The 72,089-nt window shown below is 40.2% G+C and overlaps 1 protein-coding gene across 1 annotated transcript; it reads left to right on the top strand.

The window, feature by feature from the left end:
* The first annotated feature begins 14,290 nt into the window (after nucleotides 1-14,290).
* Capza2 (capping actin protein of muscle Z-line subunit alpha 2) lies at nucleotides 14,291-48,304 on the top strand. Its single transcript, XM_027389944.2, has 10 exons — nucleotides 14,291-14,450; nucleotides 29,087-29,150; nucleotides 30,151-30,202; nucleotides 34,336-34,399; nucleotides 37,475-37,681; nucleotides 38,864-38,943; nucleotides 41,775-41,853; nucleotides 42,849-42,920; nucleotides 46,537-46,599; nucleotides 46,814-48,304. Exons 1-10 carry the CDS (start codon nucleotides 14,412-14,414, stop codon nucleotides 46,952-46,954), a joined length of 861 nt encoding a protein of 286 aa, XP_027245745.1. The 5' UTR covers nucleotides 14,291-14,411; the 3' UTR covers nucleotides 46,955-48,304.
* Nucleotides 48,305-72,089: the final 23,785 nt, after the last annotated feature.

Here is a 72,089-nt window from a genome sequence, read left to right as displayed (position 1 = left end):
AGATGAACAGCTCAGTTCGGGAGGTTGCTCAGGACCAGCTATGGGGCTGATCCAGCTTTACCTGCAAGTAAGACTAGAGGCCTTGTCTAGGACTGTTTTGCTGTGGAATAATCTTTTTGTTCACTGAGAAGATATGTTGCTCTCATTGTTAATAAAGAGAGGACTGACCCATAGCTTGCAGGAAGAGATTGGACAAAGGAGCTGGACTAGGAGAAACCTGGGAAGAGAAAGGGCAGAGTTAGGAAAGTCACAAGGAGGGAGTCTTAAGGAAATGTAGAGGAAACAGGAGAGAACATGCTGTACTGAAATAAAGTACCAAACCACAAGGTAGGAAATAGATAAAACACATGGGTTAATTTAAGATGTAAGAGCTAGTTAGTAACAAGCCTAAGTTATTGGCTAATCATTTATAATTAATATTAAGTTTCTCTGTGTGGTTATTTGGGAGCAGCTAGTGGGACAGAGCTGACTGGCAGTCCCGATGAAAAAACTCTACCTACACCCTTTCAGTGAAGATGCATTTTGCCTAACTATTACGTTTAGTAGAATCTATATAAAGCTACGTAAAAGCACATTTTAATAGTACATATATGTGTATATCTATTTTTCTAGACGCTTCCCATGCTACCATGTATGGAAATTAATCCTTTTAGGGGAAATTTAGAAAAGCATTTTCCTATCACAAATGATTCTACTAAATACTTGGTGAACAAAAAAAAAAACTTGCTGTGATGGAGGAAGTCCTTCTGTGTATATGTTTGTCTTATTGGTTGATAAATAAGGCACTGGTGGTCAATAGGGAAGCAAGATAGGTGGAGCTAGGAGTCGAGGAGGATTCTGGGAAATGTAGTAAAAGGGAGTCGCCATGTGCTCCCAGGAAGATAGGACGGCTAAGGCAAGCATCCTCGGTAAGGTAAGTCCTTATAAAAATATATAGACTAGTAGTTATGGTTGATAATTAAGACTGAGCTAGTGGGCTGGAGAGATGGCTCAGAGGTTAAGAGCACTGACTGCTCTTCCAGAGGTCCTGAGTTCAATTCCCAGCAACCACATGGTGGCTCACAACCATCTGTAATGAGATCTGGTGCCCTCTTCTGGCCTGGAGGCATACATGTAGACAAAATACTGTACACATAAATAAAAAAAATCTTTAAAAAAAAAAAAAGGACTGAGCTAGCAAGTAAGAAATCCTAGTCATTGGCCAGCAGCATTGCAACTAATATAAGACTCTGTGTGTTATTTGGGGGCCCTAATGCGGAGGCGGAACTTAGGCGGCTGGCAAAAAGAGTTACCGTTACATTGCTGTAAGACAAACTGTGTTCACTTTAGTGCATGTCAGTGTCTTTCATGTCCCAGAATGACTGGTGAACTGCCAAGAGGAGACTCTGAGATCATGTCTGTCTTATTTGGTCAGTGAATCCTTTACTCCTAGAGTATTGACAGTATCTCTTGAAGATAACGATTTGCTCAATAATTTGAAGACCACTGATGACAATTAAGATGCTAAGGTCACTGCACTGGGATCATATGGAGAGCCTCAGACTGCAGGTGCTTGAATCCCATCAGCACCAAATGATCTTGTTTGGAGCAAGGCCCAGTGGTGGTTTGAATAGGAATTGTTCCTGTAGACTCCTGTGTTTGAATACTTGGTCCATAGGGAGTGGCACTATTAGGAGGTGAGGCCTTGTAGGAGGTACGGCTTTGTTGGGGGAAGTGCATCTCTAGTGGGTGGGCTTTGAGGTCTCAGAGCTCAAACCAGTTTACTCCCTGCCGTCTGCAGATCAAGATGTAGAACTCTCAGCTTCTTCTCCAGCACCGTGTCTGCCTGCATGTCACCATGATGGTAATGGACTGAGCCTCTAAACTGCGAGGCAGCCCCAATTAATTGTTTTCCTTTATAAGGGTTGCCATGGTCGTGGTGTCTCTTCACAGCAATCAAAACCCAAACTTTAACTGCCCACACATGTAGTTCTGAGTTGTGTCAGATCAAGAAACAAAAAACAACTGGCCTCTTTTTTTGTTTGTTTGTTTGTTTTGTTTTGTTTTACAAGACAAGGTTTCTCAGTGTAGCTTTGAAGGCTGTCCTAGCACTTGCTCTGTAGACCAGGCTGGCCTCGAACTCATATAGATCCTCCTGCCTCTGCCTCCCAAGGGCTGGGATTAAAGTCGTGCACCACCAATGCCCAGCAAAACAGCTGGTCTTCACCAGCAACCATTCCTTATCAGAGAAAATGAAGTAGGAAAAATAGTATTCAGGAGCCACATAGTAGTGCCTGGAAATAGACTCAGCAGGTCTGAAATATATGCTCCAATATGGGAACAGGCCCGACAAGTTTTACAGGAATAAAAGCAAGAAAATCACAAATCAAGGCACTTTTCAAATGCATTGGCAGAAACACTAGGTGAGCAGGCTCCAGAAATTGGGGAAATCTCTGCTATAGGCCTCTGATTCTGTTTAACTGCATTCTTAGCTCTTTGGTTGGTGGAAGCTAATGCTCCATTTGTATATTTTGAAGGACATATCTAATGGTCACAAAGATGAGTCAGACACAGAGATGGACAAGGAATGGCTATTATAGGGACTACTGATAGCCGGAGATAAATTACATTTAGATTCTGGATTTGTAACATTCCAACTTCCCTACAATCTTGGAAATTCTGTCAGTTAAAGAGAAGGTTCAGTATAAGATGGGTTTTTTCCTAGTAACTTCCATTCACAGAGTTAAACCAAATGAAATGTAAGAAAAGAGCATTGAATATTAGTGAAGACAGTCACATATGACCTTGTCGTATGCTTTGGTATGTAAACTGAACATACTTATTTCTCCCACATGTAACAGTCATTGTTTTGAGAGAGACTCACTAGGACGCCATACTTCACCTGCTGCTTCCTACATCTTTCAGGCTAGCCTCAAACTCAATGCAACCCTTTGGTCTCAGTTTCCTAAGTGCTGAGATTCCAAGCTTGAACTCCTGTGCCCTGTAGTACCACTGTTCTACAGCTGTTCACCCTTCCACTTACACAGGAAGCTCTGAGCAAAGAATGATACAGTAAATTTAATATTTTTTGGATATAAGTCAAAACCTGACCTATTTCTTTCCTTTACATTTCGTTACATCTCCATGCTCTCGGGCCCATCAGTTGGCCAGTGAAATCATTTATCAGGCCTCAACTCAAAATACTCAACTGGTCATACTAGGCCCCAGAAAGGCTTTGTTTCCCTGGACTCCCAAAGTCATGTCCTCTAGCTGCCAGCTCATTTTCCTGTTTACTTCTCCTGTGGCATCTTCAGAGCTAGAGAAAGAACGCACGACCTCATGCCCACCAAGCACCGTCTCTACCACTGAGCTACATCCATCTCCAAAGAAAACTCTTTCAAAAACTAAAATGTGACCAAGGATGTGGTAATACGTTGTGCTCTATCTAACAAATAAAGCTTGTCTGAAGATCAGAGGGTGGAGTTAGCCACTAATTAACCATAGAGGTCCAGAAGTCTGTACAGACAGACAGGAAGTGATATGGCTGGACCCAGAGAGGAATATAAGGTGGAAGGAGACAGGAGCTAGCTCTCTTTTTGGCTGAGAAGTCCGTGCGGTAAGGTGTGGCTGTGGCTTGCTCCTTTGTCTCCATTGGTAAGATCAATTAGAACACGTGCTACATGAGGGCTTCTCTCTCAGATGCTCAAGCAAACTCTCAATTCAGTCATTGTGCTTCCAATCTTCATTCCACAACATGGACATGGGTCTACCCTAGGCACCTCTCTTCCCATTTGGGCATGGATTTCCAGGTTCCTAGGATTTGCACGAACTAGAGTTAAAGATTTCTGTATGCTCAAATTCTGTCCACATTGGTGAAAGACCTTGTTATAACCCTAAGACTTGCCTGTAGTTTCACTTGCTCAGCCTGGGAACCCCAGTTTCCCCTTTATATGAGCTACAGAACAGGAAGGGAAACAAGACACATCCCTCTTTCAGCCTACTCTCCACCCCCTCTACTATCCACATATTCCCAGCCCTCTCCAACTCAGCCAGAGAAAGCCTGGAGAAGACCTTCACATCTCTCTGCAAGTTTCTGATACCAATGAAAACAATGCTGAATTTGAAAAACAAAAACAAAAAAAGGCATGTAGTTTCTAAAGGCATAGAATCCCCATTTCCCCAATACTCCCTGTTTAGCTAGGACTTTACTACACGTGAAAATCAGCACAAGCAAATGAGGGATCATTTTATGAAATGTAGCCTCCTCTAAGACTTAACAGCAGTCTTTTGTTCACATCTCAGATCTGCCACAGCTTCCTGCTAACTTAGCATACAAATCTGAACTACAATGAATTCTCCTGAGCTGTTCTAGGTTAGCCACTGTTTTGCTTTCCAAAACAGCTCCCATTATGCACACAACTGCAAGATAATCCAATTCTTCGAAGCTCTTGTCTTGCTTTAAGGTGTTTAATGAGGCAACAGCATGATTTTCATAACTTTTGGATGTTTTATTTCTTTTTTTCACTACAATTAGCACAAATCCATTTAGCATTTTGTCTCCATAGAAGATTGAAATGTCTTAAGTGAAATGCATCTTAATTTATGTAAGTATGCAAGTTTTTTTCTCCTTTCTTTCACCCTCATCACATCTACAAGAGAAGTGAAAGCAAAACCCAACAATTCTCTGCAGCACTGAGGAATGGCCAGAGGCAGGAGAAACTTGCCTAGTGCCTACCCTGCAATGAAGGGTTAAGCTGATGATGAGAGGATCGCCATCTATGAACTACATTTGCAGAATTTTATTAGGAAACAAGAGTTGCTGGAACTACAGTTTGAAAACTAGGCTTCAAACTCAACCAGAAAGAATGCAACCCAGATGAAAAAGAAATGGATCAAAAAGGTATTGAAAGGCATATTCTTGAAGAAAATACAGAAGTGATGAGCGTATGAAAACTGGGGCTGTTGCTATGGGCACAAAGCATTTGACATCAACATGTTATCATGGAGCAGGGAGAGGCCCAAAAGGCTCCACCCTTCCTACTGAGCTATTGCCAATTAATGGTTGCTGGAGCAATTGGAGTCGTCCCCACCTCCCACCCCGAATGACAGAACAATTGTTAGTTCTTCGTGCTCTGGGTATGGGCTAGAGAGATGGCTCAGCCTTTAAAGGCTAAGGCTCACAACCAAAAAGACAAGTTGACAGTGCTCCAGTGAACAACCCCTCCCTGGTGATTATGTACACAACCCTTGTTAGATTCAATGCATGACAAACAACAACAGGTGTGGAAATATGAGTAGACTTGTTGGGAAGCAGGGGATGAGAAGGTACAATGGCAGAGGGGATATCTGAAGTATATACACATACGAACTTGTCAAATAATAATACTTTTGTTGTTGTTGTTGTTGTTGTTGGGTTTTTTTTGTTTCTTGTTTTTCAAGACAAGGTTTCTCTGTAGCTTTGGAGGCTGTCCCGGAACTAGCTCTTGTAGACCAGGCTGGTCTCGAACTCACAGAGATCCGCCTGCCTCTGCCTCCCAAGTACTGGGATTAAAGGCATGCGCCACTATACCCGGCTATCAATAAAATTTGAAAAGGTAGAAATTGGATGGATGTGATAAGACAATGGGAGAGAGATAATAAGAACCAAGTGACATATGTATGAAAATGCCAAAATGGAACCCATTATTTCACTATGTGAAAAACCCATGGTGAAATTACTTTGCATGCTGACTTAATAAATAAACAATTTCCTAAAATAAGTCAGTTTACCTAAAAAGTGGTTGGAACAAAAGCTCAAGGAAAACATCACATGAACACTGATCTTTTGTCTGTCTTGGATCTCATGAACACTTACATTTTGTTTCTCTGTGTTATGCATTGAAAGACCCCTGAGCGGGAAGATCCTCACTCAAGTCTCGGGATGACACGACCCCCCCCCCAAGAATTCACGAGAGACCATCCTTGCTGCAGTCACATAAGGTTTATTGACAGAAACCAGCGTGCTGGGGCCTAGACTCATATCCTACGCAGGGGTAGAGGAGTTTCGACCCCGAATGGCTGGGAATAGGGGTTTTTAAAGGAAGAATCCACAACCCAAAATACCAAAAATTCCAGTGGAAGGTCCTGAGGGAAGAAACCACAACCCAAAATACCAAGAATACCAGTGAAAGGTCCTGAGGGAAAACACAAGGGGAAACTCCCTATTCCTTAAGATCGTTTGTGAGATTCTAATCTAACTTTTTATGGCTAGGCTTTTCCTGGAACAGAGTTGCTGAACCGGCTAGCCACCCTATATCCTAGGCCTTATTTTGTCTGCTGAGGGGATATTCTTTATCCTGGCCTTTCATCTCCCCACTCCTTCTAGTACCTAGTTCTAATCATAGAACTAGATATCAATGTCTTTATGATATTGATTCTCTTGACCTTGTAAAGAGCTATATTGCTGGCACAACATCAAAATCTGAACAGCACTTATTCTTTCTCTAATGAAGGTAACTAACCTATTTAACACACATGGACCTAAAATCAGAAGCAGAAGCAAAATCAAGAAAGGTCCCATAAGGGAAGATATCAGAGTAGTCATCCAAGGGATCTACTAAACCAGCTTTCAAACCATCTTTGATGTGTTTCTCTGTCTCTGTCTTTTGTCTAACCTCTCTCTATTTTTGCTCATGGAGTCTTTAATTACTCCTGAATGGTCTACATAAAAGCAACATTCTTCTCTGAGAGCAGCACATAATCCTCCATCTTTTAAAAATAACAAATCTAATCCCCTTCTATTCTGCAAAACTACTTCTGAGAGGGATGTCAATGATTCTTCCAGCTGGGAAATAGATTGTTCTAGTGCCCTTAAGTCTTCATCCATGGCTACTCTTAATTCACTAAAGTAGTGAGGAGCCTGTATTAGAGTAGCGGTACCTGTTCCAACGCCGGCAGCTACCCCGAGGCCCAAGATTACTGCTAACATCAAAGAGATGGGTTCTCTCTGAAAGCAGGTTGGGTGCTTGTCAAATTCATTCTCAAGTGTGTTGGCTGGATGATAAAAGACTCTAGGCATTAATTGCACAAGCACACAGTAATCTTTGGTGTCATTGAAGACCGTTGTCGACACACAAGGTGTTAGGCCTATACTACAAGCCCACCATTTATCTATGCCAGAAACCAAGTACTGGGTGTCAGGAGTTTTAGGGCTCTTATGAGTCTTATTACATAAACGTTAGTAAGCAGCTGGTGGGTTTCCCAGGCAGGTCCCTATGCCTGTAACCTCAGTAAGTGTTAACCTATGACTAGTCCCCCATACACAAGCATCTGGACTAGTGGTGTTGTTGAAAGTCCCAGACACTGCAATTCCTTCATAATAAGGAGGTCCTGAAGCAAGGCAGAGCCAACAAAACTCTGTCATGTTAGTGTTAGAGCTGTTTAGCACAGAGAAAGCCCCCTGTATCAAATTTAACAATCTCTGTCCAGTGGAAGGCATCGCCAGAAAGGAGTTACCTAAGATAGACATAGGTGCAGGGCTACAGGTTAGATCCCCAGGAGGAACACGAGTTCCTTTGGGGAGTACCGGGGCCGGAGGGCCTTGATCAGGCAAAACTTTGTTAGGACCAACTGGTAGGGGAGAGGGGCTCTCTATCTTAAGTCTCAGTGTCGTAACCAATCCCGGATCTTCTCCTGACACATAGAATCTTAATCCCCAGCTCATGCCCGTAACCCATTCCTTCGATCTCTTTCCAGAGTCTGTAAAGGTTACATTTAGGGGATTACAGTAAGGGGTTCTGCTGCAGGCTCCATTTGTTATCTGTTTGACCCTAGAGCTTATGGAAGAACAGGTAGGCCTATCCGTATGGTTTTTCTTAACCGTAATTAAGTCCCAAGATGAAGAAGGTTTCTACCAGGCATCACCAGTAGTCCCACAGAATTAGATTTCAAAGGGGGTGAGAATCAACTAAAACTAAGTATTATGAAAATAGCATAAAGAAACCTATAACTTTGTAAACTCAAATGAAAAAGAATTGTATAATTAAAACTGATAAACATGAATACTAAATATTTTCCTTGTGATTTGTCCTTAATTTCATATTTCAGTCATGAGGTGTGCAATGTATCAGATTAAGAAATACATGTTGGGGCTGGAGAGATGGCTCAGAGGTTAAGAGCACTGACTGTTCTTCCAGAGGTCCTGAGTTCAATTCCCAGCAACCACATGGTGGCTCACAACCATCCGTTATGAGATCTGGTGCCCTCTTCTGGTGTGCAGATATACATGGAAGCAGAATGTTGTGTACATAATAAATAAATAAATAAATAAATAAATAAATCTTAAAAAAAAGAATAGTCTTCACATAGCTGCTGTTTATTATAAAAAAAAAAACAAGAAATACATGTTGGCAGTAGAATTTGTGAGTTCATGTCTTCTTTTGCCTAGTGTTACAATAGTGTAAACTATACCTCTGAGTTGTCCTGTTATGAAGCCAGGCAGATGGCATTGGTTTGATTTTGATGTGTGTGTGTGTGTGTGTGTGTGTGTGTGTGTGTGTGTGTGTGTGTTCCTTTTCTGACAGTTTTGGTTAAGATCTAACCCAGAGTATTCATGGAGGCAAACTTCCAGTTCTGTGCTTCGAAGCCGCTAGCACAAGTGTAGTCTTTCCAAAAATTCCAGACACTATGAGGTAAAGAAAGCACTGAAGTGTGGAAATCATAAAAAAGTTCTCTGAGGTTATCTGGTGAGGGTATTTGTAGTGACTACCATAACTGTTATCATCAAAAGCAATTCACAGAAGAAAACTGTATGAGACTGGATACCCTACCACACAGCCCTGAAAAGCGTTTGTGTTACAAGCAGACTATGAAGTGACTTGAGCACACAGCCCTACTTTTCAGGAAAAGTATCAGAGCTACCGTGTGAGACATTCCTCTAGAGAGCAGCTGCAGTGGGGATTTGGGTTGATAGTAAAGAGAATGCCAGATATGGAAACACTCTGAGTTTACTGGAGTCACTGTGGAACTCCCGAAGAATCAAGAGGAAGGAATTTTGGCAGACACTAATGCAATTCCTTGGACTGGTCCTCTTGGAGACAGGTATGGCTTTGTGGAAAGACAAAGAGCAACCTTGTTTTCTGCTATGTTGCTACCAGTGAGTCCAAATAAAAATTTTTAAAGTTATTGATCTCAGGCTGGGGAGATGGCTCAAGCAGTTGGACCTGAGTTTGGAGTCCCAAAACCATGTTAAAAAGAAAAGCAAAACAAAATCCAGGTATGGCAACATATCTGTGATCCTGGTGCTAGAGAGTGGAGACAGAGCTTCTTGTTAAGCCAGTTTGGCTGAAAAGATGAGCTCCAGGTTCAATGAGAGTTCCTGACTCAACTAAGGCAGAGAAGCAATTGAAGACAGCCTGTCATCCTCTGGCTTCTACCTGCAGCTGCCCAGCTGAGCACACAGACACATACTCGCCTTCTCTCCCTGCCCTCCACACAGACACCCAAGGAAAAAAAATTAAGTTATTAATGAGACATTATAAATACAAAATTAAAGATGTTGGACCTATCTTTTCATTTGGTATTAGCATTCATACATACTATGTTGCTTCATCCTTCCAGGGAAAAAAATCTAATATGATTTCATTCGTGCCCCCAAATTTACAATGCTATGAAGGTAAGGTGGCAGTTTTAATGTTGGTTTTGTTTATATTGTTGTTTTATGTTTTGTCAGTAATTTGTCTAGTGTTCTCTACCAATGGTATTTATAAAAGTCTATCAAAAGTGATCTATAAATATGTTTTAAAGGACTATATTACATGAACATCTGAGAGAAAATAGGATGAAAAAGAATGAAAATGCATATGAATGATTAGCATGAGATTCAGATTAATGGTTTGTCTTAGTTAGGGTTTGTATTGCTGTGATGAGACATCATGACCACAGCAACTCTTATAAAAAACATTTAATTGTGGTGGTTCACTTACAGTTCAGAGTCCACTATCATCATTGCAGGACAGGGCAGCATGCAAGTAGAAAAGATGCTGGAAAGGTAACTGCTACATACTGATATACAGCAACAGGAAGTAGACTGTATTACTGGGTGTGGCTTGAGCGCATACGAAACCTCAAAGCCCTCCTCCACAGTGACACACTTCCTGCAACAAGACCACACCTACCCCAACAGGGCCACACCTCCTAACAGTTCTACTCCCTTTGGGGCCTATTTTCTTTTAAACTGCCACACGGCTATTTGTGGGAAGAGGAGTGGGAATGTGGTCTGGAAGGAGTAAACTATGGGTTTTTTTGTATGCCTGACATGTTGTATATTAATAATCCAAATAATAAGTGATAAGTAGATGTTTTAATACTTCCTTGATTTGCCCTAAAGTAACCACATTAGGGATTATCCATTCTCTGTGCTCCGTTTGGAACATGTGACAACATTGAAGACTTAAATTTACAGTGGCAGGGGAATTAATGAGTAAAAAAATCAATTATTGAGTTATTGATATGGTAGCTGGATATGTGCTATTATTTGTAAAATCTGGGATTCTCTAGGAAAATTGTTTGCTGATTCTGGAATTCCCAAGCTACATTTTTGGGCACTCTAAGCCACCATTTGATTTTGAGTACAATACTTATATTCTCAGTCAAGTGTGTGAAGTGAATGACTTGATAAGCATTCCAAAAAAACTTCTCTTCAAGCTTTTATGTGCCAGACACTAGATATGCCAGAAGCTAATTAAGACATAGGCCATGGCCTTTGAAAAGCAGAATGGTATTATGATAATAATAGCTAACATCATTAAGACCTTTATTAATGACTGTCCTGGATGCTAAGCACACAGCCTGTGATCTCATTAGTCCACACAACAGCCCTATGAGGGAGGGACCATTAATATCCCAATCACAAACGAAAAAAAATGGAGGTTTTCAGAGTTTCCCAAGAAGCTGGACAGAGATAATAACCTAGAAGTTAATGATTATAAAATCCGAATGTCTCTGCACTGGGTGTATGACAAAAAAATCAACAGAAATGTATACACAGGAATCTACAAGAAAAAATATTTCTCTAACTACAAGATTCAATGAGGGTTTCTGCTGTGTAGCTACAGTCTCATAATCAAAACATTCTCTCCCAAGAGAAGTCATATTAAGACTCAGGAAGTATTGAAATTTACAAGGTTTAAGAAGTAAACAAAACTCACAAGTCTTGCTCTTGGAACTTCAACGTTATATAAGCAATTACATACAAGTGGAAAAAGGAAACTCTTAAGGTGTCAGCTGTCTACAAATCAAATGGAAAGCTCTTAGAGAACTACTTTTGTGAGCCATTATCCATGGCTGTTGTGTTGTTTTTTTTTTCCCCTAAAGCAGTTGCCATACTCCTATGGGTGCCTCTTCAACCATACCCCTGTAAACAACCCCAGTCAACCCATTGGCTCACTAACATAGACTTGGACACAGGACTTTAACCTCAGCAGAAACTGCTACACAACAATGGATCCCAAGATTAGGATCCTATGAAATTAAGTAACCTCTGTTCACAGTCAGTTTAACATTTGTTTTGTTTTTTTTTTTTTTATTAGGCAGTGCATGCCATAGCATGTGTGTGGAGTGGAGGACAACATGGAGAAATTGGTTCGCTCATTTACTATGTGAACCAATTTCTGGTGATCAAAGTCAGGTCATCAGGCTTGTTGGCAAACACCTTTACCTACTGAACCATCTCGTCAACCTTCATGATAAACTTAAAATGTAGCTACAGACTTTGAGCATATCTACAGGAAATTAGATTAAAAAGCATTTAAGTCACTTTTTAAAAAACAAACAAACAAACATGGGGCTGGAGAGACGGATCAGCAGTAAAGAGCACTGGCTGCTCTTTCAGCGGACAGACATTCAATTCCCAGCACCAATGACCACTCACAACAGTCTGTAACCCCAGTTCCAGGGGAAACTGACATCCTCACTCAGACATACCTGCAGGCAAAACACCAATGCACATAAAAAAAAAAAATTAAAGGCAACTGTAAAATGTCAGATCTAGGGAAGTTTTGAAAAGCCATGATTAAACCAGCAACAAGTAAAAGAGAGATGAGTTTGGAAACTAGATAGGGAACTCCTGGGGAAGATCTGGGAGGAGGAGTTCGGGGAAGACAATGAATGAGATCAAAATATATTGCCTAAAACTCTTAAAGAATAAATAAAAATTATTTTAAAAGGAAAGGGAGTAGAAATACTTATGTGGGTAGAACTGTATAAGGAATGTTTGCTTCTTTCTTCATTATGGAGCAGTAGAGGCAAGGATATTAGCACATTTATCCTTGCAGTCATATAATAACCAGTTTCTATTTATACCTACTGAGATATTCCCAAATATACGGTTACTTGAATTCTGTAGTTTACCTGTATCAAGAGGTAGTTCTAGGAGATTGCTATAGGGACTGTCTGGCATTTTAGGTAGTTGCTCTTTGAATTACAGTGTGAACCATATGCAAAATATTACCAAAGCCACAGCTAGAAACATACTTTGACTCAAATTATTGCAAAATGTTACAAGAATTGGGTGAGGCGTATAATGAGGAGGGCTGCTAGGAAGTTAACTAGGCAGAATTTACTGCGTGTCCGCTGTGTGAGACCTGACATGCTCAGTAAACAAGAACAACATTGGAGGGAAAACCCTGGAACCCTAATATTGTTGATGTGAACTGGATTTCTGGCGTGCCAGAGAAAACACCTCCATTAAATTTTATTCTGTGGGAAGTGTCAAGACATTAGGGAGGAAGATCTTACAGTGGAAATAATATGAGATACTGAATAAAATGTCTAGGTTTCAGCCATGAATGAGCTATGCAGCATTGAATAAATTATTGAACCTTGGTTTGGAGGTACAGTAATACTTAAGTGCATACAACTGCAGGGAGTGATAAGTGAAACCAGGACTTTGAAACCCTAAAAGAGGAAATTGATATTGATTTGTAGCTCCTGAGGTCGTTGGCCAGACAGACACTGTACTTCACTTTCATCTTGTCTCCACAGGTTTATCTTCAACAGGACACTTGCTGTTTCCCTGAACACGTCAGCTTACTTCCTCTTCCTGTTCTCTGTGAATGAACACTTTAGCAAGCCACTTAATGATAGTGTTCTTGGACGCAAAGATGGATTTGAACTCCTTAGGGTTACCTGGCATTTACACACAGCTGTCAGATTGATGCTGCTGAATACATTTCTGTTCATGGCTTGACACCGTTTGGATGCTTTCAATGGCTTCTCACTTTCTAATTATAAAATCTTAATTCCCAGCTGAACTCCAAGTACTTGCTGTACAAAGTGTAGTTGTCAGACAAGTAGCAGTCCTCTCACTTGGGAGCATGTAAGAAACAGATTCTCTGGTCCCACTCAGGCCTACTGAACTAGCAACTCAATTTTAGCAAGATTGTCATCTTCTTTCTGTTCCAGCTTTGACTACAGCTTTACTTTTCTGTAAACTTGAAGGTTTAGTAGTGGAGTTGCCAGATTTGGCAAATAAAAATAAGAGACTTCCAATAAAAGTTGAAAAGAATGAATAATGTTTTTGATAAGTCTCAAATCCTTCATGGGATATTTACCTTAAAAATTGGTTGTATGCAATTGAAAATTTTGCTGGGTGGCCTGTATGCATTCTGGCCAGCCAGTTCATGAGGACAGAGATCCAAAATAACAACATTTTATTTCCTTCCAAGAGCGCAATGCCTTCCCCTAACTCAATGTTTAATTAATAGAGGTGAGCTTAAGAGCAGCATCTCTGGGTTTTTTGTTTGTTGTTTTTTCTGCATTGTTTATTCCTAAGAATTACCACAGAAGTCTTCCTATCATAAAAGACCAATAAATATTTGTTGAACGAATCAATGAGAACATTAAGAGCAATCTCCCCAATTATGGACTGGATTGTGTATTTCTATTTTAGTGAACAGGGTTTTTTTTTTTTCCTCCCCCCCCCCCCACGCCTAACATTTAAAAATGGTTCATCCATCGGTACAGCTTTTCACAATTTCGCTGGCAGCGTTCAGGATTTGGTGGGAACAAAGTCACGGGCTCAGCATGTACTCGTCGCCAACGGGGTCCATATGGTCACCACTGGGTAGAGAGAGGCACCCAGAGCGGAGCAGGATAGGAGGCTCCATAGCAATCCGGCTTCTGCAGGCGCCGCGCACGCGCACAGCCCGGCTCCGGCCCCGGCCCCCGCCCGCCCGCAGGAGAGGGAGGCGGAGCCCGGGGCGCGTGCGCGGCGGCCGAGGCCCGGGGAGGAGGAGGCGGGGGAGGGGGCGGAGCTTCGCGGCGCGTGCGCGGCGGCCTGGGCGGCGGGCCCCTCCCTTGGCGGGGGCGCGCGGCGCTGAAGACCGCACGGAAAGGGGGAAGTCAGGTGGCCGCCGCCGCCGCCACCAGCGCCACAGTTTGTCGCCAGAAGGAAGATGGCGGATCTGGAGGAGCAGCTGTCGGATGAGGAGAAGGTAGGCGCCGCGGCGGCGGCGGCGAGGGGCAGGGCGGCCGGAAGCGGGAGCCGCGGCGCGAGGGCCGGAGCGTGTCCCCGGGCGGGCTCCGGCTCCGGGGGGTGGGCCGCACGCCTCCGCTGCCCGCCGAGCCCGCTGCCGCGCCGGGGGAGCCAGGCCCGGCCGCCCGCTCCGCTCCTTGTAGGGTGTGTGCTCCGAAAATAGGAAGCCGAGCGGGCGGGCGGGGCGGGGCGGCGGGACCCGGGCCTGGGGGTCCCGGCTCCGGGGACGGTGGAGGGTCGTGCGGCGCCGCCGGGCCTGGGACTGTCACGGCGAGGCCGGCGGGCGAGCGGGCGGGCGGGCGGGGGAAACGGCTTAGCCGACCCTCACTTTCCCCTGCAGTTTCTCCTCCCCGCCGCCAAGTGCTTCCTGGTTCTTCAGGGTGTTTCCTTCCTTCCTTCGGGAGGTCGCAGTCTGCACACCCCGCCCCTTTGCCCTCCCTTCCTCACCTCCCCCCCTTGCGGTCTTTTTCTTTATTATTAATTTTCTCATCGTTACCTTTTTTCTTTTCTTTTCAATTGCTGCTCCCATGTTCCCCCCGGAAGGTAGTATTGTTCACAAAGACACCTCTCTGCCCCCCAGCCCCCATAGTTGTTCTCTGCTCAAGTTAGCTGCCGCTCCCCCTGGGGCAGATTTGGTGACATCCTGTCTTCCTGATAGGACCAGCTCTGTGTGGAGGGAGAGCGGGTGCGACTCCTTTTACTGTGTGTTAAATGCGGTGGCAGCAGTGGGACCAGATGCAGGACTCAAGTTCTCACGTTAGTGATAGGAAATCTGATCATTGTACTAAGACTTTTTTTTTTTTCTTTTGCCCGTTTTCTTTGGCGACTGTGGAGACTTCATACCTAGGGGCGAGGAGGGAGAGAACTCTTGCTAAATAAATTTGAGCGTTTCCTGGAAAAGACCATGACGTTTTTCAAACTCGACGGACATATGTGTGTGGTGCACTTTGGAAATGTCCTCTGTTAAGTGTCTGGTTTTTAAAGTTCCAGACCAGCACACCCATGTGGGAAACATACTCAGTTCTTAAGAATGTTTTTAAACAGTGTCCTTGCACCAAAATTAGGGTTCCGTTTCCTTCCATCTATGATCATTCAGAAGTCAGCCTCATCTTTGTCTTTGGAAATGTTTTGTCTTCTGTGCATTCTGGTGGAAGTGATGATAAATTAACAGTATTGGACCTGCAGCATCCTTTGCCTTAATCCACAGAACTAGACCTTAAGTCCCTAAAAGTTGCTGTGCAGTATTTACATATGTAACATTGAGTAGTTTTAAGTAGGTGATTGAAAATATAACAGTGCACTGCATGCAAAATTAAATGTTACATCTTTTAAAAGGGATTTTTTCCCTGTCGTTTACTTTTGTATGGTTATTAGTAGCTCAGTTGGCTAGAAAGATAGTCAAAGACAGACTAGTTAGTGTGGGAGTTAATGTAGACCTGCCATGTTGTTGGAGAGGCCTGAAATATTCAAAATGAAATGATAAGATTTCCTTATTCTTGACACTTAGAGCACTACTTCCCAGAATATTGTGTAGGATCATCTACTGGTGTCATGTTGGGAACAAATTAATTCTAATTTTAAATTCAGCATTTTTGTGACTTGGGTAAAAGTATTCTGTAGTAGTTTTACATACATATTTTATAACAGTATTTTCTAATTTAGGAAAAGAATGGCCAGAATTTTAGGTTAAATTTAAATAACCAGTAATTTGAAAATTTAACATTCTTGTTATTTTAATTACCCAGTAGACTTTTACTATTTTAGGAGGAGGAGGTTTCATGTGGGATCAGAAATAGAAGATTTAAAAATGATATTTTAAGACCAATACTTAAATCATGCTTCTTTGTTGTTGTTTCCTGGCTTGTGATTTTCAGGAATAAGTTTTCAATATTTTTTACACTTTAGGAGTTTGTGTTCTAAGTTGCAGGTTCTAAAAAAGGGGAGGCACTATGAGATATATATATATATATATATATATATATATATATATATAATATTGTACTTGACAAATTCATTGTGCTTTCTTTTTTTAAGTTTGACGTAGGTAGTTTCATTATTACCATTTACCTGTAAGTAGAATGAAATTTTAAAAGCCTTCTGTAGCTTATGTAGGAGGGAAGTGGCAGAGGTGAAATTTAAACCTAAGTTTGTCTGAATCTGAGGTTTACTTGCATTTTTAATGGTATATGGACCCTTGAAGTTGGTTGTAGGACTGACTATCCTGGGTTTATATCTTGGTTTTGAATTTGTTGACACTTTTTTTTAAAGGTAGTGTCAGGTTCTAAATTTGTGTTTATACTTAGTGGAGAGGCTAACTGGTAAACTTGGATTTTCATCATTTTTAATTGAAGTTTATTTTTATTTAACATGTGAGCATTTTATGCTACTGCTGTGTAGTTTCTTACTGGCCCCATGAAAGGAGGCATTTTCAAAATTAATCAAAGCTGGGTGTGGTAGAGCAGATTTGTAATCTAAACACAGAGGAGGCTCAGACTGGAGGATCTGTAGTTCTGAGACCAGCCTACAAAGAGATTAGCTGTGGTGCATACCTGTAATTCCAGTGTCACCTAGTCTTCTGAGTTCCAGGGCAGTCAAGGCTACACAGTGAGACCCTGTCTCAACAAAACAAAGGATAAAAATACCTAGGACACTAGGTTTACTTTTAAAATCATGTACAGTTGCCTTTTGGATATACTGTGATTTTAATGACCTTATTTCTTTTGGCCACAGTATTAATAGGAAGTAAATTTAGCTGAAGAAACAGTGAAGTCCCTTAAAGCCATTAGTTTAGTGGTGTGCAACCCTGTATATTTTGCATAGTTACAAACCTCCAAGCCAAAACAAGTTTCTTTCTTGGGTCATTTGTGGTTGTATGTAAAGCACTTTTGTGAATTTGAAATTGTGGTATAGAGCTCAAATAAAGAGAACCATCTCCAAACTCTCCTAAAGAAACAAGTCATTGTTGAATGTTTTCTTCCTGGACCTCCATCTTCCTAGTGATTACAGTTGTCAACTTCTGTGGCCTGAGCTTTGGGTAGCCTGGAACTGTGCATGAGAATGAGGATGGCCTTGAACCTATGCATCTACCATGCTGGGATTAATGCTGGGGATGAAGGCAGGACTTTGTGTGTCCTGTCAGGCAGTCTACCATCTAAGATACATCTCTCCAGCTCTCTCCATTTCTTTACTTCTCTTTTCCTACTGTTACAATCACTTAAATCCTGTATTTCAGGGGTTTGTTTTGCTATTTTTTTTCTGCTTGCCCTGTACCTTAGATCAAAATTTTGTCACCTCTTTGATCATAATCAAAAATGCCTAACACAATAATTTATTTCTTGTTTGTAAAAGTATTTTTTAAGTATTTAGTTTATAATGTCTGAATTGACAAGATTTATTAGCTTGTAACAAAATTTCATTCCTCAAACAGAATAGTTAAGTCAGTAACTACAGTTAAGAAAGAAATAAAGTTAAAAGAGAGCTAGAAATTGTGCCTTAGCTGCTCTTTCCTTTCTGCTGTATTTGCTGTGGGCAAGCTTTTCTTGTTGTTTCTAGATTAATTTCCTCTCGATGCTTGTGGATAAACTACACTTTTCTGTATTCTCTGAAAATACCAGTGCCTAATGTTTGATGTGGTGATAACATTGGCACTAGGAGTTTGAAGCCATCCTCGACTACTTTGAGGTCTTGTATTTCTCTCACCTGAGTAATGTACTGTTTAATTGTTCTACTGTCCTTTTCTAACGTCTCAATCCAGTAAATTATCTCTTGGCCTTAGTTTCCTGTGAACTTTGAGGACAAAGTTGTAACTATAAATAACAGTACATGGCATATGGTTAAAGCATATAATATGCTTGTGACTTTTTAATTCTCTGATGATTGGTGCTGCTCCCCAACCTTTACCATGTTTTGAAAGATAAGAATTGTATAGAGGGCTGGAGAAATGGCTCAGAGTTAAGAGCACTGACTGCTGTTCCCGTGTTCAAGTCCCAGCACCTACATGGCAGCTCATAACTGTCTGTAACTCTAGTTCCTGGGGACCCAACAGACACCTTCACACAGACACACATGCAGGCAAAACACCAATGAACATAAAATAAAAATGAATCATTAAAAAAACAAAATTTTACTCTTGAGGTTTAGGTCAGATCTGGCTCATTGAATCTTCCTTGAACTCAGTAACACATCAGTGGTGTTAAGTACAATTTTGTTCTTCTGTTTTCTATTGGAATCCCTAAGTACAGAAATAATGTTATCTCTAGCATCTATCAGTACACTGCATGTGATTAATAAAATGGTTCAGTGAATGAATGAATGAAAAATGAATGAATAATCCACATATTCACAGAATTGAGAGAAAACTGTATCATGAAGAGGAAAAGCATATAATGCCAGATTTTTCTGTGGAAATCTAGCTGTCTAAATTTTCATTCCTAAATTTTGTCATTGGTTTTTAAAGACTTAAGTCTAGTGAAATTCCTGGTGTTTCTGAAGGTACAGGTGTCTGAGGTTCAAATGCTAAATATAATTTATATTTAAGCAACTAAAATATTTAAGCTGTCTTTATAAATCTTGTGTTTATACAAATAACATGAGCTGCTATATCTTACCATAATGTAAAATTACATTTCATTTTCTTGAATTTTGGAATATTTGTACATAATGAGATATCCTCATTTGTGGATCAAGTTCTAATTATGAAATGCATTTGTTTTGTTACGCCTTGTCTACATAGCTTGAAGGTAATTTTATACATATGTGTCTACTCATGTATACCAAAAATAAATCTTGGGTGTCATTCATTCCTTGGGAGCCATGAACCTTTTTTTTTTAGACAGGGTTTCTCACTGAGACCTGAGCTGTGCTTGCCGTGCAGGGATTCCCAGAGCCTTATGTCTCCCCCTTCCTAGTGCTGCATTGACTGATATGCATCCTAAAGTCTGGCTTTTTATATGGGGCCTGGAGATGAAACCCATGTCCTTATGCTTCTGCAGCAGTCATTTTCAGACTACTATCTCTCCAGCCTCTTACACAGTACATAATAATAAAAAAAAATTTACCTATTTATTGATCGTGCATGCAAGTGCCCATGGAGGTCAGAGGGTGTCAGAGCCCCTGGAACTGGACTTACAGGCAGTAAGCCACCTGATGTGGGTGCTAGAAACTGAACCCCATGTCTGCTGCAAGAGTGGTAACACACTCATAACTGCTCAGGCATCTCTCCAGCTCTGTGATACAATATTTTCAACAAGTTTGTACATAAAAAAAATTTTTTTTGAGGCAGGATTCCTCTGTGTGGGTTTGGAGCCTGTCCTGGAACTAGCTCTTGTAGACCAGGCTGGTCTTGAACTCACAGAGATCCGTTTGCTTCTGCCTCTGCCTCCTGAGTGCTGGCATGAAAGGCCACCACCCGGCCCATGAAATAAAATTTTATGCTGTGAAATTTTGTGTTATGTCAGTACTCAAAAAAAATACTATTTTAGAACATTTAAATTTTGGATTTTTGGAATAGGAATATTTAATCTGTATTTGGTTTGAAAGAAACAGAAAGGATGAAGTGCAGTTCTTGAAATAGTGTTTTGTGATCAGCAGAATGCTCATCTCAGATGTAAAGAGACTTAGAAAGAGCAGTGCCCAGTGCTGTAGCAAGAAACAATTGAATTAGCTGGGTGGACAGTAGTGGCACATATCTTTAATCCCAACAGCACGGGGGAGGCCAAGGCAGGCTGATTTCTGTGAGTTGCAAGGGAGCCAGGGCTACACAGAGAAACCCTATATTGAACAACCAAAAAGAAAGAAAAGAAAAGAAAACCATACATATATGGTCTCAATTATTATTAAGGAAAATGTAAGAACACAGTACTCCCGTTAACAATGCTCTTAAAATGAATTAGTCCATAATAAACATACAGTGATAATCATTTGGTCATAAGCCACTTAAATGGCTTGAAATTCAGAAAAGTTTTTTTTTATTATTTTACTTGTAGCACTCAATAAAGCATAAACAACCTTTAGAAAGTTATGGGAAACAGCTTTAAATAATTCTTACAAAGTAGCAAAGTGCATAAAGGCCTAAAATTGAGTCTACCATTTGTGTCATGAACAGCCTAAACTAGTTCTCCCTACTCTGCTCCCACAGAAGTCTGAACCAAGCCTCCCTTCATCACAGTGAACAAACACACTTCTTGGGTATTTCTGAGTAATAGGCTTCAGTTACCCACCAGACATCAGAATTACTTGAACAAGTCAATTCTCCCTCCAGAACCAGGCATCAATCACCCTACTCCCACAGCCCCTACTTCAACCTTTGTATGGCCCCCCTACCTGGTGTGCTCTTCTGGTTTTCCCACCTAGCTATTGTGTGTTTATTTCTGTGTTCACAAGCCTACGTGCCTTGCTTCCATTCTTCAGCAGGAAATGAAGTCTTCATCAAAAGGGCTGCAGTTAGCTGACAAAAATAAGTAAATAAATCTTGAGCAATTATAAAAAGTAGAAAATGTATGTTCACAGGAACACACAGATCTTATTTTAAAAGCCTGTGTCAAATTTGCCACCTTGGAAGAAGAATGACCCTTGCATGTTACCCTAAAAACTTGATTTTACTTGTTGAAAATGAAGCCATTCAGTGTTTTTGTTGTTTCGTTTTTGTTTTTTTAAAGCAGGGAAAAATGAGTATATATTGAAAAATATTGGTCCATTGGCAAGATGGCAAAGTAATTTTGAAGAAGGATAAAACTAGAGGCAGAACAGCTTAACAACCTAGAAACTGAGTAGTTGGATCTCACTGGGATGGAATCAGAGAAAGGGGCATCAGATTTGAGCAAGAGACCATTTGTTGATTGACTATGGGCGAGGGGACAATGAAATGGTATTTGTACTAGTGATTTTATCAAGAACAGAAATAAGTGTGTTTAAATGCGAGATTTTAAGTATCTTTGAGGCACTTAGTGGCTATTTCTAATAGGTAATTGTTTGGAAAATGGATCTTGGTCTTGAGATTGTACTAGGAGAAAGATTTGAGAGCTATCCTAGAGAAATGATAAAGTCAGTGCTTGAAGCAAATAACACTACCTATACCTAGAGATATCTTTTGTTCCCAGATCATGGAAAGATTATGCTTTGTTGGAAAGTAGTTCCATGAACAGCCTTGGCCTTTCATTTTTGTAAATGAAGAATTTTAAAGAAGCAGCCAGGCTGTGGTGGTACACGCCTTTAAATCCCACCACTTGGGAAGCAGAGGCAGGTAGGTGCATATCTGAATTTAAGACCAGCCTGGTCTACAGAGCAAGTTCTAGAAAGTCAAGGGTACACAGAGAAACCCTGTCTTTTTTTAAAAAAAAAAAAAAAAAAAAAGACAACAAAAACTATAGTAAAAACATTATCTAAACTACATTATTTTATCTAGTGGTTGGATTTTTATAAAAATTGAAAATACCTCATGTTTCATTTTTTTTTTAAAGTTGAGGTTTATGATCTTAGAACTCAATAACATAATATGTGAGGCCTTGAGTTCAATTGTCAGCACCAAAAATCAATTTAATGAATTAATTAAATTTAGGTTTATGGAAGTTTTAAAAAAGTTTCTTTGGAGTTTGTGTTGATTTTGATAAAAAGCCAGCTACTCATGGTGTTTGAACAGTGTCTGGCTGATAGAATGGGAAGGGGTCGTGGTGTATAGAAGATGAATGTGCTGCAAACGGCAGGAATACATAAACATAAGCCATCCTTGTAACACTTTAGGTCACAAAGAAACTAACACAGTGTGAAAATGGCTGCATTGGAGAGTATTTTTAAGAATACTGATCTAGGACTGGTGAGATAACCTGTGATTAAACTTGAGAATCCACATAGTGAAAGGCAAGAACTAACTCCTGAAAATTGTTTTTCATGGTATGTGCATATATGCTTATGCATACACACACACACACACACACACACACACACACACACACACACACACACACACACACACACACACACACGGAGTAAGTAAATGTTAAATGTTAAGAAAAATACTAATATTATACTAATGCATGTTGTTTCATGACTTTTCTTGGGAAGGACATAAACAATACAAACATTTGTCTATTCCATCCATAAAGGACACAGTGAGACAGTTGTACTCTTGTGTAGCTTGGTGTATCTGAGTTTATTGGTGTTGCTTATGGGAATAGGTGACCCTTTGACAGCTGCAGCACCAAGTAGTCCCATCCCAGCATGTGTGATGACGTTTGCTAGAAAGCTCTCTCATGTGGCAGAGGCTCTCATTTTCCTCATTTTTCCTCATTTTCCTCTGCAGACAGGTGGCAGAGAAAAGGAAATGCTGAAGAGAACAGGGTAGCCCCCGTGTCCACTCTTCTAGAGGTCTTCCAGCTAGGCCCCACCTCCCAGTAATACCATCAAACCCTATTTCCATTAGGAGATTAGTCCACTGATGAATGTTGAGAAAGAGGAGTCAGTCATTTCTCCAGAACCCCCAGAGGGCATCCAGGTCCTAGAACATGCGCCTGTGGGGAGCAGTTCATATTCACACCATGACATTTAGCCATTCTAAACAGCTCATTTGTATTTCTAGACTTTTTTTTTTTTTTCAGCATGAATTAACTGCTAAGTGCCAAGAATGGGACAGAGTTAATTTGTGTCTTTTATGTTACTATTCAGCAAATACCAAAGCATTTGCTATTTGCCAGGCTCCATTCAAAGTATCCAGACAAAGCAGTGCAGTGGCAAAATCTTCCTCTGGCTTTCTTTGTATTCCCAGGTAAATCTGTGGTAGACTTTGAGGATTTTAGAAGAGGGCTTGGAAACTCAGCAATTTTTGTGGTTGTTGCTTCTATAAATAAAATTTGTTGTGTGCAGTTTCATACATGTATGTATTGCATTCTAATTTTTCTCCCCACAGCTTGTTTTTATTTCCCTCCCGCTCCTGCTGAACTCTTCTTTCTCCACACAGATATCATTTCCTGTATCTGGCTTCCTTTTTGTGTCCCATGTCCCACAGAGTTTAACTAGAGCCATCTGTGTGACCTTGGTTTGGGGCTTTCTGTTGGAGCCTAGTAGACCCAGCAGTGGATACACAGTTGGGTAGTATGTCTCTCCTCTTCCAGAATACGTTAGTTTGCAACATTCAGCAGTGGTAGGGACCCAAGATCCGCTTCCCCATCTGAAGCTGATTGTTGGACCGGCTTGGCCAGTAGGGACAGCTGCTGTGAGTTCATGATTTTTAAGGCTGTATTGTACTTAGAAGTCAGCATTCCAAGCCGCCTGCCTTTCTTCCAGCACTTCCATTGTGTCCCCTCCAAAGCCATCTTTATTCTCAGCATCTTGTACAAGCATTGATCTCTACATTTGCTTCCATTTACTTCAAAGTAAGGCTTCTTTGATTAAGGCTGAGAGTAGTTTGTCTCTGCATATAAACAAATATTTAGAAGGCAGTTTGGGTCATGTCACTTTAGCTATACAATAATATAAATTTCCACTAGGGCATCAGACCTCCTTACCCACAGGTTTGGGGCTGGATTTACAGTACTAGGCACGAATACTCTTCTGTGGAATGGACCTCAGACAATCTGAGAGCTGTTGGTTACTCCCGTACAGACACTGGCAGCAAGGGCCTTTTACCTGCTGAGCTGTCTCACTGGTATAGTAAATTTTATTTTTGTTTTTTATTGGGTATAGGTGTTTTGCTTGTGTATCTGAACTACCACAGTATCTTAGGAAGCTGGTATTTTCTTTCATTATAACTGACACGTTTCATTACTTTAGCATCTGAGAAATCCAAATGGATCCAAATGGATTTGGATTTCTCAGATGCTAAAGTCCAGATTTAAATATTTCAGGTATAGTTGTATAATCCAGATAGATTGAGACTCTAGTCTTCTCCCATGGCCTCTGGTTATTAGTGTTAACTGCTTAGATAGAAGAGAAGCCTCTTGCTGTCTTTTGGTTACATAGTACAATAAGAGAGGGAAGTAAGTCCATGGAACAAAAAATATAAATCACTTTTACTTTGACAGTATAAACTAAAAATAAAACTGACATATTCTAAGAGGTATATTTGTTTGTTTGCTTGTTGTTTTTTTTTTTTTTAGAAACCAAACATTTCAAGGCTTAACCACTGATTTGTATCAGTAAAATGTGTACTACTTGGTATTAGTATTTTAATTTTGACGGCTCTGTATGTAGCATGTGTTATTAAGAATGTTAAAAATGACTTCAAGTCTTAGGCTTATAGAATAAATATTGGATTATTTTTTAACATGCACTTTTTAATCGTTAGCTGTGGCCATGTTTTGTCTTTTGTTTGTTTGTTTGTTTGTTTGCTTTTTTCTCGAGACAGGGTTTCTCTGTGTAGCTTTGGAGCCTATCCTGGCACTCACTCTGGAGACCAGGCTGGCCTCGAACTCACAGAGATCCACCTGCTTCTGCCTCCGGAGTGCTGGGATTAAAGGTGTGCGCCACCAATGCCTGGCTAGCTGTGGTCATGTTTAAGACTATTTTTATTATGTATTTATTTACTTTGGTTTTTTGAGGCACAGTTTCTTTGTGCAGCCTTGGCTGTCTTGTAACTAGCTTTGTAGACCTGGCTGGCTTTGAACTCTCAGAGATCCACCTGCCTCTGCCTCCTGAGTGCTGGGACTTTCATTTTAATTCTTCCTGACAGCTCTTTACTTGGGGAGGGAGGAGGTTAAAACAGTTTACATAATCATAATAGATGGAACTGTAGGCTTGGCAAGCACAGCATAGTCATCTGGACCCGTTAATTACCCTTGCCTTTTCTTCCCCCTTTTCTTCATTTTTAGATTAACAGATGTATTTATTACTTTTCTATTGCTGTGATGACCAAAGGAAACTTAAGGAAGAAAAGGTTTTTTGGGCTTATGGTTTCAGAGGGCTAGAGTCCATTATGGCAGGGCAGCAGTAGTGGGAAGCTAGCTTATCACAAAGGAAGCAGGGGGAGGTTATGTAACAAAGCTTGTGATATACCTCCTATAGCAAGGTCTTTCCTCCTAATGGTGCCACCAAATGGGCATCAAATATTCACATGCATGATCCTGCGGTGGCCGTGCTTGATTCATACCACCATGGCATACACATAATGGATGAGTCTTACCATGGAGTAAATTCTTCCCTCCAAATCTAGTTCCCTATATTCCCATTTAGTAAGAATGAAACGTTTAAGCCTCCATAACCACAAGAGCCAATTCCCATAATACTTCTGTATCTATCTGTATCCCATTGGCTGTGTTTCCTTAGAAAACCCCAGCAAACAAAGTAACTGGCATTCCTTGGGTGTTGCTAGGCTGAAGCCTTGATAATTCTCCAGTATAATTTTTGAGTGTTCAACAAATGTTAGGTTCAGTTAATTGTTTTAAAACATAATCCATCTAACCTGACAGTATTTATGGACTATTTATTGAACTCAGCATGATACTAGAGGTTGAAGATAAATGGTGTCCCGAGTAGTGGTCTGCACTGAAGAAAAATCCCCAGGGAAACAGCCCTTGAAACAGTTTTGAGTACAGTGCAAAGAGGAATGAGCACGCACAGGGGTAGAGCAGAGAAGGGTTTAAGCAGTGCTGCTTATAAAGGGGGTGCTGTGGGAGAAGGCTCTTCAGCTAGGTCTCAGATAAGCAGAAAAGATAAGACTCAGCACCAATTTCAGGTCCTATAACTCAGACTAATAGTCTGTCTGGGGGGGGGGTGTAGGTTGGGTGGACATAATGAGGGAAGTTTAAACCGTGATAGAATTCTGTTGTCTGCTTGACTGCACATTCTTTAAGTCATTGAACTGTGCATTGAATTATGTGCATTGTATCTCAATATATAAAGAAAATTAGTTTATATATGTACCTACTTTATTAGATACATAAAGGGGTGGTTACAGGTAAAGGTGTGTTGTTTATGGTAACCTACCAATTGCTGAATTGGGCAAAGACATAAGAACCTTTGTATGCCATGTAGAGGCATCTGGAGATAATTCTTCTAGCCTGAAGAGGAAGAGCTGAATTGTGTGCCCCTAAAGAGCAGAGAAAACTACTTCCTACACCAAGGCTGCACTTTTTGTCCAATTTTTTTCTGCGTAGGTGAAAAGCGTCAGGGGTGTGTGTGTGTGTGGTCTCTCCTTCCCCTCTCCCTATCCTTCTCATGAAAATGATCATTACCTCCTCATCAAACTTCCTCAGGGTACACCTTGTCCATGCCATTTTAATGAATTTGGTCACACAAGGCTAAACAGCTCTACCAGTAATACCTTTTCTAATACCATCCTTGAATCTCGAAATTACAAGAGGCTACTTCTCTCACTTGAAGAATGGTCCGCTTGCCTGGCCTGCATGTAAACCCACTTCAGTGCCTTCCAAGGCCAACAAGATAGACCCCTTTATTTTCATGATCATGGGTGAGGGACAATTTACATGAGCTTGGGCAATTTCCTGGTGGCTGCATCACTGAAGACAATGTTTCTTCCTCCCCCAGTTACTGAGGGAGGGCTGGGCCTTTATTAGCTTCTCTCTCCATCTATGAAGGAATGTTTGTGGAGCCAGGTTTATGTAGCTCTTGGCAGGTAACACAGCTACTTGAGACTTCCAAAGTTTAAAGGGCAGCAGTCTATACTTCATCAGGGCTTTTACATCTTTCTGTCCCTTCTTCAATATTCTCTGAGTCTGAAGGGAGTGACACAGATGTCCCGTTTAAAGCAGTGCATCCTACAGTAACTCTCAGCACTTTGGACACATGAATCTCTACAGTAACAGTCACCACAGCAAAAACAAAATAAAACAGAAAACAAAAATAAAGCTTCTCTGACCAAAACTGAGAAGTGCTGATGAATGGATATAAATATTCAGAAGGAAATTGCACAGACATATCCTGCTTCTGTAATGTGCTTTTTAGTAGTATTTTTAAATTGAAAAACAATTTTATTTTCAAAATGGACATACAATAAAAGTATGCTCCTTTCCTTGAAGACCTTTAACATGTGTAGAAAGTAATAAACCCACTACCATAATCTGGTACTACTTAAATGCCCTCATTTTCTTCCTTTTTCTTGTTTTTCTCTAGTCATTCTCTTCCTGCCCCATTACCGGACTGGCAACTGTTACACGGTCTCCTTTGCTGTAGAGACAACCCTGCTTGATATGGGACTACTCACAGTTTCTTACCTTTGTTGATGCAAGGGCAGTACACACTCAGTGAAAATCCTATTTCAGATTTTGAATCTAGATCTTTTCCTGGGCTAGGGATTTGTGTTATCATGTGCTTCAGAGACTGGTCCCTACCTCCCAGTTAAACACAGAGATAGTAAGCTGAACACTGAACACTATAGTATACTCTGTGCTAGGCAAGCTATGTGGTTTGGTGGGTAAGATTCATTAAATACTTTAAAATATTTTTAACTTAAAATGGACTGATAGAATGTGTAATTCCAGTGTTGGTTAAAGAGCATATGTACTAAGGTTGAATGTTGTATGCATAAAGTCTTAAAAGAGTACTTTAGAATTAATTCAAGTTGTTTCATTTATCTACAGTTCCTTTTTTATTGCTAAGCAATTTATATTACATAGATGTACCATAGTTATTTGTCCAGTGGATGTTTGAGCTGTAAATTATTTCCAGTTTTGAACAATTTTGAGTCAGTTTTGGTGTGAATGTAAGGTGTGTGTAGGGAAAATAATTAGGAATGATACTGTGTTTTAGGGTATTTGCCTAGCTTTATTGGAAGTGCCAAGTGTTTTCCATACTGGTTGTACAGCTTTAACAAGTAGGGAGCTACAGTGCTCTTGAAGCCACACCAGCAATCTTTTTATTTTAGCCTTTCGGTTTTGCATGGGGTAGTATTTCCTGATTCCTCTATCCATACTCTTGTGAAATACTGAGCATGCTTTTTCATTTGTGCGTATGTCTTGTGCTTAACCTATTTGGTTAAGTATCCATTCACATATTTTGCTTAGATTTTGTTTTGTTTGTTGTTTTCATCTCTTAAATCTTAAGAGTACTTGGTGTAGTTTTGAATGGGTTTGTTGATAAAGTTGCATATCTGGATATGCAAGGACCAGAAGTATTAGAGGACCAGAAGTTTTTCAGCCTTTAGGGTATTGCATATTTTGGGATGTTTGCCTTCACCATACCTAGTTTTGAGTAATCAGTGTACCCGCTTAATTTCATCTTTTCTCACATTTGGCCTTCTTCAAGAATTTCTTTAGTTTAAAAGAAGTAAAATTGTAAGAAAATGTTTATCTGTAGACAACATTAAATTTTAACTGTATTAAGTTAGGTATTTTACTTTCATTTAGCCTGCATGGTATAACTATATTAATTAACTAAAACAGTAATAACAAACTTGTGTTTGAGTGTACAAATGTTACAGTCTGTAACTGGGCGGTGGTGGCACGAGCCTTTAATCCCAGCACTCAGGAGGCAGAGGCAGGTAGATCTCTGTGAGTTCAAAGCCAGCCTGGTCAACGAAGATACACAGAGAAACCCCTTCTCAAAAAAGAAAAAGAAAAAGAAATGTTATAGTCTTTAAAACTTATGTAGTATTGATGTAGCTTTATTGTTATTTTAGCAGAGATATTTATGCCTTTATTTCTGTCTTAGGTACGTATAGCAGCAAAATTCATCATTCATGCCCCTCCTGGAGAATTTAATGAGGTTTTTAATGGTGAGTCTTTAAAATATCTTTAAAAACTTACTACTACTATTATTTTGTGTGTGTGTGTGTGTGTGTGTGTGTGTGTGTGTGTGTGTGTGTGTGTGTGTAGAGGTCAATGGACAATTTTGCATGAATTGGTTTTCTCCTTCCACCATGAGTTCTGAGAATCTAACTCCGCTTGTCAGGCTACTACAGCAAGTACTTTCGCAACTGAATCATTTTGAGCCACCATGATGTGTTTAATTCATAACACTAAGGTTTGATGTATTAATTTTTCCTTTTAAGAACTTTCTTGTTTTATTTATTTTTAAGGGAATAAAACCTACTAAAAGTCAAGAAAGGTGGGAATATTTATCTGGTCCTTGCAAGACTATGAAATGACAGGGAGCTTGTTGCTACTATTTGCTCACAAAGTGATAATTATTTAATTTTGTTTTCTATAGACCAACCTCATTGGAAATCTATGAATGTGTCTGTCAAACTAAGAAACATAGTCCTGCTGGGCGTTGGTGGCACATGCCATTAATTCCAGCACTCGGGAGGCAGAGGCAGGCGGATCTCTGTGAGTTCAAGGCCAGCCTGGTCTCCAGAGCTAGTGCCATGCTCCAAAGCTACACAGAGAAACCCTGTCTCGGGGGAAAAAAAAAAGAAAGAAAGAAAAAGAAAAACAAACATAGTCTTAAGTATTTTCTGGAAATCATATCAAACCATTTTCTAGTGCTGTTTATCTTTAGTGCTTTGTAGGTACTGTATTTGCCTACAGCAACTGTTTGAACTGGCTTTGTTTTTTGTTTTTTTTGGTTTTTTGTTTGTTTTTAATTTTGTCTTCTATTAATCAAAATACTTTGTTTTGTATTTTAAATACCATGGTACATATTTGTGGATAGCTTGGTCATTAGAGTAATTTGATCTTGCGTGTATGGGAGATGTTAATGTTTAAATAAAACAAGCTGTACTCTTTGCAATATTCAAACAGAAAATAATGATGTAAAACAACATTGTTTTGCAGATGTTCGATTATTGCTTAATAATGATAATCTTCTCAGGGAAGGAGCAGCACAGTAAGTATTTTATGTTTCAATTTAAAAAATGACTAGGATGGAAAAGATGTTTTAAAGATGATAGTGGTGCACTAATCCTTAACATAGAGTTTCTAAGTTGTGCAATTATTTATATAAATATTCACATTTACATGTATATGTTAGAATGAGAAGTCACGGGTAGTTAGGAACAAGAATGAAATAAAATTTTCTTTTCTTTCTATGTATTGTTTTTCAAAACTAAATGTTAATTTGAGATCATTGGAACTCATGGGAAAGTGTCTGTGAATGCAGAGATATACTTTAAATCATTGATTGGACTTCAAATTACTCTGATTCATTGTCTTCTGAAATAGTTTTGAAAAAAAGAACATTGACATCATTGTTTCTCTTACTTTGCTTTGAGTTGTTTAAATTGTCCCAACTTGTGGATTGGCTCAGCAGATAAAACATTTGACACATGATCATGAGGTTCAGAGTTCAGATCTTAAACTCAAATAAAGGTCAAGTGCTGCAACACACATCTGTAATCCCAGTGCCCCTGAGGTTAAAGATAGGGGGTGGAAACAGGAATCCCCAGAAGTGTCCAGGCCAGGTAGCATGCTGTTCCCAGTTGTGATCAAGAGACCTACTTCAGATGAGGTGGAAGGCAGAGACTGACACCTCAGCTTGTCCTCTGACCTCTACACATTACTTACCTACAGAACATACATATACCGGTATACCATGTACATTATACACAACATACACATTGTTTCAAATCCCAACTTGAATTTTCCCTCAAAAGAAATGGTACTTGCTATTAAAAAGCAATCCAGAGCTTGTGTAGCCTAAGTTTAGGAGGCATCACAAAAACACTCCTTCTGTTCCCATTCCAGTTCTCTGGAGCGAATGTATAATCAGAAATGGGGTTTCTCTTGAGTTGTCTTTGATACTGGATTTCTTTGATGCATTCATATCTCTTCCCTACATGTGTTCCTTTCTTCCACCCTTACAGTGGGGCTTCATCTCTCCCCCCTCCCTCTTTCTCTTTCTCTTTCCCCCTTTTTGTAAGAGGAGGAAAAGCAGAACTATTGTTCTTTTAGAGTAAATAAAGTTGATACATCTTTACTAAAAGCCAAAATTTCAGAATGTTTCAAAGTAAAATCAGTCTGGCTGAAAGAGCCTGTCATGTTAAATCTAGAACACTATGAAATACCTCTGAATACTTTTTTATTCAGCAGACAAAAGAAAGTATCAGGCTTTGCTGTTATGAAATCAGCAAGCCCTGTAGGAATTTTTTCATTAGATTCAGACATGTCCTATAGAAAACCATATGAAATGAATAGGATACTAGAGACATATTAAAGGCCTTCAGAACCCAAAGAAAGAACACTTTTTTCCATTTTGAATTTAAAAATTAGGGTTTATTTTATTTTTAATTATATGTATGTGGGTATGCTTGCATGTGGATGTGTGTGTGTGAGTGTTGGTGCCCACAAAAGATGGAAGAGGGTGTTGAATCTCCTGGAGCTGTAGTTGTAGGCAGTTGTGAGCTGCCCAGCATGAGTACTTCAAGTACCCATGGGAGCTACTTCAAGTTCAGTATATGCTCCTAACTACTGAGCTGTCTCCCTAAGCCATTTGGCTGATTCTTAGATGCTGAATGGGATACTTATATTGGAAGGAACTTTGGAAGTCATCTAGTACAAACTTAGTTTTAAGAGTAAATGAGGTTCATACTAGTTAATGATAAGATTGGAAGAAAACCTCTATATTCTGATTGCTACATTATTGAGTATCTTTTGCACTGTACTGTACCATTTATTTGCTGTAAGTGTTGTAGATAAAACTTGCCTTGTCATATTTACTTTATTTACTTGTCACATACTTTGTTTTTCAAGTTTACTCTTCTTCCTACTCCTCTGCCAGGTTAAAAATTCACGAGGTTTGATGCTATGGGCAGTAAAAAGCTTTGGGTAGACCTACTACTAAATTGCTACTTACATTTTATAGTATTTTTATTTTTTAAAATACGGCTTTTACTAGAAAAAATGCTAAACTCTAAGTGATTCAACTTACAAACATACCTTTGAAGTAACTACGTGTAGGGCGAGTATCTTGGGTATTCTGCATTACTGTGATAAAATACCTGGTATAAACAACTTGTGGTGGGAAAGATTTAGCTTAGCTCATGATTTAGGAGAGTTCCAGTAAATAGTGGTGAGAAAATAATGGTGGCAGGAGCATGTAGCTGAGGCTGTTCAAAGGTCCAGGAAGCAAAGAGCAAGACCAGAACCAGAAGATGAATATGGCTTTCAGAGCCATGGCCCAGTGGCCTACTTCCACCAGCTTAGTTCTCACTTCCTCAAACTTCATAGCCTCCCACAGTAGCCACACCAGCTGTGGAACATGAGCCTTTTGTGGGCATTGCGTATACAAATTCTGACAGCCTGACCACATCGAGGCTGTTCTTAAGAAAATTATGTGTTAAGAAAGTCGAAAGCAAGTAGCTACTCTGACTTCCCATCTCTGCACTTCTGTGTTCGCTACCATTGGTTTTTAAAATGCTATGTTGGGAACTTCAAGAGGTGGTGATTTAGTTTTACTTTGGTGTCTTTATATTTATTCCTGTTGTAATAGATACAGTCTTAAAATTTAAAGCTCAATATCATTCTGTTAAGTAGAGACAATTTCCTAGATATACAATAGTATCAGTTTAGTGGACACCGTTGGAGTTTGCATATCATTTTTCATACCTTAAGTCTTTCCTACATACATGTTACTTAATTATCTTGTAAGTATATTATTCTTAACTTATAAGAGAGCCCTTCTTGAGTCTGTTGCTTCGCCATTTTGTAGCTAAGTTTCTGCTATGGGCTTTTATGATATCCTTGCAGCTTTTCTATTTTTAATTACCTCACTGCATGATTTGTCATATGTACTACTGCAACATTAATCTTTAGAGGCACATCTGTCACTATGCTTTGCCACTCAAACTAATTATTCTGTCTTCAAGACTATCCAGGCTTTGGTGAGATGGCTTGGTGAGTAATGGTGCTTTTCTATCCAACTATGCAAGCCTGACGACCCAAGTTCAGTTTCCTGAACCCATGTACAGGTGGAAGGAGAGGACCAGCTCCATAGAGTTGTCCTCTGACCTCCATACATGCAGAATGACAAGCCTCCTTGCCAACACAAACAAGCATAATGATAAAAAACAATTTCAAAAGATCTTCCAATGCAACTCAGTAAATGCCAGTGAGCACCTGCTTAGCGCTCTCTGGGACGTTGGCCCTCTTCTATCCTTTACTCCCACTGGTAATTTTCTTCCTGTTATCCCCCCTCCTCTCCCTATCCTTCTCTCGTGTGTGTGCATGTATATATTTAAATGTAATTCCCCATGTGTGTATGTGTGGCCTGAGATTGACATGAGCTCTCCTTCTCTCTTGCTCTCCACCTTATGTTTTGAGACAGGGTGTTGCACGGAACCTGAAGCTGACACTTTTGGTTAGGCTTGCTGCCCAGTGAACCCATGAGATCAGCCTATTTCTGCCCACCACTGGGATAACAGACAGTGCTGTGTCTTTTACTTGATCCTAGAGATCTGAATGCAGGTTCTCATGCATGTGCAGGAAGCACTTTCACCCACTGACCCATCTCCCACTTTCTAAAAGACTGAGCCTGCTTAATTATCCCAGGGGTTTTGTTTTTACTTTTGCCTTAACATTGTAATTCCTCCAAAATGTATTGGTAACCCTTGAATATTACTTTCTATTTTTTGCTATGGCTAGGTATTCTCATTGGGTATTCTCTCTCGTATTCGACTATAAGACCTTTGGCAATAGGAACTATTTGAGTATCACAGTAACTAGCCTTTTACTAATTTCATAAATAATTATTTATGTACATTGTATATTGTTAATCATTGCTTTCAGGTACTTTAATAAGAGGCCACTTATATTTACTGATTATATTTTATTTTGCCAAGTCAAAAGCTGTACAACATTACTTGGTTTTTAAAACAACCATATCTATGTTTTAGCTATAGTTAACAAAAGGTAGGTAAGAGAATTGCAGTTTTATTAACCTCAACATGTACAGTGTAGATTCACTGGAAGGTGGATTTTAAGAATATTAGTATGATTGTAAATAATTGGACCTTTTCTTTTTAGTGCATTTGCACAGTATAACTTGGACCAGTTTACACCCGTAAAAATTGAAGGCTATGAAGATCAGGTATGTTTCATAAAACACCAAATTATACTGCTTTTGCTTTATTTATAAAAAATTTTTCTTGGAAGAATTGTGACATGGTATAATATTACACTCTTATTTTATTTATTTATTTACTTATTTATTGGTATTTTTGAGACAGGGTTTCTCTGTGGCTTTGGAGGCTGTCCTGGTGGTGCACAGCTCTTGTAGACCAGGCTGGTCTCGAACTCACAGAGATCCGCCTGCCTCTGCCTCCCGAGTGCTGGGATTAAAGGCGTGCACCACCAATGCCCGGCTAATATTACACTCATTTTAACCATACACATTTACTGACAAAATAATTGAAATGGTCATTTATCAGAAAGTCACTTTTATCATTAACCAGGTATTGTGGCTTACACCTGTTGTTCTAGCTTTTATGAGGCTGAGACAGCAGAATTGCCATTAATTAGATGACAGCTTTAGTTACATAATGAGTACCAAGATAGCCTGAGCTACATTGAATAACCATGCTTTCAAAAACATAAAGTAATAAGGTTCCTATAAAATAATTGCTTTAAATCTGTAGGTCTTGAAGTCTTTGGTTGCTTGTACTTGGCATTACTGTGTAATAAAAGTTTAAGGGAAGAACTGTAAGACTAGGCAGTTTGTAACTAAAGGGAAAATATACACGTATGACACGTTTGACATTAGAGAGCTCAGTAGTTAAGAGGACTAGCTACTCTTACAGATGACCCAAGTTTGGTTCCCAGCAACCACTTGAGTAACAATTGTCTATAACTTCTTCTTCATGAGCATCTACACTCACATGAGCAGCTACACGAACATACATACACATAATTTAAAATATATTTTTAAAGATATATATGTATACTTGTTACTTCATTTCTCCAGAGATTTTGGTCTTTTGATTTTTTTTTTTTAATTGGTTACCATTGCAAGCAATACTACATTGATTGTCTTTGTATTCCTGGTAACATTGACAATGGTTTTCTTTAGATAAATCTCTAGCAGAATTAGAGAATACGTCTTTTTAAAATGTTTAATGGTTTCTGAAGTCATTTAACAAGCTGGCATAATTTCAATACTTCAGACCAAAAAATTTCTTAAAAAGTGATGTATACTAATTCCACACATGACTATAGTTTTAAAAAATTTAAGCATAGTAACAAATAAGGACCAATAAGATGGCTTAGTGGGTAAAAGCACTTGGCTGTGTAAGCCTGATGACCAGATTTTGACTCCTGGAACCCACAGTGGAATAAGTGACCTGGCTCTTAAAAGCTGTCCTCTAAGCCTGGCATGGTGGTGCACAGCTTTAATCCCAGCCCTCAGGAGGCAGAGGCTATCGGATCTCTTTAGTTCGAGGCCACCATGGTCTACAAAGCAAGTTCAAGACAGCTGTTAACACAGAGAAGCCCTGTCTCTAAAAGAACAAAAAACAAAGCAAAACTGTCCTCTGACATAATTGCTATATGTCAATTAAAGTTTAAAAAGTTAGCTGGGGGCGGGGGTGGTGGTGGTGGTGGTGCAGCACACCTTTAATCCCAGCACTTGGAGAGGCAGAGGCAGGAGAATCTCTTGAGTTCAAGCCATCCTGATCTACATAGTGAGTTGCAGGACAGCCAGGGTTGGTTACACAGAGAAACCCTGTCTCAAACAACCACAACCTGTGTCAAACAACCTCAAATAAATGGATAAATTTTAAAAACATAAAGCTTAAAAAGAATCCATTGTAAATAAGAACAGTGTTAAGGATTTACAATAATACTTCACCATTTTTAATGGTGCTTTGCCTTTCTCTAGAAAGTAAAACGCTTGGAAATAAAGACATGACACCACTAATGGATTGGTGGATTGAATTATATTAACACCATGGCATATTTGGCAACCATTAAAGAGAATGGTGAGAGATAGCTGGTAGCCTTTAAGAGATTTCTGTAGATGGTTTGTGTTGAGAAAAAAAATCTAGGTATGTGTGGCTTAACAAGAGAACAAGACCACCAGAGCCATGTCTTGTCCGAAAGGCAAAGATTTATTCAGATGAAGACACGCTGTTCCCAAGAGAAGGGAACGTAGCATTGCCAAAAAGGAGTTTGGGGCTTTATGGAGTGCTTTTAATTGGGCAGGAATGTTGCAGGAAAACATTAAGTAAAAGGAACTGTTATAGGCAAAGGAACTGCATCAGGTTTTGGGGGTGGGTTTTCCTCTGGCCATTAAGATGATAGGAGACTGTCTGTGATCAAGTTTTGTTGAGACAAGGGATCAGCAGACTTCTGAGGAAGTGTAGAATGTTCAGTTTCCTTATCCCCATTGAGGTTGGGTCTCATATGGTCACCCATCTTTATGTCTTCGGTACTTTTCATCTTAAGCTAAAGGTCTGAGCCAGCCCAACAAGTTGTCATAAAAATGTATGTTTGTATATGCATTTTTATCATTCTTTGAAAACAGTGGCCCACAAACCGTGTGTGTCTGCAGATATGTAGATAGATAGGTGTACATATTTATCTAATGTGGCATTTATTACCACAAAAATTTTAGAAAAGCTACATCCTATGTTGTCAGCATGATTTACATCAGAGGGATGGGAAAGTCTTGTCCTGGGTCAGTACTTACAGACTAGGACAGCTACAGGAGAAAAGGGGGGTATGTGTGTGTGTGTGTTTTAAGTAAGACACAAAATAAAAGGGTTGTTCATATATTTCTTAAATGTACATAAATGTATAAATTTTGTTTTAAAGTTTTAGAAACTACTAATGGTGATTAGTTTATAAGAAACAGAAGCACATGCTGGGGAACAGAGAAGACTGGGTACCAAACAAAGCAGGATTGAAGAGCTGCCTCACTGTATTAAAACTGTCAGATTGGCAGGGTCTTGGTTGTCAGAAATAGTAAACTGTGGCTCATTGTGTGGGTAGGGGATAGATAGAGGGCTGGATAGTCAGTTTCCCATTTAGTATCCAGAAACTGTACTGGAAGAAACTCTAATGCACACTAATTAAGAATATCTCTGGTGTCCTTGTGGGGCTTAAACAAGTGTCTGTTACTGTGCATCCATGTTAATATATTTTCCCTAAATTCATTTGAAAATTTAAGGTGTTGATAACAGAACATGGAGACTTGGGAAATGGAAAGTTTTTGGATCCAAAAAACAGAATCTGTTTCAAATTTGATCATTTAAGAAAGGAAGCAACTGATCCAAGGCCATACGAAGCAGAGAATGCTATTGAATCCTGGAGAACTTCAGTAGAGACTGCACTGCGAGCTTATGTAAAAGAGCATTATCCGAACGGGGTCTGCACGGTGAGTCACCAGTGGGCAGTTCTTCCTTTGTTTCTTACACATCTGTGGCAGTCTGTATAATCCCCTGAAATTTAAAGCAATGTGTACAGCAGCCATAGCTTCCAAAGTTCTTTCTTCAAACAGTGTTTACCTTTCTAGAAATATATTCTATCTCCAAAAGGTTGACTGACACAAGAAAATGGTGATGCTATTTTTAGTCTTTTGTCCATGTTTCATCTATTTAGCTTGAATTAGCTTTAATTCAGTTACAGAAATCTTAGAACAAATAAGATAATTATTTCAAGTATTTTATAGTTTTATTTCCCGTTGTTTTAATGTTACTTGTTCATTGATTTAACCTATGTCTATTTTTTTCAAAATGAATTAGAGTAGGAAATTTTTTTTTCCCCCTAGGATTGTTTGTATCCAGATAGACTCTTCACCAGAATTTGGTCTTCTCCAAAGTCATAGTGATCTTTTTTTTTTTTTTTTTTCAACTTTTTTTTATTTGAATTAGAAACAAGATTGTTTTACATGACAATCCCCGTTCCCTTCTCCCTCCCGTCCTCCCCTACCGCGCCCCCCCCACACACACACACACAACTAAAACCCTACCTATCACAAATCCTTTCTGCTGCCCCTGGATGGTGAGGCCTTCCATAGGGTGTCATCAGAGTCTATTGTATCCTTTGGGAGAGGGCCTAGGCCCATCCCCTGTGTGTCTTGGCTCAAGGAGTATTCCTCTATATGGAATGGGCTCCCAAAGTCCACACCTATGCTAGGGATAAGTACTGAACTACTACAGGAGGTCCCGTAGATGTCCAAGGTTTCCTCACAGAAACCCATGTTCCTGGGGTCTGGATCTATCAGTCTGGGGAGCAAGAGTTCCCTGATGTTCAGGTCAGCTGCCCCCACAGAGTACAGAGAGTGCAGAGGTGAGTCATAGTGATCTTTAGAAATGTAGATAAGATCCTGAAAAAAAAAAAACCCGCTTGGAATCCTTCAGAAATTTAATTGGGATAGAGTTCAGGCATCTGAGCAAGCTTGGGAAGCCACATGGCCTTGGTTCTGTTTACCTATCTAACCTAAAATGACTATATAGCAGCTTATGCCCACTTTCTACAGTATCTTATAGATGCTTAAAGTTAGACATTCTGTGACACTAAGTAAACTCTATGTTGCTCTTGCTTTCTTTGCCAATAGGTGTATGGCAAAAAAATAGATGGGCAACAAACCATTATTGCATGCATAGAAAGCCATCAGTTTCAAGCAAAAAACTTTTGGTAAGTTAAAGTTTTGTGTCCTTAATTTTATCTGTCTTTCTATTCCATGTAACTCAGACTGTATCTTGTGTGTGATTAATAGCAATATAAACTTGATACATAAAACTATTGCCCTTTGAGAGTTTGAAAGATAACATGTTTCATAATGGAATGCAGTGAATCTGATGGCATTTATCAAAGAGTATAGGAGAGCAGAGTGATGGGGGAAGGAACAGGCAACCTGAGCAAGCACGTGTGCTTGCAAGCAGACCAGGTGGCAGGTCCATCTGCTCATGCTGAGAACGGGGTGTTCCTGTATGAGGCTTACTCAAGAGAGAACAGAAATGTTAAAAACTAAGAGCCACGAGTCTTCTTTAAACTTGGGAACTTTAGGTTAGATGGTTTTTGTGGACATTATTTTAAAGGACAGTGTGAAAAGGTAGAATTACAATCATGCTTTATAACTGCATGCACAGCAGTTGTTTGTATAAAATTCTGCCTTCCCCATATTGATTTGCCTTATTTAGATCAGGTGTTCAGAAAATTGTAGAATTTTATGCTGAAATTGTGTATTACAAAATTCTAAGGTTCACTAAGATTTTTACTAGTTCAAATTGAGTGAAATCTTAGTTATGGACCCTCTTTTGGTAATCATTATGAATATCAGAGAGTAAATAGGATGAAAATGTTTACCTTTCAAGTATATTAGTTTTGATTCATTAGCCAAATTGTTTGTAGATACTCTTGAGGGTAAAGTGTCAGTAACCCCAGTTAGACCAATTTGGATCCTAACCCAAGACTCCTCCATTACTTACTCATGTCAGAGATAAATGCCGGGTTACATTTAATCAAGACTATTTGGAGAAATGCAGATCCATAATCCATATCTAAACATATGGCTAACGACAGACTACAGCCTCCTATAGATTGTGGCATACAGAGGTTCTTTATCTTATCTCCATAATCCTAAACCAGTAAATCTTTAGAAAGTTACTGTTTTGGGGGCTAGAGAGATGGCTCAGGGTTTAGGAGCATTGACCATTCTTCCAGAGGTCCGGAGTTCAATTCCCAGCAACCACATGGTGGCTTACAACCATCTGTAATGGGATCTGGTGCCCTCTTCTGGCATGCACTGTATAAATGATAAATAAATAAATCTTTTTTTTTTTTTTTTTTTTAAAGCAAGTTACTGTTTATATTTTTTGTGCCAGGGAAATAAAAGTAAAATCAACTACCTAGTTTGAACTATTAAATAAAAATTCTTACTATGCTTTATAACTCTTTTGGGGAATGTATTACTAGCTTTCAAAGTAAAACTCCCTTGAGCTTTACTCTATAGTAAATGCATTAACTCTCTTGAGTAATCTATTCCTATTATTTCATTTTGCATACTGACTTCTTCTGTAAATCACCACTGTGAATACTGTATCTTTGAAGCTAAAAATGATTTTCACTTTGTAGAAAAAGTAAACTTTAGGCTGGGTTTGGTAGTGGACAACTGTAATCCCAGCACTCAGGAGGCCAAGGCACGAGGATTGCAGGATTCCAGGATTCTAGGCTCCTGGTGAAACTCTGTTGTAAAACAAACAAAAACCAAGAAGAGAAGCTAGTCCTAAGAATTTCTCACGTTTCACTTCAAATCACCACGTTTCCTCATATCTGGCAGTATTAGGAGCTTCGTAAATATTAATTAAAGGCACAATATTTGCAATTAGAAAATTAATAAAAAGGATATAGACTATTAGAGAAAACTAGGACATGTTGACTATTTACTTTGAGAGAAGGGTATAGTTACTCAGTATAGTAAGACCTTTTTGAAGAACTCTTTGAATCATTCTGAATTGTCAGAAAAATAGAATGAAAGCAGTAAATCAGTTGTGTGTTATTAATTTTTTGCTGTGAATATGTTAATTTGTACACCTGTACCAAAAGCCTTTTTGAAAATGATACCTTTTGTGTGAAATCTTAACCCTACTGTTGGAAAAGGCAACCTTACCTATCTTTTCCAGGAAGCAAACCCTGACTGATTATTTGTTGTTACTTTTTGTCATTTGGTAAATGTCAGATAGCTCCATTTGTGTTTGGGGATAAGCCATGATACTTAAAATTCAGTTATTTTCTTAAATCTCTTACGGGACTGGGAAGATAGACAGTTGGTAACTCATGAGGACCTGAGTTTGATTTACACCTTAGGGGCGATCAATGGTGCACTGTTAGAGCTAGGGAGAAGGAAACTGGTGGACCCCTGGGGTTCTCTGGTAATCCATCTGAGCATACTTGGTGAGTTCTGAGTCATTGAGAGATGGTGTCTCAAAAAAAAAGAGGTGGATGCCTCCTTGGGTACAACATCCAAAGTTGAAATAGTTTAAAACTCTCTTTTGGGTGTTTTAGGGACAGATGATGACTCAGCAGGTAAAGACATTTGCTTTCCAAGCCTGATGCTCTAAATGTGTTTCCTGAAATCCACAGAATAGAGGAAGAAAACCAGTTCTTACAAGTTGTCCTCTGACCTCCACGAGCATAAGGTGGCACATGGATACACACACACATGCACAGAATAAATGTATATACACAAATAGTAAAGCAATTATGGTAGTTTTGAATTGTGTTTGAAGCTTTAGTTTTAGAATTCTGAGTTCTATTTATTATGTCTGTGTTTTCTTGGGTAAAGATTTAATGTGTCTTAAAACTAAACTTTGAAATCTCTTGAGTATTTCAGTGGCTATAAAATCTGTATCCAATGTCTTTCTCCAATCTTCTTTCGCACTGTAGCATTAAATTTAAACCTGAAACAATATTGATTCAAATTATTTTCCCTACCCTTATTTACAGCTGCTGTTTTTATTTTTAAGGAATGGTCGTTGGAGGTCAGAGTGGAAGTTTACAGTCACTCCTTCCACCACACAGGTGGTTGGCATCTTGAAAATTCAGGTATGAAATAGATTATTTAAGGATCTCTAGAAGGTTTTGAACTAAGACATAATTAAGCAGCTCATACTTTGATAGTACACCATAACCTTTCAAGATTTTCTTTTAGGGCAGTGGGAAAAACAAGTAGTGCTCTTTGTAAGTCTTTTAAATAACCTGTCACTTAATTCCCTAGTCATTAAAAGTCCGAAAGAATAGCTGACAGTTTCTAAAACAGAGCTAAAATTAGATGCTGCCATTTAGTCTCTTCTTCATACAGTTTATTCAACTAAGCATTTGAGTTGAGTGTGTTCTGTGATCTGAAATGAATGGAGTTAGGCGAAGTATAATAATATATACATATCTTACTATATTACATATGACTATTAAATACCTCCTTTGTTTGAAATGCACTAAAACTGAACTCTGGTTGTTAATGTAAATTCCAATATATAGGAGTGCATTTAAAATAAAGTAGTTCTTGTTTGAATATTAATATTGCTATATAAGTTGAAGGAATGTACTGGCTGATCTTTGTTTGGGTTCACACATCACAGTATCACCCATTGTGAAAATTAACTTTATGCTTAAAGCTGTAAAGTAATAAATATGAACAGTGCTGAAGCTATGCCATCTGACTTTGGTGTACTTTCTAATCTTATGTTCTGTTGCCCTTATATGTTTTTGTGCCTCTTCCTTTATTTAGTGACCCAAAAACAGAAGTTGAGAACATGAAGTTTGAAATCAGATTTCATGAGTTTTAGACCTTTCAGATTTGGGCACCAATAGAATAGCTGTGAGGTAAAATAGCTAACGATGACAGTCCCTGTGTGGTTGAATAATAGCAGGAATATTTAGTCTTTTGGATTTAAGGCTGGTGGAACTTGGTTGGAAGTTTGGAGCCCACCAGGAAAGTCTGCGTTTGAGCTGAAACTGGTAGTCATGTCTGCTGATTTAATGGTAGTGTCCTAGAAACCATCTTTCTGTAATCTGCTTGCTTTGTTTTCTTTCTTTAACAGGTTCACTATTATGAAGATGGTAATGTTCAGCTAGTGAGTCATAAAGATATACAAGATTCCCTCACAGTGTCTGTAAGTATCAGTTCCAAAATGACCATATAGTAACCTAATGTTTCTGTAAAGCAGCAACTTTACAGTTGACTTTGAGTGATATCTCCCCTTCAGATCCTCTCTTTCCCCCTTTAGAATAAGACCCCTGAATCTCATCTCCTTTATTTAGTTCTTTTTCTGACCATGACCAATAACAACTTGGAACCAACTCCTCTAAACAATGACAATCAAAACAATGACAACAAAAACAAAAACAATGGACGCATAGCCCACAAAATGACCAAAAACCACCCGCTCCACCTCTTGGGAATGTAGACATCATGCTCTCTAGACTGCTTCCTGTTGTCTCGGGGTGATAACATCTTTAGGAGATCCTGAGAAAATTGGCATAATGTTCAAGTCTGGGAGAGCTAACTGTATCATTTGCTGTCCAGTCTCTGTGTGATGGGAACGCTCAGGGCTTATATGACATCCTGGCTAGAGTAGTCTGTGAGCCTGAACCATCCCAGCTAGCAGCTTTGAAAATATTCTGGATGTAGAATTTTGAGGAACAGAGGCATTCTGAGAGGCTGAATCACATGGGCAGCTTGTCTTTATTGGTGTTTTTTTTTTCTCCTTTTTGAATACATACACATTTTTTAAGGTAACATAAATACATATCTACATTAACACAAGTAGGGAATGTGTGGTGTACATAAGTTAGTTAAAGATTTTTTGATTGAGTAGGTAAAAGGCATCTGTCAACTTACAAATCTATTTGGACTGTACAACCAAACCTCTATCCGTGCCATATGAAAGGATGGCATGTAATAATAAGTCATGAGGACTCTAGCCAACCAGATTTATAATGTCTTATCCAGTCTCAGAGCTATTCCCATGTTGAGGGATCAGCTTATCCAGCACCTATCTTGTAGTCTTTCTTGGAATTTTCCCTCATGTCTGCAGCCAAGATCCTCAGGGGGTCTTCCCCGATCAAATTTGATCTTTATTGATTTTGAAGAGAACCGTAACTTTTTGTTTGCTATGGAAACAAAGACACAACCCCTCCCACATTGTCTGACTTCCAATTTGAAGCCAAGACATAGGCTGGTTTAATTCAGCAGTCCCCTCTGTAATCCAGTGTCTCTCAGCATTAGCACTCAAAAAATTGAAATTAACAAAGCATCACCTTAGCTCCAAACTCCCTGTGTTATATTTCCCATCCTATGTGACTTACTCTTTTCTTTTTCTTTTACTTCTATGAAGACTGTTAGTTTTGAGCTATTTATCTTTTATGACTATCTATACCCTTTTTCTCTTTTTTTCTTAAGCCTTCACATGTTGTTGAACACACTGGAATCTGTTTAGAGATTTTTTTCTGTCTCAGCCTGCTTTTACTTTGTATCTGTAACCTTTCCTGTCTGCATGACCAAAACCTTAAAAACTGCTAGAAGATGCATCTCTGTACTGTGGCCCTTATGAGAGACTGCAGGACTAGGAAGCTGTGTTGGGCTATTTTTTTTTTGTGTATTTGGTAATTTTTAAGCTTTCTCTGGTCTTATTTGGAAATACATGCCTCATATTGGGCACATTTGTAACAAGTCTTTCTCTTTCCTGCCAGCCAAAATAACAAGACAGAGACTTATTATTAATTATGAAACTTTGTCCTTAGCTTAGGCTTGTTCCACTAGCTCTTATAACTTAAATTACCCATTTACCTTCCTTTCATTCTGTGTGTCTGACTCGAGTCTCAGTGGCATCTCCCTGCTCTTGATTACTTCCTCCTACTTCCTCTTTCTCTGCCGGAAGTTTCGCCTACACCTCCTGCCTAGCTATTGGCCTTTCAGCTTTTTATTATACCAGACACATTAGTACACTTTTATACAGTGTACAAATATCTCACAACAGCCCCTATTGCTGATTTCTTAATTGCTTTTGCTATTGAGTTGTAAATTTCATATGTATTCTAGATGTTTGTCTGGGATCAGTTGATTTGTAAATGTTTTTACCTTTCTGTGTTTTGTCTTTTCAGCTTTCTTATGAAGTCATTGCAAAACAAAACTTTAGTCTTATTGTATTCATTTTTTTCTTCTATCATTTGTGCTTTTTGTCCTAGTAATAGAAACCACTGCCTGAATCAAGGTCAGGAAGATAAGTGCCTGATCCTGTACCTAACTTTTCAACAATACCATACGTTTTAAGTTCTTCACTGTTCATGTAATTGTCTTTACATCTATTTTCTTGTGGAATTTTTTTTAACTTCCAAGATACTAACATTGACATTTTCCTTAAGACATTTGTGTTTGTATACTAAAGTACCAGTATATTGTAAATGCTAATTTTACAGAAGCATTAGCTTTAAGAAACATTTATGAGTATGTTAGGCCAGATGCTACCAGAGAAGAAAAAATAGCACCTTTTTGATATGAGTTCTTGTAGATTCAAAGCCATCCTCTAATTCCAGATTCTCCTGTCTCAGCCTCCCTTGTGCTGGGATTGCTGGTGTGGTTATCAGGTCTACCTCCTTTTTTATTTTTAATATTTTCATTATTGTTTAGGAAATTTCTACTTTTTTATTATTTATTTATTATGTATACAAAATTCTGCTTCCATGTATATCTGCACACCAGAAGAGAGCACCAGATCTCATAACGGATGGTGTGAGCCACCATGTGGTTGCTGGGAATTGAACTCAGGACCTCCGGAAGAGCAGCCAGTGCTCTTAACCTCTGAGCCATCTCTCCAGCCCGAAATTTCTACTTTTAATGCTGATACTTTTCCAAAAAATTGCCAGTCACAGCAACATTTATTTCCATGAAGTTAGGTGCCATTTGCAATTATCATTTGTAATATTGATCATATAATAAAGACACATGGCACATCATTGGGGAATTTGATATTATGAAAAAGTTGATTATAAGATTTTGCAAAAACTCAGGCTAATAAATTAGTGATAGTAGTCACATGATCTATATTGTAGTTCTAAGTTTTTAGGACTTTACAAGATTTTTATTGTTACAGTTACTATAGAAGTGCATTACGTAAATATCATATTCACATATTACTGTATTATTAGAGAACTTGACAGCAATACTTTTAAAGCATAAATATCTATTGATACTTCATTACTACTTGAATTTTTGTCTGGGCTCTGGTTAGTTCCCCAGTCTTTATTCTCTCATTTGCAAGAATTCAGATGAGACACGGGGTAGTGTACTGCACAGAGTACATTGGAGGGCGTTTTAGGGAAAGAGACTGACATGGATCATACCCTGGAGAGGTAAGATGGGACAGTGGCGATGTCTGATGTCCCAGAACTCACTATGTAGACCGTACTGACCTTGAATTTATACAGATCCATTCGCCTCCACCTCTGCCTCCCAAGGGCTGGGATTAAAGACATGCACCACCAGGCCTGGCTGCAACAAGAGCTTTTAAGCTCTGAGCCATCGCTCCAGCCACACTGTTGTCTTCTTTGCTTGTTATAATCTTCATCTGCACTATTTAACTTAAACATGGCTTTACAAATAGTGGGTTGGTGGTGGTGTGGCTTGCCTAGCATCCACAAATTCCTGTGTTGAATCCCAGCTCTAGAGGAAAAAAGTCAATTAAAAAATACAGTAATTCAGTTTTTATTTACTTTTACTTTTTGTTTCAGAATGAGGTGCAAACAGCAAAAGAATTTATAAAGATTGTAGAAGCTGCAGAAAATGAATACCAGGTATGATTATCTAAAGTATCTGTGTTCACTGAGGGCTGGTTCTTAAGTTCGGTAGCTACTTTTAAATAGCTTTTAAGTCCATGTTGGGGTTTTTATTTCACTGTTAAGCAGTGAAACAGGCTGCTTAAGATTATTCTGAAAACACCCTGTGTTGTAAGTAGATGTGTCTGTGGTTTGCTTTAAATGTCTAACTACTGTTTTTGTTTGTTGGTAGACTGCCATCAGTGAGAATTATCAGACGATGTCAGACACTACCTTCAAAGCCTTACGTCGACAGTTGCCAGTTACACGTACTAAGATCGACTGGAACAAGATCCTTAGCTACAAGATTGGCAAAGAGATGCAGAATGCATAAATGAAAATTGCATGACCAGATTGTTTTAGTGTCTTTGCGTTAAAAAAAAAAAAAACAATTATTGCGAAAGTATTCTGAACTGTCAGGCTGCCCGTCAGTTGGGCTGTTGCCACTTAAATCACAGTAATTGATTAGTTTGGTTAGAGCACAGAGCTTAGCTAATCCGCCATTGTTTTTATTGCTTTTGTTCAGAGAATTGGAAATGAGTTTAGCGTGAGTCTTTTACTCTGTTCCTCCTTCCTTACAGTGAAGAGGTATTCCTCTGGGTTATCTTGAAAGAGTTTTGAAATATTTCAAAAGTATTTTATTTGCCAGCACCCTGAAATTGTCTTTGGCTTATGAAAGGGGCAACTTTTGATGTTAGCCCAGTTATTTTTAGTGGGGTCAGTAACAGACACTCTAATTAAGGTGGTTGATGGACTTAGCCATATATGCTGCTAAAGAAATTGTCTACCTTTTCCTTTCACCTCTTCCGCTTCTGTAAGATTGAGATTAGAGGGAAAACATTTTCTATACCAGTTATGTTGAAACCTTCATTGTAAGGTTATTTAGCTAGCTTAGTGTCTAACTGAACTTTTTAAAACAAGGCCAAGGTCTGTTGCTATTCTGAGATTCTGAAATTAAATGAGAATACTTATTTCAGAAATGCATCTAATGCTTTTTTCTTGTGACAGTTACGCAAATTAGCTTGAATTCCATATGTCCCTGAGTTATTTTTATCAGAAAGCCACAAGTGTATTATAAGGCAGATTGTAATATATATATAACCCTGAACTCATGACCACACCTCAGTTGATTCTCCCTCTTCTTGGATTGAAAACTGAATTTCATTGTGACATTAAAATGGCAAAATTTGGTATTTATTTGAGTAAAAAACTCACCAGTGAATCATACACTATTTTAAAATACTTTCTTTGTATAGTGTCCTTCTTAACAAGTTGTAAATTAGAAAATTTGGGAGTCCACATGGTATGCAACTGCATCTTTTGTTCTCCATCTTCCTATGCATCATAAGCATGTTTGTAATACTTTAAAATATATCTACTGACGCCACAGGAATTCAAGCCTCGGTGAGTGTTAGCATTTGCTGTAAGGAGTTGGTGGATTTGTGGTTTCATTCAGTAGTTTTGCTGCTTATACTCGAGTGGAATCCATTCCTAATGTACTCCTACAGACATCTGGGCCTGGAATTTTTTTTTAAATAAACACCACTTTTACTATGTATAATAAAATATTTCATTAGCTTGAATTGTATAGATTTTTAAAAATTCAATGAGAGCATGTTGTTTAATTTCTTTTTAAAATCACTGTTGGGCTTTGAAAGCATTGCAAATATATGACATTGTGACAGTTTTGGCTAATTTTCTCTTTAGTTTTTAAGTTGGGGCATCAGGATTTCTAAGGAAAATGAACTGGTAACGTTAATTCTCTGTTCTGGTTTTTAAATTTGCTAAGTTGTGTGAATTGGGCTAGCATGGATTTATATCCATGGCAGCCAGTTATTTTGTATTTTTTCTGTTCTGAAGTCTAGAATATATTTTTGAAAATATATGCAACTTTTTAAATTGGCATGTGAAACATGAAATTCCTCCAAAAATTCAGACATGCCAAAACAGTGATTGTACAATGTTAGAGTTCGAATTTGATAGGAAAAGAAGGATGGAAATGTGCACTATCTGAAACTCGGGCATAGTTTAATAGGAACTGTAGTGGCTGGTTGAGGAAGTTGACATTCGGGAGAATCAGTGAACTTGGGAAGCTACTACAGTGGTCCTGGTTGAGGAAGTTGACATTCGGGAGAATCAGTGAACTTGGGAAGCTACTACAGTGGTCCGGGTGGAAGAAAATGCTGGCTTGGACATGAGTGGTAGCTTTACAGGCAATGTAGTAGGAGATAAGTTAGTAAGATTGGCTGAGAGTGTGGTTGTGAAACATTAGATAAAGATATTTTGAGCTTGAAGTTTGTTTTGTTTTGTTTTTTTGTTTTTTTTGTTTTTTGTTTTTTTTGTTTTTCGAGACAGGGTTTCTCTGTGTAGCTTTGGAGCCTCTCCTGGCACTCGCTCTGGAGACCAGGCTGGCCTTGAACTCACAGAGATCCACCTGCCTCTGCCTTCCAAGTGCTGGGATTAAAGGCGTGTGGCACCAACGCCCTGCTGATCTTGAAGAATTAGGACTATTTTGAAAGGAGCAAGCAGGTGGGTGCTTAAATGTAGGAGACTAGCCAGAGGATTTGGATTTAGATTTTATAGGAAATGGGTAGCAGTTAAAGAAAGCAGAAAATAAAGAAATGCTGTACATTGGAAGAATGGGAAAGTGAGCCTAGGAAGTAGTTGCCAGATGAAATGCCCCTTGGGATGATAGGGATCAATGTTAAGCAGCATTTGGTGTGGGAGGAGAGTACATGAGCTGAATTTAAACAAGGTGCTTGCTTTGCCAAGATTGTATGACTCACAGTGAAAAGGAGGAATGTTAGGTAATGGTCTGGAATTCAAGCTAGGTAAGCAAGGAAATGACCCGAGAGAGAAAATACAAGGAAAATGGTACCTCTACCTCAAATGAATCACAGCTGTTTAGAGTAAGCACTAGAACTGTGATTCTCAGCCTGTAGATCAAAACCCTTTGGCAAACCTCTCTCTCTAAAAATATTTAGATTATGATTCATAACAGCAGAATTACAGTCATGAAGTAGCAATGAAAATAATTTTATTGTTTGGGATCACCACAACATGAGGAACTCTATTAAAAGATCACAGCATTAGGAAGGTTGAGAACTACTGGACTAGAAGGAATTAACTATCTATATATATCTATATATCTATATATATCTATATATATATATATGTCATAGTTACTATAGGATGCTAAAAATTGAGGTACAGAAGAGTTAATGATTAACATGTACTGTAGAGGCAGTGAGCAACTGGGAAGCACAGTGGGGGACATAGCCAGCCATGAACTTGGGGGTAGGAGGACAGCTGTGGATATTGAAACCAGGACTTGTATTAGGGGTGTGGCCCAAGCACTACTTTCACAGATTGTACAGATTTTTTCTGACTTGCAGTAGGTATTTCTGCCACATCTTCAGACATGGGATCTGTATGTGATCGTATATATTCATGAGGCTTTTATTTTAGACTTTGGAAACGAACATAGAAACAAGAGCTTTAAGGAGTTCTTAAAAAGAACTTTTTATGTTCTTAAAAAGTAAAAAATCTTAGTAACGTTAATCAAGAATACCTATAGATAGCAATATAGGACCTAAGTAATCAAATAGTTTTTAATTACCACAGTGCAAGTTTTGAAGTAATGAGAGACTGATGTTCAGTTTGTGCCCTTGCCAACCATCGGATGTTAACACATGTAGCCGAGAATACACAGCAACTGACTTTATCATATGTTCGTGTGTAAGTATCCCAGTGAAGATTTGTATTTCTGTAAGCGTGCTTTCTCATATCTCTAATGATTATTTAACGACAGAAGCGCAGCATATTCTATAATCGTGAAGTCTAGATTTGGGGGCTTGAAATAAAAGGTTTTTGATGGGTTTGGGGTTTTGGTGGTGGTGTTTTTGAGACAGGGTTCCTCTGTCTAGCTCTGACTGTCTTGGAACTCTGTAGGCCAGGCTGGCCTCAAACTTAGAGATCTGCCTGCCTCTGTCTTCCTTTGCCTTACAAGTGCACCGCATCATGACTGGCTTTTTGAAATAGAGTTTTTAAAGGCAGACCCTTTCGAGATGGATAGGCACCTTAAAATTCAATGTTTTAAAGCAATATGCAAAACACTGCAGGACCAGCCAGGATTGAGTGCTGCCTATTAACAAATGAAAATCTAACTTACCAACTAAAATGACCAGTTAGAGGATGAAAATGGAGAAAGGGGTTAATGTCAAGTTATTCAAGATTAATCAAACTATGTAGAGGTATTACGGATTTAGGCAAATACGAAACATTGTTAAGGTCATGGAATCTCAAGTGTTTTGTGGCCTCAGGCACACTGCAGGGGTGGTAGTTCAACTTGTCCATGGCCAGTGAAAAGGATCAGTATATTGATACACTTGGAACCCATTTAGAAAGATGGGCCATAGATGGTAATTAAGGGTTTTGATCTGTGAAGTGGCTCCCTTTATAAAAGTGAGCTCTATACAAGTTTAAGGACCTGAATTGAGTTTTGTTTTGTTTTTTGTTTGTTTTTTTGTTTTTTTAAAGATGGACACAAGCCTGTAATAGTAAATAGTGAAGATGAGCCCACTTCTTGTTGACCAAACAGAAGGACCCATGGGACTTTCTGGCCAGTTGCTGTATCAGTGAGATCTGTGTTCAGTAAGAGACCTCTCCAAAAAAAAAGTATCAGAGGGCCTGGGGAGATGACGCAATAAAAGTTAAGTGCTTGGTGCACAAGTGTAAGGACCCACAATATCTGGGCAGGCATGGCAGTCTCCTATAATTCTAATCTTTGAGAAGCAGAGACAGGAGCACCATTGGCCAAGCTAGCCAGCCAGATTAGCTGATTGCAGATTCAGGTGGGAACCTGCCTCAAATGGAGAGTAGGAGACTGCGTCCAGTATCAACATCAGGTGCATATATGCACACATTGTCAAGTGTCACAGAAGACAACTTTCAAAGGAACTCAAGCCAGAGAGGTTTCTCTGGAAAGGATTGTTGGTAAACTACTTGGGCTCTCTGTTGGTGTGGTGTGTGGTATGTGATGTGTGTGTTGTTGGAGTGTGAGCACACAAATGTGCCTAACTGGTAGGGAATCCTCTGGGATCTCAGTGAAACAGTACAGGTAACAGGTTTCTAGTTTGGAAATGTCATGAAAGCACCATGTTATGAAATTAACTCCACTGCAGAAGTTAAGTGTCACTATGAACTAGAACATGGCTAATAAGACATTAAGACACCTTGATCCTTAGTTTGTATAACCTAAGGAAAATGAGCTAGTTGGATTAATGTCAGCTTTGATTGTTTTGTAGTGTGACTAGAACTTTTCCCCCCATGGGAATCGTAAGCACACATTGAATACGAGTCTTCCACTTCTGTGGAACACACCCACTCAGTAGCCTATGAGACCATGTGCAGTTAGAGCCCTTCAGTTATCAGAAGACGAATGCTCAAACAGTTGACATGTCTTACAGTGGTGAGTTCTTGGGAAACTTAGTGAAATACCCAGTTCTTTTTTGTTTTGTTTGATTCTTCGGTAATTTCACATGCACCCCAATCCCACTCATCTCCCAGTCCCTTCTTATCTGCCCCTCCCTCTTGTAAAGATATAAACAAACAAGAAAAAACACTTCATTCCTCTGTCTTTCCCACCTCTCCATTGCTTCTACATTTAGTGTGCTGGCATTGTGAGCTGCTGTGTATCATGCAGTAAACCCTTTTGTCCTGACTGCTTTACCTGCAAATGGGCATTGTGTAGTGAGCTGTTGGTCAGGTTCAAGTAGCTTTTGGTACACCATCAATACTGGACCCCCAGCAATGCTATGGTTCCACAGGATAGTCCCTTCATACTCCAGGAGGCCATAGATGGGGTAGGTGGTGGAGTGTGCCAGCTATAAGCTGGGTGTGTTGCCCAGTAGCAGCTGAGCTGTTCAGGCAGCTGGGACCACCCCTCAGGCGAGGAGCAGAGCCAGCTCTCCCAGGCCTGTGGTGAGGGGTGGGATGAGCCCTCCCAAGTGTGGGGGGACCAGCTCTCCCATTAGGGGTGGGGGCTGACTTTCCTATTGGGGGGGGACTTCGGGGAGGTTCAGTGCCAGCTCTCCTGTGAGGCGAAAGGGGTAGGTTATCCTGGGCCAGTGAGGAACAGGGCCAGCTCAACATGGCCCTTGTACTTCAGCATTCTCATGGGACCCTGTGTTAACCACAGGCAACAGACATTCACACAGACCTCAGCTGCTGAAGGACCTTGGGGCTGGATGTCACCATGGCCAAGGGTGACAGTGCAGGCTGTCATCATGATGGGCCCAGCAGCAGCATGGTCCCAGGGATCCAGTTTGGCCCCATGTGGTGTTTCAGCTCTGGGCAGTCCTGCAGTCTCCGATGGCAACAGGAGCCACAGACCTCAACATAGACTCTGGCTGTGGCAGGGCCATGGATACAGAAATTGTCCCCATCTAGCTCAGTCCACCCCATCTGTATGGCCCCAGTGGTAGCGTGACCCTCAGGCACCAACATGGCCTCAAACATCCAGTTCTTAAAGTAAACAAATCTTTATGAATGCCCCGAAGTCTTGCTGACCAGGTGGCACAAGTCATCACCTTCCTCTTGGGTGTCCCCTAGCTTTATGTGAACACACACACACACACACACACACACACACACACACACACACACACACTGAATACACAGCTATGACTGGAGTGAGTTTTTGAGTTCTTTGTGATAAAGGTTAGCCACTGGACAAGAAAGAGCCCTTGCCTCAACTGCTGACAGTATGCCGTCCAAATTGGACATACAGGACACCAAAAAGAGTGACTGCAAACCTTGCCAAGACAAGGTAGCCCAGTCCTTCAGGTTATCCTGGTTCACAGAATGTCTGTCAGATGTGCTAAGCCTATTGGCTGAAGATGGATGCCCCAACGTTGGAGAGCAATCTTGGCAGCCAGGCAGCCAGCTCTTCTGTCATTTCTCACATTCTTTAGAAGTGGCTTGCTCGCATTCCCTGTTTACTCAGTTAATATTATTTCCTTCTTGGGTCTCTGAGGGAGTTGAAGACTAAATAGTATAGTTATAGTTTTACCTGTTTACCAGAATCAGTAAAGAATCACACTATAGATGTATGAAGTATAATAGGTTTAAAAGATAATTTGATATGCAAATTAGAATAGATAGTAAATTATTAGGTACAAGACTTTCAACTCATCAAGAAAGAATAGATACTGGAGTTGTCATATGCTTTGATTCTTAATATGCAGAGAGTCATTTTACACATTGAGACTGCAGAATTCATTTCTGACAATACAGAATTAACTTCACTGTTTATACAATTATAAGACACAATCAGGAACAGAATCCTATATATATAAAACACATATCAGATCCCATATGGGTCTGACAGGCCCACTAGGACAAGGCAATGATGAGATTGATCATTTATTAATAGGAAGCATACTAGAAGCCTCAGAATTTCATAAGAATCATGTAAATAGCAAAGGTTTGAAAAAGGACTTCTCTATCACCTGGCAACAAGCCAAGGAGATAGTGAGAAACTGTCCTACCTGTTCCTTTTATAATCAAGCTCCATTGCCAGCAGGCTGTAATCCTAAGGGCATTTGGAGAAATGAGGTTTGGCAGATGGATGTCTTTCGATTTGCAGAATTTGGAAATTTAAAATATGTACATCATACTATAGATACATTTTCAGGGTTTCAATGGGCTACTACTCTTAGCTCCGAAAAGGCCAGTTCTGTTATACACACCTATTAGAGGTGATGGCCTTTATGGGTATACCTGCACAAATAAAAACTGACTCCAGCATATGTCTTCACTAAATTCAAATAGTTTTTCAAATATTATAACATAAAGCATGTAACCAGTATGCCACACAATCCTACAGGACAAGCAGTGGTAGAACACTAAAAGAAATGCTCCCTAAACAGGCTGGGGGAACAACCCCCCCCCCCAGACATAGATTACATAATGAGTTATTAACACTAAACTTTCTTAATGCTAATGAGAAAGGACAAACAGCTGCAGAAAGACACTGGACTACGGAGAAAACTGCTGAACTGAATCAGCCGGTATACTTCAAAGATGTACTGACCTCTGTATGGAAACCAGGACATGTGTTACGTTGGGGAAGGGGTTTCTCCTTTGTTTCCACAGAAGAAAAACTTTGGATATCATCAAAGTTAATCAAGATTTGAGTCGAAAAAGAAAAAACCTCTCGAGGAGAAATGACAGCTAATCTACCAAGGTGTATCTCATAAACTGTATAGAAACCTCCCAAAGGAAGGGGAAGTGTTTCGTTTTTATTTTCACAGGAAAACTCATCTCCAGAAGGCAAAGAACACTGCATGGGTAGATACTTAGAGAAGAAAAGGTAGCTATAACCATCAAAAGGAATGTGCCATATGGTAATATTTCTCTTCACTTCCTAGTCCCTATTCAGTTAAACCAATGGTGGCTTTAGAGTTGGATTTGGCTTTCCTCCTCTAAATCCAAGCACATTGTTAAAATAAACTTCAGAGTTTCTGTATTATATCAAGAAGCCAATTGATGTAATACAGAATAGGTGAAAAATTGGGGACTGTCATTTGTCTTTTCTTGGCTCTTTCTCTCAAAGTATACATTCCTTCATAATTGTTATTTTCCCATTGTTGCCTTTCCTGGTATGCATACATATACAAGTAAAAATTTCTCTGCTAACATTTATGTTTGAGTCCCACACAGCCAATGAAGAACTGCCTGACAGCAATCCCTGGATGCTCTAGAAAGAAAATGGGCCACACCTCTTCAAGTACACTGGATCTAACTTGCTTCTTTCAACTGATACTCTGACCAGAACTTTGGGTACTGACTTCAGTCAACACAAGAACTTCAATCAAGATAAGGACTTCAACCTAGACCTTCAATCAAGCATCTCCCACCAGACACGGACTAGATATAACCTATTCAGGACTTTCACTATGCTAATGTTTTTCCCACAGGACCCCACGAGGCTGTCGTCATCCCAGTTCAGCAGGAAGTAGCTTGGAGAATACTACGTCCCTTTCCCCAGTGTTGACACCTAGTTAGTTTCCTATTGTTTAAGGTTGGGTTTAGAAGGAGGTATTCAAACTTGGACATCTCTTTCAGATGGTGTTAAGGTTTAATTGGAATAGATATAGTTAAGATGTGACATTAGTAGATTATTATAACTTTGTGTAATTCACCCTTATGATTGTTAATGATAGATAATTTACACTATTAAGTTTAAATCCTCTTTTAGACTAAAAGGGGAATTGTAGGGGGAAATGCTAGCCATGCCCGCTTGAGGGCTGAGACAGGTGACGCCGACCATGCACACTTGGTGTGGTCAGAGTGATGTAGCAAGGCCTTATATATGAGGGTGGCATGCATGTGGCTCTCTCTGTTCCCTCACCCACCTGGTTGTACAGGAGTGTGTCCGTCAAGTGAGTACTTTCCTAACAAACCACCTGCTTTTCAAACTACTCTGACTCCATTGTGATCTGCAATCATTGCATTTCACAATACTTATGGACTAGACATTTAATTATTGCCATGTATATATTGTATATAGTTGAGGGCCAAACTGTGACCCTCATGGGCGATTTGCCCCTGTCCTGCCTTTAATGTTCTGACCACGTGGACACCAATATGTAAAAGGAGTTTCTTAATTGGTCTAGACAATAAAAGCTGGAGTCAGATATAGAGGCAAATGCTGAGAGAGCAGAGTGGAGGAGCAAGTCCCAACTCACCTTACTTCCTAAGTGTCTCCAAAGAGAAGACAGGGATTTCCTGTTTGTCCCGGCTTATATCATGTTTCTGCCCAGCTATGTCACTTCCTACCTGTCTGTACAGACCTCCAGAACTCTATGGTTAGCCGGTGGCAAGCTGCAATCTCTGACCCCCAGACAGGCTTTATTTGAGCAAGAAAGATATTACCACATCTGTCATATCAGACTTCTATCTGAATATGAGGGTTTGACTCCTGGATCCCTAAAGTGCCCAGCACTGGCAGCCCTCTTAGGTATTAAGTTAGCTCTACTGCAAAACTAGTTCTTTGCAAATAGGCCACAAAATACAATTGGTTCTTATGGTCCAGTATTGCAAGGAAAAAATAAAAAAAAATCCCTGCTCATATATTCTCACTTCCCCCTCACTTTACAAAGGGAAACTGAAATTTATTTAAAAGACATAAATTCTCACGAGGCAGGTGGTGGCACAGGCCTTTAATACCAGCAGTTGGGAGACAGAGACACACAGATCTCTGTGAGTTTGAGGCCAGCCTGGTCTATAGAGCAAGATCCAGAACAGCCAGCACTACACAGAAACCCTGTCTCGAAAAACAAGAACAAAACCAATTAAAAAAAAAAAAAAAAAACCAAACCCAGAACATAAATTCTCTACAGAAAGCTGAGTATGGTGGCACATACTCATAATCCCAGCACTTGGGCAATAGAGACGAGGGAGAGGAGTTCAAGGTGCTGCTTACCTACAAAAAAGGGGGTCTAGGCTGGCATGAGCTGGCTACATAAGACACTGTGCCCCAAAAAACAGAGTATTGGCCAATGGCTTATTTTTTTTAAGATTTTATTTATTATGTATACAACATTCTGCTTCCATGTATGTCTGCACACCAGAAGAGGGCACCAGATCTCATAACAGATGGCTGTGAGCCACCATGTGGTTGCTGGGAATTGAACTCAGGACCTCTGGAAGAGCAGTCTTAACTCTTGACTTAACTCTTGAACTCTTAACCTCTGAGCCATCTCTCCAGCCCTTTTTTTTTTTTTTTTTTTTTTTTTTTTTTTTTTTTTTTTGCCAATGGTTTATTACAGCATTCTAATTTTGTGTGTCCTACACCTTCTATTTTTCTTTAAATTTGCAGAACATGCTGACACGTTTGAAACCACATGGATAGACATATGTATAAAAACCATTCCAGGCAAGATAGAAGGATGCTATAGGATGAATCAAACGGATGGAAAGTTTGCTGATACTGAGCTGTTGCTGATGGTACCATTGATCTAAGCAGAGCACTCAGGAAGTGGAGGCAGAAAGATCAGTTCAAAGTCAGCCTTGGCTGCAAAGCAAGCATGAGGCTAGCCTAGACCACAAAAGGGAAAACAACAAAACAGACAATGGCGGTCCTTGCCTTTAATCCCAGCATGGGGAAGTTAGCTAGGTGGATCTCTGAAGTGGTAGCCATACATACTGGGTTCCAGGCCAGTCAGGGATACATAGTGAAATGCTATTTTTTTTTTTAAGTTTATTAATATCTCCTCAAACAAGCTCTTCATGTTAGATATAATTTTTTGTTACAGAAATGATTCTAGGTGATTAAAAATAGTGATATAAACTTAAAAGTAACAGCACAAAATGGTTGGGGGTGAAAGCTGATAAAATCTTCCAGTGAGTTAAAAACAAAATACTTTTAATGTGTTAATAGCCAAAGGGTACTACATTGTGACTGAGATGCAGTGAGTATTCTTGTTAGGAAATTTAGCAAAGTAGTGTACTGAATTAGCATTTTAGATAGGAAAAACATGACCCTCCATAAGTGCCTTTTGCATATAGTAAAACTTAGTGCCCAGTCCTGATTCTCAAGGCAGCCTCTCCAATCAACAGAGCAAAATCGAATTACTCTATAAATAAATGATGCTGAGGCTATAGGGCAGTCAGGTAGAGGGAAGAAGTTAATTGGACCTGTACTTTATACCATACACCAAGTTAAAATTGGATGAAAGATTTAAATTTTAAGTCTATAGTTTGTCTCAAGTCATAGTAGTTTAAGAATTTTAGGTAAATCTCAGAAGCCACATAGTAAAAAATGTACTTTGATTTCATAAGAATCAAGGTTTCTTGCATGGCTTAACAAAGTCAAAATAAATCAACCACAGAAGAAAAACATTTGCAGCTTAATTAACAGATAGCTGTTTTTCTAAAACCAAACAAGATCCTGTGACAGGAAATTGAAGGTTCTTTGACACTTAAATCTCTTACATAGAGCCAGGCATTGGTGGTGCACGCCTTTAATCCCAGCACTCGGGAGGCAGAGGCAGGCGGATCCCTGTGAGTTCGAGGCCAGCCTGGTCTCTAGAGCGAGTGTCAGGATAGGCTCCATAGCTACACAGAGAAACCCTGTCTCGAAAACCAAAAAAAAAAACAAAAAAAAACAAAAACAAAAAAAAAAAAAAAAAACTCTTACATAGAAAATGTTACAAGTCTTGAATAACTGGACTTAATAAAGAAATAAGCACTTCTTGCTTATGCCACTGGTGTTTAGACCTGGCTTGTTTTTAGATGATTTTTGCTTTTCATTCTGTGAAGAACTTGCTACCAGAAGTAGGATCCTGTAGACAAGAAAGCATGGTACCAGCTAAAGGCTGTGCCTGTCAGCACTTGGGTACAATACATCTGCTGTGTGTCCCTTGTGCCCTTAGACAGATGGGCACAGTGACACCTTTTAATCCCTGTGCCGATAGAAAGTCATATGTAGGCCACTCTCCTCTCTGAATGGTCAATGAAATAACTAAGCTTATTTTAATTTATAAAATCAAATCTTTCAAAGATTGTTGTGTACCATTACTAATCCAAACGTGTCCCCAGAGCTACTGAACCAGGCTGTTACGATGCTCCTTCCCTCACTTGTAACCTAGGGGCTTCATGGCCATCAGTGACACACAATATTGAAGGGAAATGCACTAAGCATCGACCCAGACCCAAGCCCATTGCCTCCGCTTTCCACTGTTGTGTAACAAATGACCTCAAGGCCAGTGTCCTGACACAAGTTCGTTTCTATTTCCATTGATCCAGGTGTGTAGTGTTAGCAGGATCTTCTCTTTGTGGCGTTTCTAGGCAGAAATCAAGGGACTGTCCGGGGGCTGCATTTTCATCTGAGCCTCGGATTCCTCTTACAAGTTCATGTGATTGTTGGCAAAATTCAGTCCCTTGGGAATTGAATTCAGGAACAGTGTGGCTATCACATTTCTTACCCAAGTACAAAGTAAGTTTAAGAGGGAAAAAAAGCTCTTAACAATTATATTGAAATAGCAAAAGTAAACAAGATCTGTCCTGGGGAGTGGTCATTGGGGACCAGACAAATAAACTACAATGAACTTTGAAAGCCATGAGTCCATGTCAGGCAGGGATATATAATGGGCAGTGGAGATCTCTGCAGGAACAATGGACAAGTCCTGTCCAGAGTACAGTTGCTCTATGGCACTAACCAAGGAACTTCATTGCCAGAGTAGGGAGACCCTAAAATTCTTTGTTTTTTCAAGACAGGGTTTCTTTGTAGCTTTGGAACCTGTCCTGGAACTAACTCTGTAAACCAGGCTGACCTCGAACTCCCAGAGATCCTCTTGTCTCTGCCTCCCAAGTACTAGGACTAAAGGCGTGTGCCACCACCGCCTGGCAACCCTGACATTCTTAAAGACACAGTTTCTTTTTGGTTTAATTGACATGTATCAATTGAATGTATTTGGCATATAGTGTGGTATTTCAATGCATGTATATAATGTGTCATGATCGAATCAGGGTAACAGGCATGTCTGTCTTTTCAAACACAGTTTCTCTGTTCGGGGAACATTTATATTTAAAATCTCCCCTGCCATCTGTTTTGAAATAGCCCCTTAACTGTCAACTATAAATCCTGCTGTGCTATAGAACATTGCTCCTCTCCTCCTGCACCCTAACAGGGCTGACCAATGTGTTTTCTTCGTCACTTTCTATTGCTGTAAAGAGACACTATGACCAAGGCAACTATTATAAGACTATTTAATTGGAGCTTGCTTACAGTTTCAGAGGTTTGTCCATTATCATTGTGGTAGAGACCGTTGCAGCACACATAGCACTGGAGCAGTGGCTGAAAGCTATATCCTGATCTGGAGGCAGGCAGGGAGGGAGGGAAGGAGGGACGGAGGGACAGAGACTGGGCTTGCCACGGGCTTTTAAAACCTCCAAACCCAACCCCAATGACACACTTCCTCCAACAAGGACACACCTCCTAACCCTCCTAATCCTTTCAAATAGTGCCACTCCCCGGTGAAAGCATCCAAATATATGAGCCTATGGGGCCATTCTTATTCGAACCGTCACAGATGCCATGTCCTTTCCATTTGTTTCATTATGAATTGTAATCCTATCCCTCCACCCTCACTCTCCATAGTGTTGGGGCAGACAACATCTTGTCCTTCCTACATTACTATTAATATTCTTTATTTTCCTAGTGAAGAGCTGTGTGTATTCATCAGACATCTTGGGCATTGAGCAGCCTGGAGGAGGAGCCTGGGTCTTGGTTGGCGGGTGAATTAACCATCAATGAGGGTTTGGGTGCATCGCATAAGACAGATGGGATTCTGCAGCATAGACTGCTAACCACTCCTGAGAAATCTGTCTGACCTTACTGTCGTGGCCCAGCATGGCTCAGCCCCAAACCACGGAAGCCACGAGGTTCGGCCTGAGTGGGGGAGCGTTGGACTTGGAAATTCCTAACAATCCAAGGCCGATATAGGCATCTTGTCATCTTTAGAGAGCTCTCAGTTCCATGCCGCAAAACTGGAGTCTCTCCTTTATTCAGCATCTTCCTGGCTGTACTCTAACCATTCTTCCCTGACCCAGGGACCATTTCTCTGCCATCTTCCTAGACTGCAGAGCTCTCACCCATCTCTGCTCCTCTAGACCTCTCTGCCGAATGCCCCCTAACCTTCTGTCCTCACTTGTCATGTAGACCTAGCCCTCTGCCCTGGTGCAGGCCTATTCAAATGCTTACTTCTGTAGAGATGCAAAACTAGGGGACATTCTCCACTGAAGCTATGCCATTCAACAGAAAATCAGCTGGCATCTGCATTACAATGCAGACCAGAGCTCCGAAGCTTTGGACCCTGAGAAATCCTCTAATGGAAATTTACTCTGCTCCCGACACCTTCCAGAATAAAGACACTTTCCATTTTGCTTTAGAGCTATGGGTGTCTATGTGACAGTTAAGGATAATGGGAATGTGAAGTAGCCGAGGGAAGTTTTGGGGGTCCCCTGCCACATGGCATTCCCTTGTCATATCTTGGTTTTGTCCCATAAGCTGCATGAAACTTTAGTGCTATCCTCTTTCATAAAGTCTGGCTCTCTGAGGGTCCCCACCAGCTGGGCCCATCTACTTGGATTTATACCAGGCAGGGTATAAGTTTCTGTGGTAAGCCACCTTTTTTCTTTCTTTCTTGTCTCACACACCTTAATCTTAAGGCTAGAATCTCCTCCACCCCTAACCCTACCTCATCTGATAATTAAGAAGAAAAACTCCACCAGATGGAATTTAAGATATAGCTCAATCAAATGATGGGTGTTTTAAAATTAATAAGCTTTACCCAGAGAACAACTTTCAAAAATATAAAGTGAAGGGACCAGCTCCTCATTTCAGCAGCCATAACAACTGAACACGTGCTTGTCTGGCCTTGTCCTAATCACTAGAAAGTCAGATGCCTGCCTCGTGGCAAGGAACCAATCAGAAGTTAACTGGTGGTGCTATGCTTTATGGCTCTGGGTGTGCTTTACAGAAAAGTGCACAGCAATGATGCGCAGAGCATAGCAACCACTCTGGGAGGGCCTATGGGCCATAACAACCAGTTGGCCAATCAACACAGGGCAAGCCCTCCAAGCCTGGAGACACACCAATCCTGAGCCTGTGCGTACCCCTAAACACTCTCCTTATGCTGCCCTACAAGATCAATATGCAGCCAGTTCGAGCTGTCTTTTGTAGCCATCCACCATGGTGGATGGATGAAAGACCCGAGCTAACATGGGGTTAGCTCGTTAAACAATGATAAAGCCTCAAGCAGTTTGCATCAAGCTTTCGAATCCGCCTGGTGATTGAGGTGACTGAGGACCTGGGCTGAGACCCCGGAGGCCTGAGCTTTCCGGGGGTTTACAAAAGGAAAAACTTAGAAAAAGTTTTTGTCTCCTTTCAAGACATTTACTATTTCTTTTTTTAAAAAGTGTCTTCTAATAAAAAGTATCTAATATTTCTAATAAAAACTTCTAGAAGTTGCAGAGCATGGACAACCACAATAGATCTCTAATGCAATAGCGTGGATGGGGAAAGGCCTCCACCCTACACAAAGAACTACAGGCAACTAAAGAGTGCCAAGAGTGGGAGAAATGGCCCTCCCCAGCAAAGAGCACACTGGTTTGGCTATCCACCACCAAATGGTCAGGCCTGAAAAGTAATATAAGCAAGTTATATTTCAGAATATATATGTATATACATATTATGCATGCAATAACAATGAAAGCAGAGGGTGTTGATTTATAGTAGAGAGCAGGGGGAAATAGGTATATGGGAGGTTTAGAAGGATAAAGGGGAAGGAAGAAATGATATAATTATCTTATAATCTCAAAAATAGAAAATATATTTTGGCAAATTATTTTACTAGAGAAAGAGACACTACATAGGTGTGGTCAGAGGAAATTTTTCTGGAGTTTGTTCTCTCCTTTCACCATGTGGCTTTGGGGAACTGAACCCAGGTCATGACTCTTGATGACAAGCACCTTTACTAGCAGAGCCATCTGTCAGGCCACACTGACCATCTTTCATTACAAAATGTCTTAAGTATTTGTGGTGGTTTGAATAAGAATGGACCCCATAAGCTCCTAAATTTGAATGTTTGGTCCTCAGTTAATGGAACTGTTTGGGAAGGATTAGGAAGTTTGGCATTGTTGGAGGAAGTGTTTCACTGGAGGTAGACCTTTAGATTTCAAAAGCCTACATGAAGCCCAGGGTCTCTCTCTCTCCCTCCATCCCTCCCTCTCCCTCTCTGCCTGTTACTCTTGGTGGATCAGGAAATAGAGATCTAAGCTACTCTTCCAGTGTCATGGCTGTCTACTTCCGGCCATAATGGTTGAAAGGTTCAGGCTTTGACGATGATCAGCTCTACCTCTCTCTCTCTGCTTCCTCTCTTTGCTTCCTTTCTACTCTCCTTCTTTGTTTCTTCTTGTCTCTCTCTCACCTATGTACTCTCTCTGCCTCTATGGCGACTGGCCATGGCAGTCAGCCATTACCCCTGTACCTCTTCTCTTAGTCTCCATACTCTGCTGGGCCCGTATAATAAACTAGTCAATATGTCTCATCTTAAAGCTTTCTCTTTTCCTTCTTTTTAAATAAAAACATAACATTGGCTCCCGACTGGGTTTAGGCTCTCTCCGTAAGCTCTCCCAAAGCTTGCTGGTGGGATAGGCTTTCTCTCTAACTTCTCCTGCCATGGGCACGGGAAATTTCGGGGATCCTAAAATCTGAACTCATAACTCACTTCCATCTCGGATTTTCCTGGCACTTCCTCCTACCTGCAGCAGCCTGAGATGCCGGAACTCTGTACACTTCAACTCGACGCCTTTCCAACTACAGATCTCTGGAACTCACTCATCTGCCTGTTTGCTGCAATCCGGTAAGATATCCCTTTTCCCATGGAGTAGACCCAGCACTCCATTTTGGAGTTCACTGCCTTTTGGTCTACTGGGTAAATTTTTTCGTTTTTTGGACTGCTGAGCCTCTTTTGGGCTTTCTGCCAGGTGCTCTCAGACAGAGCAATCTGTGCCATTTTTTTTCCCCATGGGAAATACATTTTACGGTACCTTCCGGTTACTGCCAGTGAGTAGGTAAATGAGCGGAGTTCTGCCTCCCAGTGGGAAATTTCTTTCACCTGGGAATGTCCCTCATTCTTCTGTTTGTTCTATCTGACCATGTTTCTTCTTGGTTGGCAATGTCTGCTTGAGATGCTCTGAGAGGTTTTTTGTTTGTTTTCATTTTTCCATACAAATGAGGTTTGATGTTGTGCTGTTTGGACTCTGGTGTCCTATTGGTTTCACACATCTTACTGCCTCAATCATGGAGAAAAACTTCTTCCAGCAATTGAGAATGTGCTTACAGGGGCCGCCATCTTGTTCATGTGCCATCCTAACCACGTGACCTAGCTTAGGCCTGTCCACTCAGTTCAGTGACTTGCACGGGCAAGCACTGCCACCAGATTTCTTCTTTCACTTGTTGGGTGCATTTCCTAAAAGTCAGGCATGGGATCCTGCTCCAGGAGCGGTGCTTTTTTGCTTTTTCAGTTTGGACCACTGGGTCCTTTTTCAGGTTCCGGACAGCTGTGTCCCCTTCGGGGCCAGGCCCCTGGCAACTCCCACGGGCAGACGTGCATCCGGAGAGGAGCTTTTGCCGGTTTTCCACTTGCCTCACCGATGGGAAATGCATAGAGGAACCTTCCTGGTTTCATCCAACAAGCAGGTAAACAGACAAAAGTGGCTTATGGTCGACGCCATCTTGGTCATGTGACCTACCTGTAGACTCGGCCACTCCAGCGGCCTGAGCCAGCAAACCTGTCTGCCGGATTTTTTATTTCTGCCAGATCTTTTTGCTTTTTATTTTATTTTTTGCCTGTGATTTCTTCTTTCACTGGCTCTGTTGTTCATGGCTTGTTTACTAAATACTGTGCCTTTCCAGGGCCCTCTGTTTAAGTCTACTCTGTCCCTTTAAATGTCCTGTCTACTTGCTACAATGTACAGATCAGAGATTGCATTCTGGTTCCCCCTTTTACTGTTATCCAGTCCTGCTTGTCTCTGTACCTGTAATTTAACTTTATACTTATCTAGCTCTATATGCAACTTAAACTATGCTAAGTCTCATATTTCTAAATTGCTACATATCGTTAAATGATGGTAAACATTTAAAGTCATAAAGGTCTAATTTAACTATACTTAAAATATAAGCTAAGTCTATACAACTTAAATTTAACTCATGTATCTTTAAATGATGATGAAAGTTTAAAATCAAACTAACAAAATATTTATACCACTCAGTCTGTCTTGTAAGCCATTTGCAAAGGTACAGCTTTTATTACAAAAAGGGATTTTTCTCTAACTAAAGGCAAACTTTTAACTGTTGAGATACTAAACAGCCCTCAAATGCTCAGAGATCTAGAAAATATGGCATTTAAAATGTTTTGTTAAAAAGCTTTTTATAACAGAGAGATAGCCCAGCTGCTGGCCCCACCCCATTTCCTCCAAGAAGACTGATGGGCACTGAAGAAACTTCATCTTGAGTCAGAGACAACGCTAGTCACTGAGCAACCCTGCCCTTCACCTCAACTGCTACAAGGTACTCCAGACCGTGGACAAGATGACAGTGCAATCGACTTTCCCTGTATTGCTTGGGACAACGGTAGGCGAGTCTTCCTATAGTCTGTAATCCACAGGTCACATATTATCAGCAAGAAGGCAGGTGTCCTGCAACCGGCTACTATGGATGGAGGTTCTTGGGGATGACTGTCCATGCAGCCTGCTGGCAAGTCTCTGTTATTCTTTAGTCATTGATTCAGGTAAAATCTTATCCTTCTCAAGAACTCTGATGCTTTTGATGACTGGTAGTCTTGCCAGCTTAAAGCAAAACAGATTCCAGGAACAGGGATTTTAGGAATATGTGAAGACATTATAAAGAATGAAATATGTTCCTGATTTCTCTATTTCTCATGCTACTGTTCATAGTCAGTTCTACAATACCATTAGATCATAACTACTAGGTCAAGATTAAGATGCTTTTCATTGTCCTAAAAAAAATCTGTCAATTTTAAAATGGTAATGCTTTCAGCCAAGTTGCTTCTAACATGAATATGCTGTTAATGTGTCTAATACTATGTTTCCACAAACTCTAAGGATTCTTGTAAGTTCCAGGGAGCTGAATTGGATCCAAACAAACAGGTCTAAGAGGCGCCAGGGAGTTCTGTACAGCCTGGACTGCAATGAAACAACCAGCTACCCCAGGACGTGGCAGCACCCCAGCCTTCTCGGGTCCCCCAAAGATGGTCAACGCCCCCCTCCACATCAGCAGGAAGCAGTCTTGAGAATTCGACGCCCTTATTCCTTAATCTGCCATGTCTAACACCCCACCTTTTTTTTTTTTAATAATAAGTAGAGGTGGGAAGGAAAGGTTCTGGCTTTGATGCTGATCAGCTCTACCTCTTTAAGAGAAAGACCCTGCCCCCTGACAACAGTCAGGGCATCCTCAAGAAAATGTGCTACGTCATCACCATGTCACCCATCACCCATGATGACTCTGGACATGCGTGGAACCTCAGTACGCATGGCAGTCTTCCTTTTAAAAGTCCCAACTTTCCTGCTTCTCTCTCTGCTTTTTCTCTCTGCTTCCTCTCTACTCTCCTTCTTTGTTTCTTCTTGGCTCTCTCTCACCTACGCACTCTCTCTGCCTCTAAGGCGACTGGCCATGGTGGTCAGCCATTGCCCCTGTTCCTCTTCTCTCTTAGTCTCCTTACTCTGCCGGGCCCGTATAATAAACTAGTCAATATGTCTCATCTTAAAGCTTTCTCTTTTTCTCTTTTTAAATAAAAACATAACAATGGTCATGGACTAAACCCTCTAAAACTGTAAGCAAACCCCAAAGAAATGCTTCCTTTTACAACAGTTTTCTTGGTCATGGTGGCTCTTCACAGCAATATAACAGTAGCCAAAACAGTATTCTACAGAGCATACACTGAATCCATTAGTGGTATCTTATTTTTTCTCGTCTGCCTTTTACCTATTACTTTGTTTTTCGGCTTCTGTCACTAGAGTTTTCATTAATGGCTTCACTATGTGTCTCAAAGTTCTACATAAAAGGGAAAGTGGTTTGTGATTATAAACAAATGTTTGAGTGGGATGATGGATGAGACAGTTCTGAAAGTTTCCGCAGGGAAATGAATTGGTGCAGGTCTTGAAATTGCCAGCAGGTGGCACTGTCCTCATTCCAGGTTGATCAGACTGAGGACACTGCCAGGATGTCCTTGCGGTGTCCCACATCCAGAGTACATGAGCTTGTAACTTAGCTGTTGTTCAGCAGAAGGATGCTGGGCAAGCATTTTTTTTTTCCCCACAACACCTGAAGAGAAGGTCTTGAGGATGTAGAAATACCTAGCAGTAAGTAACTCTACAAATATTTGTAGAAAGTTTGAAAATATATTCTTAGCTGCTTTGAAATTAATTTGTATTTGAGAACTTAAGATCCCTCTTATCTGAAAAAAAAATGCATTCATGTGTGTACATTACCTCCCTTCCTTCTTCCTTCCCTCCCCTTTCTTGTTGTACTTTTCTGATACCTGCTCACCTCACAAGGTAAGATTTCACCGGCTTCATATTCCAATGTTCCTAACCTGATTCACTTTCAAGCGTCTTGTGGAAGAAAATTCAGCACAGCTCCACTGTGAAATTTTCATCAGGATTTGCTTACTTGACAGGCCCTTTCCAAGTTCCTTTGAGCTCCGTTGAGACAGTAGGGATCTTTATAAACTAGGAAAAAGCAGGGCTGTACATGTCAACAACACAGTGTCAGAAAGGGCTTGAGGGTGTGGCTAGCTGACAAAGTGCTTGGCCAGCATTCACAAAGCCCTGGGTGCAGTTCCCAACAAAGCCTAGAACAGCACATGGTGGTGTGCACCTGTATCCCAGAACTCAGGGAGTGGATGCTGGATGTAGTTCCTATTCATGCCTGGCTGCATAGAAAGTTGGAGGCTAGCCTGGGCAAGAGACACCCAAAAGGAACCGACGAAACAAGAGCCAGGAAGTGGTAAGTGTATACAAAACCAAACTAAAAGGCCTTAGTCGGAATGCTGAGACCAACGGACAGTGGATGCCCAACCCCACTTGATGCATCTTCAGTACAATCCCTATACCTAAGAGAACGCAACAGAAGAAGGGCAGAAAAACTAACTGTAAGACCTAAAGTACCTGCTTTGAGATAGGGTCTTCTAGACATGACAGTAATGCTGTATGCACGAAATCTCAACAATATAGCCAGTTAAATAAGAGCAGCACAAGGACAGTATCAGTTCACATCCCAACATGGATGGGGCAGTCTCACAAGGCCCCGCCCAGAGTTGAGGATGTACAAGTAATTAGCAGCTAATGAGAGAATGAGAAGCTGTCCTATACTTCAACAAACTCCTGATAGATTATCTAATCACCAATGGTCAGTCTTAAACACATACACATACAAGCAACACTAAAGGGACTCAACAGATTGTGTTTATGTATGTATGTATGTATGTATGTATGTATGTATGTATGTATAAGTATTAATATATGTGTATATATATTTAACAATAATAATTGAAGAAATCAATATTTTAAGGGAACAAGGGGGAACTGGAGGGGAGAAAAATTGGTGGAAATGATGCAAACATAGTATTCATATATGAGATTCTCAAAAATTAAAACAATTAAATTGAAAAGCAACTCTTATCACCATTTCAGGGTCCCCCATGACTATGTAAGAAACAGGCTTGGCCTAGAGAGATGGCTGTTGTAGCTATCTGTAGTAACTCTGCTTTGCGACTCCCATATGTAGCAGCCTATCTTTGTGGGGCTTTAGTCAGATCCAGTCCACTTGCCCAGGTTACACCTGAGAGGGGGAGTGTGACTTGAGAAACAGCAGGTAAAGACACTCAGAAAAAAACAGACACGGGATAGAGTCAGGAGGGCAACCCAGTGAATACTTAACTCCCCAAGTTTATTCTTCAACATTCTTAAGTACCCCAACCAAAAGGGAGACATGGCAAAAGACTTCTTTATCATGTATAAGGAACAAACAGACTTTCTTCCCTTAATCCTCCAAATATTTGGTAACCACAACTCAGACTTAATTTCCCCATTATGCGGTCCTGAGGGTCAAGAGGAACCACACCTCAGACCAAGTCTGTTGTTACTTAGATAAGACATCCATTACCAAGATCAAAACATCCTACAGTAGCCACACCTTAGACCATTAGATTTTTTTGTTTTGTATTGTTTTGTTTTGTTTTTGTTTCTCTGTGTAGCTTTGGAGCCTATCCTGGCACTCTCTCTGGAGACCAGGCTGGCCTCGAACTCCCAGAGATCTGCCTGCCTCTGCCTCCCAAGTGCTGGGATTTAAGGCGTGTGCCAACAATGCCAGGAGACCTTTAGGTCTTGTAATTTTAACCTTGGAAGACTAAGGGCAGTTTTGAACTCTCTGACCTTGAGCCAAGATGAAGCAGAGGTTAAGAGCACTCGTTACTCTTGCACAAGACAAGGATTCGATTCTCAGCACCCACATGGCATCTCACAACTATCTATAACTCCAATTCTTGGAGATCCGACGCCCTCTTCTGTTCTCCTTGGGAAAGTGGCATGCATATGGTGCACATACATCCATGCAAGGGGTCAAAACCATACAAGCAAAATACTCAGATCCATAAAATTATAACTCTAAAAAAGAAAAGAAACAGGTTGGTGCACAAAGTCACTCAGAAAGTTAAACTATGATCATATTCAAAATAGAGGTAGAGATTTTCTTTGAACACGATGAAGATTCATAGGAAAGATCAGTCCATACCACAATTATTGTTTGCTTTGTCCTTTTCTTTCCATTCCCCTATTGCCCAAAAGTCTTAAGCTGTAAGCTCCACGGGGTATGGGTCGTTGTTTTATTCACCAAAGTAGCTCATGCAAGTAGTGAAAGGTTCAGGCTTTGACGCTGATCGGCTCTACCTCTTTAAGAGACAGACCCTGCCCCCTGACAACAGTTAGGGCACACACAAGAAAATGTGCTATGTCACCATCACATCACCCGCCACGCATGAGTACTCTGGACATGCCTGGGACCTCAGTGCGCATGCCCAGTCTTCCCTTTAAAAGCTCCAACTTTCCTGCTCCACTCTCTCTCTCTGCTTCCTCTCTACTCTCTCTCTCTGCTTCCTCTCTTTATGCTGCTTCTCTACTCTCTCTCTGTTTCTTCTTGGCTCTCTCTCACCTATGCACTCTCTCTGCCTCTCTATGGCGACCGGCCATGGCGGTCAGCCATTACCCCTGTTCCTCTTCTCTCTTAGTCTCCCTACTCAGCCGGGCCTATAATAAACTAGTCAACATGTCCCATCTTGAATCTTTCTCTTTTCCTCTTTTTAAATAAAAACATAACAAGTAGACTTCTGAACTGCACTCAACAAATCCTTCTTGGAGAATAAGTGAACAATCTGAAGCAGAAAAGAGTATAGTTACATCATGTAGAGTAGGTAAATTGTGAATGATTACTGTTTAAAATGTGTATTAGCATTTTTTTGCCATAACAAAATACTTGAGTCTAGGAAGCTTATAAGTCCATGCACTTAGCTCACAGCTGTAGAGGACAGAAGCCTGACTAGTGTAGTACTGTCCCTAGCAATGGGCTCATGGTAGAGGTTTGATGTGGGGATGCCTTTGAGAGTGATTACATGGAAAGACAGGAACCTGGGAGTGGAGAAGAGCAAGTCTTTGTCTCCGACAATAACTTGTTATCTTAAGAACTAAGTCAGGGAGTGGATAGATGGCTCAGTGGCTAAGGGGTTTTGCTGCCCTTGCAGAGGACTGGGGTTTGTTTTCCATCACCACGCTGAATAGCTTATAATGCCAGCTCCAATGGATCCAATGCCCTCCTCTGGCTTCTGTGAGTACATACACACACATGCACATGCACGCATGAACAAATCTTTAAAAGAGGAATTAAGGTAGGTCCTTCCAAGAATTACTTTAAAAACAGTTCCTACCAGTCTTGGCTCTTACAGGGTCCATAATACCTCTGTGAGTTCGAGACTAGCCTGGTCTACCAGAGCTAATTCCAGGACATCTTCCAAAGCCACAGAAAAACCCTGTCTCAAAACAAACAACAAAAAACAAAAAAAAAAAAAAACCCAAATCCCACCTCTCAATAGTGCCTCACTGGGTTCAATGTTTCCTATAATGAACACTTGGACACAATCAAATCAAATCAAAATTATAGCAAAATATAGAAATAGATCATTTCATGCAGAAAAGAATAATCCTTCTGCTACCGTTTGGTTGTAAAATATCCTCGCCCTCCCCCCAGAAGATCATGAACTTGTACAGTAGGGCCCTACCTGGTGGTGCTGTTTTAGAAGGCTCTATGACCTATACAAGGTGGGGCCCAGCTGGAAGAAGGGGGTCACAGTGGCACAGTGGCACTGGCTTTATATTTTCTTTTTTTCCCTCCATTTTATATTTGAATTAGAAACAAGATTGTTTTATATGTCAATCCTAGTTCCCTCTGCCTCCCCTCCTCTCATCCCCCCCCAACCAACACCCTACCTATCCCATACCCTTTCTGCTCCCCAGGGAGGGTGAGGCCTTCCATAGGGGGGCTTCAGAGTCTGTCATATCCTTTGGGATAGGGCCTAGGCCAACCCCCTTGTGTCTAGGCTCAGGGAGTATCCCTCTATGTGGAATGGGCTCCCAAAGTCTATTCCTATGCTAGGGATAAGTACTGATCTACTACAAAAGGGTCAAGCTATGAGCCAAAAACAAGCCTTTCCTGGAGTTGTTTGTCAGCCATTCGGTCACAGTGGAAGCACTACTACTTAAATCGGGAGTTCTACTGCTTTCTCTAATGTGACAGAATTCCTGGGCAAGGCTCACTTTCTTGCATCATC

This window comes from Cricetulus griseus, assembly GCF_003668045.3.
Source record: "Cricetulus griseus strain 17A/GY chromosome 1 unlocalized genomic scaffold, alternate assembly CriGri-PICRH-1.0 chr1_0, whole genome shotgun sequence".
Lineage (NCBI taxonomy): Eukaryota > Metazoa > Chordata > Mammalia > Rodentia > Cricetidae > Cricetulus > Cricetulus griseus.
This window is presented reverse-complemented; position numbering and strand designations above follow the sequence as displayed.

What these genes read in the sequence shown, in the direction of transcription:
- Capza2 (XM_027389944.2), top strand. Translation starts at nt 14,412, where the DNA reads ATGGCGGATCTGGAGGAGCAGCTGTCGGATGAGGAGAAG. An exon ending in AGCTGTCGGATGAGGAGAAG is followed by an intron (nt 14,451 to 29,086) that starts GTAGGCGCCGCG and finishes TTTCTGTCTTAG; the next exon opens with GTACGTATAGCAGCAAAATT. An exon ending in CTCAGGGAAGGAGCAGCACA is followed by an intron (nt 30,203 to 34,335) that starts GTAAGTATTTTA and finishes TTTTCTTTTTAG; the next exon opens with TGCATTTGCACAGTATAACT.